This window comes from Phallusia mammillata, chromosome 6 (genome assembly GCF_965637545.1).
Source record: "Phallusia mammillata chromosome 6, kaPhaMamm4.hap1.1, whole genome shotgun sequence".
Lineage (NCBI taxonomy): Eukaryota > Metazoa > Chordata > Ascidiacea > Phlebobranchia > Ascidiidae > Phallusia > Phallusia mammillata.
In genome coordinates this window covers 24,555,097-24,606,193 of record NC_137257.1, presented here as the reverse complement: position 1 = coordinate 24,606,193, position 51,097 = coordinate 24,555,097, and the positions used below count along the sequence as shown (strand labels likewise).

Here is a 51,097-nt window from a genome sequence, read left to right as displayed (position 1 = left end):
AACGGTTTTCACAGGTCAACTCTAAACTACATGTAGTAAACGCATAAAAAATATCTTTAGAATCTAACCACCACATGATAAATGAGAGGCGTACATTATAAGCGAACGAAGGGCATGACCACTTTAAAATGATTTTTCGCGCTGACGACCCTTGTAGCATATACAGGCTCCAGATCACAAGCGGTTTAAGTCAAATGAAAACGGTTTTTACAGGTCAACTCTAAAATACATCTAGTAAACACATACCAAATATCTTTAGAATCTAACCACCACATCATAAATAAGAGGTGTACATCATAAGCGTACGAACGGCATGGCCGCTTTAAAATGATTTTTTGCGCTGACGACCCTTGTAGCATATACAGGCTCCAGATCACAAACGATAAATGAAAATGTTTTTCACAGGTCAACTCTAAACTACATCTAGTAAATGCATACCAAATATCTTTAGAATCTAACCACCACATCATAAATGAGAGGCGTACATCATAAGCGAATGAAGGGCATGACCGCTTTAAAATAATCTTATGCGCTGACGACCTTTGTAGCATATACAGGCTCCAGATCACAAACAGAATAAGGTAAACAAAACGGTTTTCACAGGTCCACTCTAAGCTACATCTAGTAAACGCATACAAAATATCTTTAGAATCTAACCACCACATCATTATCATGTACGCCTCTCATTTATCATGTGGTGGTTAGATTCTAAAGATATTTTTTATGCGTTTACTACATGTAGTTTAGAGTTGACCTGTGAAAACCGTTTTTGTTTACATCAAGCCCTTTGTGATTTTAAACCAGTTAAGACTAGTACTTAAAATGATGAAATAACAAATGCACAGTTAAGGGCAACATCTTATTATTGAAAAAATAAAGCACCTCATAAACCCAATTTCCACACAATAACATACTCATATTGGGTGCCACACTTATATGAAAGAAGAAATAAATGTGAAGAGGATAAATAATTATAAGATTGATTTATCAAGCAAAAACCTGCATTTACAATGAGTACACTGAAAAGGGGTCATCAAGTAAACAGACTGAGAAACAAAAAAGGTGAAACAACATTGTTCAGCTGAAAATGCAATGTGTTGCGAGTTACTGAAATAAAATTAAACCAGCTACCATGTGAAAGATGAGGTTGTATCAAACAAGCTATCATAGAGATTACTGGTTGAAAATAAAGGTTTTTCATTTCTGTCTGATAAATCACTTTTACTGAAAGAGCCTACATCTAAGTGAAAATGTATAAATATCTTCCCAAAAGATGCTTTTTTAACGATGCCATGATTATGTCATGTAGGCAAGACAGCGTTAATACCAACAAATGTTTAAACACATCTAACCAACACAACAATTTTGCCTTAATTTGGGTACGAGATTAAAATAACACCAACAGATCATGGAATACATCTAACATAACAAGTTTGCTTTCAATTGGGCACAAGAATTGTTAAATAAACCTGCCTTCGGGTAGTACAGCGGCACAAACACACATATTTTGATTTGATTCATGTAAAACTGAAGTGTGTGGTAAATATCTTAAAATAAAAAGTTCCCCTGCAAATGAGGCAAGAATCATTTAGTATGCATCAATGATTTAGCTGACACTTCAGTGAGCTCATTTCACCCACACCATTCTTCCACAATCAATTACTTTCTTCCATGTTGTCCAAGGCAATCTTGAATTATCTTTGGAATGATTCTGCTGCTTTTTTCTGCTTCTATTTAGTTTTCCAGATGTTGAACTGCAACAAAAAATAAAAGAAAAAGTATATGCAACATTTTATTGGACAAGTAGGAGTTTACACAAAAATGCTTGAGTTAGGCCAGGAGAAATGAAAGCCAATGTTTTACAAAACCAGGATCACACTAGAGATGAGCTACCATATTTTTAAACATGCCTAAAAAATAACAAATTACCATATGCTAAAATAATAGAAACAGTTGAGAATGACAAGCGTATCATGACAATTGACAACCACTTACCATGTATCATTGCTTTTCAAATCCAAAGTCCCAAGTCCTTCATTTGATATTGTGTTGGGCCTTAGTTTGCTTCATGAAGCACTAGAAATGCTTCCCCCACCCTGAACTGTTCCCCCACCCTGAACTGTCACTTTTCATTACTCCATTTGTTATCAGAATATGGATGCCTATTAGATACAACAACCTTGGCCCATTTTGTATTTTACAGTTTACAATCGAGGAGAATCTGGTACTGCTGCTATTTCACTGCTTAAAATGCGTTTGCTTTTGTCATAACAGTTCACATTTAACTGCCAATTTCATGTAAAACCCATTTCACCTGCGATTATTTCCACAGAAAAAATATTATTTTTCAATAAAAAATAAATTTAATGCTTCACTGCCATTGCCGATAAAATCGGGCTGTGTTATAGCACATGTTCTAAAATTATAACACCGCCCGATAAGAAACGGGGATTTTTTCATAACACAAGCGCTTCTAATCGAGCACTTGTTGACGAATCGGGTGGAAAATTTACTGGTTAAGCAAATGTTCCATAAAAACACTGTTGTATCTGTGACGTAATTACAGGCTTTGTTGCGCTTTGTGATATCACATGTGCCAGTTATCACAGTAATGTTTACACTTTGCAGCAAGTTTTGCTAACAGTAATTTTTAAAACTAATTTACCTTTCGTTTTTAAACAGTTTCAAAAAATGAAAACTGTCGTTCATGTACAATACGTTTTTGTGTAGCATTACAATACAGATGAAACATGCATTGCGGACATAATCGCTAATTCGGGCTTCTACGACCTCGCATACGTCTTGCAACGTCCCAAATGAAGTCAAAAAAAGTAACTGACAAGTGCAACTAAATTTAAAATTTAATGTGTCCTTACCTGTCAGTTGATGCGTATTCAGGTCACGTTTTATGAATTTGGTGAGCTGAGTGCGAAGCATTTCAGACTTGCCTAAAATAACAAACAATTGTTTCACTTATTCCAACGGTGGTGCGTGTATCTGTAGACATACTTCCAAAATTTAAAGTATTTAAAAACGGGCCTTTGAGCCAATCAAAAGTGCGCAGAAATGTGCAAGCGTAAATGTGCGCACATATTTTGAAAATGGGCGGGTGAAAATGGGCGCATATTTTTTTAATATTTTTGAATGCCAAATGTCCGATTTGCGTCTATTGTCACTTACTCCTCGGGGCAAATTCCAACCTTCTAGGGTCCTATTGTTATTACCAGGTGCAGCTGGTGCTAATTTTAGCTAATTTATTTACTCCCGATAATTTTTTTAGCACCACTTCGTCATGATGTATTATTTTGTTGCGCCAAGGTTTACATGAATAGAATATAAATTTTTGCAGGGAGGGGAGCCTATAATAAAAACTCTGATAGAAAGTTCCATTTCGAACGTATACTACCGATACACGATATAACAGAAAAAAAGCATTACACTACTAGAAAGGTTTGAGTTGAACTGGACTAAATGATATGCAAGATCATAAACGCCCTGTAAACGTAACTAAAATAGGTCAGTGGATCCTCACACGTGCAGTAGCATAAATAAACCTGGTAAAGTTACCAAGCTTAAATATGAATCAATCGTAACAGTTAACATTGGAATATAGAGAGGTCTTCATTAGCGACATGTAGTAAAAGCTCATTAAACATAGACCTATCTTCGGAAATACCCCTTACAAACCAGTAAAAAACGCAATTTTTAAGCAAATCGTCATTCATACATTTGGCGAAAAATACGCAAAACGTTTCAGTGTATGAGAGATGCGCTAATTATACCAGTTAATCGAAACCTTAAAAAAACATCAAAGTGTGTCAGTTTAAACCAGAGGTTCTAAAAAAGTGGGCCAAACAGAGAAAAAGTTAAATTGAAATGATACATATCCTTAAAGTAAATTAAGTGCTCTTTATATTGATGGCGCGTCCTCAATTTTTTTTTATTTTATAGATGCGACGATGGGAAAAAAATTTGAAAAACACTTGTTTAACTGAAGCCTAAACCGGTTCCATTAAACAACTCTGATCTCCGAAAAATCTCCACGCAGAAATGTCAACAAATCACTTAATTGGGCTCAGAGCACAAGCCAATAGTTTTAACTTATTGGAATAGCAGTGCCCTGAAGCTAGGTTATTTGTTGCATGTTTACGTAAATGCTTTTTCCCTGTAAATGTTGTCCGTTGCCCTACCTATGACACTGACAAGCCCCGCCTTGTTTTAATAAACTAATATTTTACTTACCTTGTTTGTGGTCACCTCCAAGCAAAAGTCCACACATGAATTTTTTTTTTTTTTATTGATAAATAATAAAAAGAGCGAAAAACGGTAACAAACTACATCACACTTCAGTACATAACAGGCGACACCACTTTTTGCGATAAGCAAGAAAGTTTCCACGTTTTTTTGATACATGACATTCTGATACACGTACTGAGTTAAGGAAGCATACAAATCTAAATACCGTCGGTTTATTTTCACTATATTTGCATTGGTAAATGACATATCTGGCACATAACAACATACAGTTCACCAATTTATCGCCGGATCCACCATTGTGGACACCAAAAAGTAAGTTCACGGGAGGTAACGTCAGTGGGACTCGGGTTCTAGCACTAATCCATGCACAGACGTTTTCCCAATACAGTCTAGTTACATGACAAGAATAAAAAACATGGTAAACGTTTTCTGTAGCATTTTTACAGAATGTGCACAAGTCGGAGTCAATTTTCCCAAAGGAGTGCAATATTTGGTTGCACACGATGGCATTCAGATTTAATTTAATTTGAAAACTTCTCAACCTATTTTCAATAGTGGAATTAAAGTTGTTAATATATACTTCTCGCCACGGCATCTCAAAATTTATGAAAAGCTTGTTTTTCCAAAATTCTTGGGACTTAACTGGCACGCGAGCCACGCTGTCTTGTAGCTTTGTGTAAATTGTTTTGACGCTGTTTGTGTCTTTAATAAAATTCAATAAATGTTCTGACTGAGTTGTTTGTGGGTCGATATAGTTTTCTGAGTCCCATTGCTCAGGCAGACTTGAAACAAGTTTTATAAATTGAATGAACTCTGCGTTATTTGCCTGAAAATTAAATTTTAACGCCAAGTTGTCGTAAGTTTCATACTCTCCTTCATTAGTCAATAGGTGTTTATGTAACATTACGCCAGAGTCGATCAGGGGTTTCATAAAGAAAGTTTTAGATTGGTACTTAATTTTTTTGTTTAGCCAAAGTGTCCTTTTTGTCGATTTTGTTTTTAGCAGATTTAAAGTTTGTATGCAACTGACAAGGGTGTGGCGCAGGGTTCTCAAGGGTAAAACACGTTTAACCTCGGCTCGATTGAGCGATATAGTTGCATTTAGAAAAGCGTTAACTCTTTGTCCCCTTAAGTATGGTGCCTCGATTTGCTTCCAATTCGCAACTACGCTTTCATCAAGAAGTTTTTGAAACCATTTAAGGTTTAGTGCCAGAATATAATTTTCTACATTAATCATTCCCGCCCCTCCCTCTTCGATACTTGCGCACAGTGTTGTTCGTTTGACCCTTTCCCATTTTGATCCCCATAAAAAACGGAACAGTATACGGATTAGTTGTTTCAAATATTTTGCTGACACTGTTACGGGCACAACGCAAAGTTTGAAAGTCAACATTGGCACCAGTAGGCTTTTAATTATTGTTACTTTCCCCAATAAGGAAAGACCCCTTGTCGACCACAGGTTTGCAATAACTTTGATCTTTTGCAGTATAGGTAAAAAATTGTATTCTAGCAATTTTTCATCGCTGCACGTCGTGGTTGGAATTACAACCCCCAAATACCTAGTTTTTTCAGAAGGCCACAAGAGCCCGGATTGTTGCATCGGTTTGTGGCAACAAGATCGTTTGGAACCAACAAAAAATGCGTTTGATTTGTTCATATTTATTTTGCATCCCGACATATCGCCAAACTCTGTGATTATACTTAATGCTTCGCGAAAATCATTATCGCTGCCGGAGAGAAACAAAACGGTGTCATCCGCAAACATGGAAACTTTAAATTCTTTGTCATGTACTTTTATACCTAAAAAGTTCCCCTGTCTTAACATTATTCCAAGGCATTCAATACTTAGAACAAAAAGCGTGGGAGACAGAGGATCACCTTGCCTCACTCCTCTTTCGACTTTAAATGGCGCAGATACAAAACTGTTATTAATTATTGCCGATGTCGGGTTTTGGTAAAAACATTTAACATATCTAATAATTGTTGGGCCAAAACCAAAAGCTTCTAATGCAGAAAACATAAAATCCCAACTTAACGTATCAAAAGCTTTGAATATGTCCAATGACAAAATTGCCCCTGGAATGTTTTGGTGGTCGGCACTGTCTATAATATCAAATAGAAGTCGAATGTTAGTACCAATGTATCTATTTGGTATGAAACCATTTTGGTCAGAAGAGATTACATGGTTCAAAACCGACCGTAATCTGTTGTTAACTGCTTTAGAAGCAATTTTATAATCAGCATTTAGTAGCGTAATTGCCCTATAACTACCTGGGTGAAGCGGGTCCTTATCCTTTTTGGGAAGAAGAGTTATAACAGCTCTGGACTGCGAAGGAGTCAAATTTCCAATTTTTATCGAATAACTCCACGCCGCCGTAAAAAGACCTTTTAGGTTTTCCCAAAATGTTAGGTAGAACTCGGCGGGGAAGCCATCGAGTCCCGGTGACTTATTTTTGCCCATGTCTTTTAGTGCGTTTAAAAACTCGGTCTCCAGAATTTCAGTTTCTATTTTTTCCATGGCTTCTAGCGGAATTTGGGGAAGTCCCAACGATGCTAGTTTAGACGCATTGATGTTTTTATGTTGGACTTTATCATCCCTTCTATACAATTGTTCATAAAATTTCGCTAAGCTTTTCAGAATTTTTTCTTGATCTGTGAGGATTTCCGATCCAGAAATTAGGCGATTTATACTTTTCTTTTCGCCCTGTCGTTTTTCCAGGTTTAAAAAGTATTTCGTATTTTTTTCTCCGTCTTCAGCCCAGCGAGTCCGACTACGGGTAATGGCGCTGATTGTTTGGCGCTTTAGAAGTTTATCTAGTTCGTTTTGAAGGGCAGATAAATTGTCGTGTAGTTGGTCACGTTCCGTACCCGTCGTGTTACAAACAGCATTTTGAATTGTGACGATATCCTTTTCTATTTTCGTTAGTTTGGCGCTGTTATTCCGTTTTTTTTCGGATGCATACCGGATTGTTTCCCCTCGGATCACAGCTTTTAAAGCGTCCCACATAACATGCGGATTGATAGCGGAATCTTGATTATCCGTTTTATACATGTCAATGAGGGATTTAATCTTTTCTATATAATTCAAATCGGTTAGGAAACTCGCGTTTAATTTCCAGTAACCCTTTCCACGTGGTAAGGGATTAACGGCGACCTCTAGGGCGAGCATATAGTGGTCGGACATGGTCCCAGGAACAATGTCGACCTGTTTTACATTTTGTATTAGATCATTACCAAGTAAATAAAAATCGATTCGAGATGCCGCTGGGGGATTTTTCTGAACCCTTGAGAACTTTTTCAGCATTGGGTTTTTGTGGCGGAAGATATCTGTGAGGTTGAAATGATTAATGTAACGTTGTAAGGTAGCTTTTGCTTTTTGGTTACTGTGGATTGATTTTCCGGTTTTATCTAGGTCTGTATTAATTACAAGATTAAAGTCTCCTCCCATTATAATTGACGCGGTTGAAAATCCGTTAAGCGTGGCAAATAATTTTTCAAAAAAGTCTGGATCATCTTTGTTTGGTGCATAAACGTTTACAAACAATAGTGGCTGCGAATTGATGGTCGCTTCTATCATTATAAATCTACCGTCTACGTCTCGGTATATATTCGTTAAAGAGTAGGAAAGATGTTTGGCAAAGAGAATTGCGACCCCTCGACTATTGGTGCTTCCGTGTGCCCAAAACGCTTCACCGCCCCACTCCATTCCCCACAATTTTTCATTCTTCTCACAGCCATGTGTTTCTTGTAAGAATGCTACATGACATTTTTTACGGTGCAAATATTTAAATATAGTTTTCCTTTTTAGAGCTAGGTTTAAACCTCGAACATTGTGAGAATTAATTTTAAGAGCCATAAAATCTAAAGAGAGAGAGTGATATTTCATTTTTGCACTTGTACTCCAATATTAATGTCCCATTCATATTCTATGCCACATTCGCACAAAAACGGTTGGCTGGGACTGATAAGACGAGACAATTTCTGACCACACTTACAATTAATAATTTTGCATCTACAATCTATGTTAGAACATTCTTGGCTCGTTGTCACGTTCGGCAATAAATTAACGGTTTTACATAGACAAGTTAATGAAAACTTTTGGCACACAACACATTCAAATAAATTACCTTCCACTTGGAATTCCGGTTGGAAGTCTCTGCAACACGGCATCCATCTCATTCGATTGTTGCAGCCCGGGCACTGACACGTTTTCGTGTTTTCCTGGACCAGGAAGAGCTCTTCAATGCAGCATTTAATTGCTACCAAAAACTTTTTTGAGCAGCTCCAACATATAAACGTCTTTGATTCTTCAGTTAGATGCGCTTCTGCTTGGCACCCTGGACAGATTAGTGAAATAGTTTTCTCACAAAAGCTTTTGCTTTGTGGAAACTCCTCAGGGCTTCGTTCCAGTCTTTTCCTGCTGGCTGTTTTTAAAGGTGCCTTCTTGTCTTGTGGGGTGCTTGTCATCCCGCTTTCTGTTACAGGTAGGTTGCCCGAATCCTCGCGATTTTCCTGCTGGTCACCAACAATTAGGTCAGGCGCATTTGTTGTGATTTTTTGATTGCATTCGGCCACCTCAGGGCGAGTCGGGGAAGTGTTATCAGCGTTTGTACGCTGTCCAGTTTCCAACTGTTTTCCTTCTACAGTTCCAGTTAACACAGGAAAATCGCTTTTTCTTTGTGAACATTCAGCTTGTTTGTGACCTTCCTTACCACAGTATTTACAAGTGAAAACTTGACCGTTGTAGGTAACATAAAATTCGCAGTTTCCAATCCTTATATAGCTTGGGATAGGTTTTTTCTCCACATCTTCAGCATTCATAGTTGCGATGCGCATTCCAGATAGCAGCCCTTCTTTACCTTTTCTGTGTATTATTTTTAACACTTTGCCGTATCTATCAGAAAGTGCTTCAGCTAAAATTTCATTTGGAAACGGCACCGGCACCCATCCAATCGCAACATTAATCCTGTCGCTTTCGTAAAGTTTAAGTTGTTTAACTTTACCTGACAACTTTGCATAAAGTTCAAGAGTATTTTGTCGGCTTGTGCAAGTAACATCTATGCTGTTCCCTCGCATTTCAGCTATTCCAATGACTTTTTTTATTGAGAAATCCAAATTTTTCAAAATCTCGATTGCATCATGACGCTTGCATACATTTCCAGTTTTGAAGTTAAGACAATTCGGTCTTCTTAATCCTACCGCTGTTTTATTTACCGCCTGTGCGTAACTTGGTTTGTCCGCCATTTTTTAGCTCCGCACTCCACGAGCGCAACACGTGAATGTTAAGTCCACACATGAAGCGCCGAACCATTGACCAGTGACTTTTGTACACCACCTGGTGGATGATGCGGTTGAACTCTGAATCAGGCATTTTCATGCAGATGTACATGGCTGCAAACATTTCTTGCAACGACTGGTGTATGAAGCAGAATGTTGCCTTGTCTCCATCGAATAGGTTTGTCCATGAAGCAACCTTGATGACGAAATCTTGTACATTTGCATCGTCCAAGCCCGTCTTTTGTAAATTTTCATAATTAAAAACAACAGTTTTGCGATCCATTCCGTCGTAAGCCATTCCACCAAGTGGTTCGATAAGTTCGGGAAATTTCAAACCTTTTTTGTAAACAGAGTTTTCTAATTCGTGTAAAAATTGTAAGAACACATTGGTTATTGTGTTAAGTTTATCGACATTGCCACTCAAACCAGCGTAAACCACCAGTTGTAACATCAATGGGTTGTGACAAAGTTGAATTAACTGCGGTGCATTAGAGTTCCACGTGGTCCATAAATGATCTGCTTGATCCCCGGCAAATGCTTTAAATAGTTTTCGCATGCCATCTGTTGGAAGATCTCCAACAACAACGGTGACTTTTGGACGCAGATGCATTGGAATCGAAAGAATTGCATGAGGCCGGGACGTGAAAATTAGCAGGGATTTGCTAAACAAGTTTTTGCAGCAGAGATTAGCAACAAGCTGCTGAATTGGTGAAGGTTTTTCATACGACATATCGGCTTGCTTTATGTTGCTTAGAGACAATGACCATTGATCGTAGCCATCTAACACAAAAGCGCATTTCTCTTGATTTTTTAACATCCATTGAAAAGCATTATCTTTAGTTGTTTGGTTCAAATCTTTAAAGGGAAAATCAATGAGTAGCTGCTGAGGAGTGAGAACCGTTTCATAACCTAGATCCATAAACCTCAGAAAAATCACCAAAAAATGTGCATCTTTTTTTGGCAAAGCCAATCTCTTGGCCACTGTTGTTTTTCCACAGCCTGGGGGACCAATTAGAGCCATAAAACCGATGCCCATCATAGTTGTTAGTAAATTATGAAAGTCAATCCTTTTTGAAGCATTAAACATTTTGATTCCTTTCCTCTCTGTGGATGAATGGAAAGGCTCCTTTTTGGGTGGTTTCTTGATTTTGAAGATGTTGCTTTCAGCCAAGCTCTGATAAACATCAGGAAGTGCTGACTGACTTCTGGCCAGATCAAGAAAAACTTCGTTTGGTTTAAGTTTTTCCCATTGATGTTGTCGAATTGTCTCTGCTGCTTCTTCTAAACTATTATCTGAGTACATATTAATATAACAAAAATATAGGTTATGATTCTAGTATAGCGACTACTGCTTCGCCTATGCGCGTCAAAGCGCGCTATTTGCCTTTTTCTTTTGATCGTCATTGCCCATTTATAAATGCCGGTTTCGCTTTGCTCTAAGCTCTACCGGGTAGAGTCTACCTCTTGTGCAGCGGCGCCATGTCTGAGTCATGTTAGAAACGTGTGAGAGGTAGAAACCGTTTATGAAGTGGCAATGGAGATCAAAAGAAAAAGGCAAATAGCACCATACGATGCGCATAAGCGAACACGGTAGTGAGGTCGCCACACAAGTATTGTTAACTCAGAATATATTTGGAGTACATTATAGGTTGATTTTCATAAAAAGTTTCCTTAATGTCACAAGCATAGAAATTCTAAAATTGTAACCTTTTTTACGTTGCTACACACATACACACCGTAGTAACATTATAATTTTTTACATAGATTCGATTTGTGAAATTATCCCGAATATGTAACTATCTACATGGCGTACAAAAAGTACGTTGTACTAATAAACGCATATCTATAGCAATAGGGACTATTTAATAAAGTACTTTTACAACAACAAAAACGTTTACACCACTCAAAAACCTGACGTCATCTTTATTGTTGGTGCATTTTATCCAGTGTGTAACAAAAAGAAAAATGTTTGGTTACTTAGTTTTTAAAATCTTTATTAAAGTGCAGACATACGCGCAAAATTTGCAGCGTTCACAAAACTGCCCTAAAATTTTGGCGAAGTTGCAAAAAAGTCGGGTTATGTGGATTTAATGCTTTGAAAACGTGAATTTATGTTTGAAATGTGTGACAACAGATTAAGCACCTTTAAGTTATAGGAACGTGCTGTTCCCTGTAACCACCTTATTTTTGAAGTATCGAGTGTTTATTCTATCCCAGGGCTAACCTTTTTAAACTCAGCTGGTACAAACATTTTAATTTTAGCAAACAATACTGAAATGTCTGCTTGCAAATAAACACAAAGCTTTCACATTTGTATTACCTAGTAAAATGAAGATTATTGCCATCGAAACGAGTGCAATAGGCAGCGTTGTCCGTAGCTGGAGGTTGTCAAACCCCAACACTGCAAAAATAATGCGCCGATATAGATGACAATTACATTAAAAAAGTTTGTATGTCCAGATGTTGTAAGGAACTAGGGGTAAATCAAACAATAAACTTATGTTAAATCTACGTACAAGTTAAGCTTGTGGTTACAGATGAAACAATGCGTTATGTTACAACAAAACATTTCGATCTTCCTTTCAGCTTGGCAGTAATACCGTGATGGCAACCACCAAACTTAGATACACAAGACCCGGTTGTTTTATAAAACATTTCGAACTCAATGAACTTACATGAAGCACCAGCGTGAAAGAAGAAAGCGGTGTTTATACCAACAGCAACCAAGTAAAACAGCGGCATCAAGCGAAGGGAGTTTTTTAACGGATCATTCTGCGGTACACCAATACAAAACAGTTTCATATGCTATCACAAAATCATTGAAACTTCTTAATCCAAACACCCGTTGCTTGAATAATGTAACCATAGATTTTTAAACGAATTCGATTTACCGAACGTAGGATGAATCTCTCCACTAAGTAGAAAAGCAAAACTGCTGCAAATCCGATTAGCACAGGAGAAATGAACCAGCTGGTCACTGTAACACATAAACGTAAAGTTTGGGCTATGGTGAAATGGTCCTACTAGGAAATTTACAAATAATTTATGTGTAACAGTCTTTAATAGATCACACATAAACACCCACATAGTGTTCTAGAAACATCTTTGTGCGTGATGCATTTATCATGTGTTCAGAGCCACGACTGGATTAACCATTAGGCAGAGTAAGCACTTGCTTAGAACAAGGTTAAGCAGTCACCACAGAATCTTTAGTGTGCTTAAATTAGGATTTTTTTTAGTTGACACTGAGCCGTCTAATGTGAGTATAAATGTTACAACAGCAAATCAGCAGTTTTAGCTTTTAGACTCACTTTTCTCACCACCCAGCCACCAACAAGTCACAAGCTACCACTGTATTGGGTGCCAAAGACGTATGGTATGTGCTTGTGTCGCTAAACTGCTTAATACAGCCTGGTGTACCGGATCTTAAAAGGCTGCTGAATAGACATTTATTAACTCAATCTATTGAGTTATAGTGATGAGTGGGTGCTAGCAACTTTACTGTGTGGACAACATTCCATCAAAACTGCTTACCAATAAAATCCAGGTAATACCAGTTGACACCAAAACAGAAAGCTGATGCTGCCAGAATACTGAGTGTGAATGACAAGGGAAGTTTTAACGTTGCAATCAGCTGCCGTAATCCTAACACTGCAACAAAAATGCACTTTAGATTTGAGATTATCTACCCTTTTCTGACTGTGCAGCAACATTTGATCATATTTACGACTAAATTACCAGTTTCATTATGCACACCGTTTGCTGACCGAATAGTAGGGCAATTATCACTCCTGAAGCAGATATTTACAGGAAAAATGTTGTTTTGTCGTTTTTAACAGTGACTTAAAATGTAATTTATTTTACATTAGTTTATTTCTTGAAAAAGTAATAAAACATTCTGACTTACATCAGAATTATAAACACAGAAGCTTGCTACTGTTGGAAATCATATAACTGCTGAATTACTGTATATCGCAGCTAAGTAGGAAGACCAACTTAAAATATAAATGAATAGATCTAAAATTAAACAACAAACATTAAGCACCATATTTGCAATTAAATAAGATTTCATTGGATCAGGATGAACCAAAAAAGTATGTGAACAAAATAAATATTTGGGGGTTAAAGGGTAAAAATAAGTGCCTTTAAATAAAAGTAAACAATTTGTTTCAAACCTCATAAAAGGTCTCAATTAATGAAGCCCGAAACTTATAGTTACATACTTTGAGAAACAAAGCTTTCAAAATTTCATTTGAAATTTGCGGGGTTGTGGGTGAACCAAAGTTTAGGAGGATAAATTTTAGATCACTATAATCAGTGTTTAAATTCAAAAAGGTTGAAACACCCTATCTTGATCAAACACAACATTTTGGACAAGCAAGGGAAAACAAAATGCAACCAGGGAATCTATAACAAACAAATCATCACACATTATGTAGAAGCAGATGATGATTGATTTTACAGCCTGTTTCAAAAAATCCAACAAGGCATGTTCTCCAATGTTTGCATCATAAATTTTTTTTGAGTGCAGTGGTCCGGATTAAAAACCCTGACAGACTGTACTTGGACTGTACTCTTTACTTTGGGGACCCCTGGTTTAATCAATTGGTTTTAGGGGTAAAAAGGAAGGTAATCTATATTGACCGTCCCATAACCATACATTTTTTGAAAAGTTAAAACAAGCAAAGTCCGTCCATATTTAAAAAAGATACATTACCTGCACTAGCTCCGATGAGTTGAATTGATATTTTGGTGTAAAAATTATCTGCAAAAGTATGTTTGTTTTATTTTATTTTCCATCTGTGGTAATGAAGAGCAAAAATATATTTCAGCCGATTGCCAGTATTAAATTATGTTAACTATAGGGCAGTTCAAAACTATCTTTTGTTCTGTGTTTCACAATATGTGCATGTTGACCACCAGTCACCTCTTGTGTGTGTTAGCTAAGCAGACAAACTTCTTTCAGTTGTCAGGTCTTTAGCGGCTTCAACACACACAAAAGTAAGCTGTTTTGAGCAGAAAAAAACAGATTAAAATATAAGAAACAATACTAAAATAATTTCTGGCAAACAAATTTTCTCATGTAAATGAAAAAAATGTACAAAAAGAAAAACTTAATCAAACAATAAACTATCATAAAATTGTTTCATAACAAAATTCAACTACCTGCATGGTGTCCAATATGCGATCCTGGGGGTTTCTGAAAAACAAAAGTACTTGTAAGCAAAATAAAGTTTGGGTGTTAAATGTTTCAATGGTGGCCATTTTATTTATTGCAAATTTAAATATTCTGTATTCATTCAACAATTTTATGACAATCTAATTTCATTTGCCACATTAACATGGTTGTTTTCACAAGCATAATCGAATAGGTCTTCACACGCACATTTATGCTAATTAGAAATTAGCTGTTATGTTGTGGCAAAAGCATTACAAATTGTTCAGAACTTTGTATCCCGTGGCAGCCAAACTGAATGACCATTCATAACAACAAAATTTTTAGCTCTTCCGGCAGTTTTTTTTTGTAATATGCCAACGTTTCGATGTCCCATACGAAACACCTTCATCAGGGTAATGACATACATTGCAAACACAAGTTATTATAAAGCGAAAAGGGTGGCAAAACACACACAAAAAAGGCGGTAGAAAAAAACGCAGTGCGCACCAATGGTCGTGTGATAACACCTGGCTCAATGGTGCAAAAGCCACCGATAAGACCATTCATAACCTTTCAAGGTTTTTGGTAACATCCAGTTTATCCTTTATGTTCAGAGAAAACATTTACCTAAACTGTACTGAAACCTAGCATTGCTAAGTTTATTTCATATTAAAACTAAAAAAGGAGGCTTTTCCATATATTTCCATTTTATATATTCTACATGCTGTTTGCCAATTTGCTATACACATCACTTGATCTACAAATGTGATTGTTTTTGAAAGCGAAAACGCATTTGTCCCCACACATGTGTTTATGCAAATTTGTCTCAGATAAAAAATGATGCGTTACTTCTCATTTTTTAAACAACTAGAAAGGTGTCTTCCCTATAAAGTTCCATTTTATATGTTTAATATCTTGTTTGCCATTTTGCTATACACACCATTTAACCTACACACATTTGCAAGCAAAAACGAATGGGTCCCTCCACATATTTATGCGAATTAGTTACTTGCACTAAAAAATCTTCCTGTTATTTTTAGGTTTTTAAGGACAAAATATTAGAAAGCATAAACACAACCTTAAAAAAGGTTTCTATTCTTTGTCCATCACTTTTGTCCTTCCATAAAAAAAAACAGTAAGAAAGAACAGAAAAAAATACTTTCAATTCAATCTCTTGCTTTGACCTTGATATTGTCGTCCAAGGTCAGTTTTTAAACCCAAGTTTTCATGGAAAACCTTAACAGTTGTATTAGAGACACTATAAATTAAGAAACCTTTGCTAAAAAGGTATACATAACAAATTGTTTACTTAACTTTGTTTCGCAAAACGAATACCACTGACCTTTAAGTAGACATTGTTAAAAAATAACTTATTTTAGCGGGCTAGTGGGTAAGTGTTGGAGCTATAGGGTAAAACACAACAATCAACATCTAGAAATGGCAATTTCTACAAGCTATTCAAATTCCATTCAACATAAACACTATTTAAAAAATTGACCCAATTCTACAAGCTGACCATATTTCATTTAATTTCAACACTGTTTAATAAAATCACAGTTTAAGAGGGCTAGTGGGGTAACTGATTGGGTAAAATATGAAACCACAATTACCCTATTAACAGCCCTGTAAAATTTGGTCCCAATTAGGTAATGTTTAAGATTTTGACCACTAGAGGTGTTTTGAGGAACAACCGTTAATGCTTTTGATGTCATAAGGCTGTTACAGCCCCTAACTGCAGTGAGCACAAAGTCCACCAAACAATACACAAACACAACTAACATATGTCTGGTTGCCTTTCTAACACTAGTACACCACAGAGACCTTCAGTTTGTGGTGTCCAGCAACACACACACAAAAAAACATTTACATTTGGGGACCAGCGGGTAAATACTGTGGTTATCCAGACAAATAAAGCAGAAGGCACATCTACAAGACCATATCTACCATCTGTGAAAGTTTCATTCAAATCCATTACAGTTTTGATACCAAAAGTGCATGAACAAACTTCACTGAAGAAAAAAACTGATTAAAATCAAGATGTGAAGGAGCCAATAATAACTATGTATCGCAAAGTAAAGTGCTGTTTAGTTGAAACTAACTAGGTTCTGCCTGTTAAGTTAAATTTTTCTGGTAAAATTCTTTATTTTAGTGGCACACCAAATCTGAGTCAAATCATTTCACAGCTGAGATTCGAGTAAGGCCAAAAAATTAAAAAAAAAGTGATTTAAGTTAAACTCGACTGGAGTCACTGACTCTAGTCTCTCCGTCACTGTTCTGAACTTAAGTACAGGTAAACCTAATAACGAATATTTAGGGCTAATGGGTGAATCCAACTAAAAGTTACAAATAGATGTAAAAAACTGTACAATGCACCAACTAGCAAAGTATGAAATTCCCCAAATAATGTACTTTAGTAAGTACAGCCGTTTTTAAAATTTCTTGTTTTGGGGGCCTGTGGGTGAACCGCTAGGTCATTTGGAGTCAAACTTCTGGTGGACCAACTTTGGGTAACTAACCAAAATGTGTGAATATTAAATTAAATTTGAAGCACCCTTTCTTGACCAAGTGCATGTAACAAACCTGCATTAGACACTAAAGAAGAAAAGAAGAAAAACAAATACCCATAATTAAAAAGCTACATTGTGACAAAGACAAATTGTTTTTAACTGTGCCATACACATATTATATATGTCTTTTAAGTTCACCTGTAGCCACAGAGGACTCGCACCTGAACTAAATTCAAACCCACAAACCCAAACCATAAACTACATTTTTCAAAAAACCTGAAATGGATTTTAACCAATATTTCGTTTGGTGTCGAACCTGAAGCTTAATTGAACCAGTCAAGATGAGCTTGTATTGTTTTTGTGTAATTGATGAAATAGCAATGTTTTAATATCGATGAGTTTGCAGAATGGAATGATGACATTATGTATAAAGTTCTAGGGTTGTCCACTTAATACAAACATGCTTTTTTGTGTAACCTTTTTTTAAGAAAGCTTTAGGTCTCAAATCTAGGCTTCTGTTAAAAATAAGCAGACATCTATGGGGTGTGTCAAAAATGACAAACTATAAGGTATAGTGCAACGTAGCCTCAAGTCAAAATCATTTTGGACTTTGGCAAGTCTGGTTTAATAATGGGTAGAATTTATTTAAACAGAAGGGACATCAAACTGGCAAAAATATCTTTTAACGAAACCCCACAAGTATATTTATATCAGGTCAAAACCACAAGGTATGGAACCTCACACCAAAATTGAAAATGTAAACAGAAAATAACAAAAACAACCTAGCATTGCTGTGCAGCTGATAGCTTATTCTAATCAACTAAACAACGTAATTTCTAAACAGCTGACTGATAAAAAAAAACAGTAACCATTTTGCACTGCAGCCCAATAGCCCTTATTTAACCACCACAATTTTCTTTGGTAGTAGTGCCTTATCGCTGAGCAAAAAATGGATGAATTCAACTAAAGCATTGTTTTTCAACCTTTTTAACCATAGCGCCCCTTTTACACCTGCAAAAGTTAAAATTGCCCCCCTCAAAACATATAAAAATTAAAACTAGTTTATTTGAAACAATGTCAATACAAAGCAAAGATGCAAAACACCTAACCTGGCACAAGTTATATTTTAGCATCTAATGCAAATATGCTAATGGTTATAACACACAAACACATAACATAACAAGCACAACTCATCTATCACCTACAAATTTTGCTCTTAAAGTGCAGACAATCCCTAGTAAATGAGGAATTGCATTTTACAAAAAATCCCTTGTGACATAAATATCATTTAATTTATATTTTGTTTTAACTAGAGTTGTACCAAATCGGGCAAATTACATTCGACAAACCAAATATTCAGTACATCTCTAGTTTGAACAATCTTCTCTCAGTGCCCAACCAATCAACTATCTATTCTTTAGTGCAACTGCAATGACAGCAAACGGTGGTGCCCACATGGAGAACCACTGAACTAAAAATTAAAAAATAGTTTGTAATACACTGGCCAACCTGATATGTGTACAAAAAAGTTGAATTGTGATACAACATATACAAAACAACCACGCTGTCACTGTCTAGACCAGTGGTTCTCAACATTTTTTTGCAGTGTGACCCCAATTAGAGTTTTTACAACACAACACAACTTACAAACACATTTAGGAAGTTTTATCTAGACCAGCGGTTCCCAAACCGGGGTCTGCGGACCAACTGGGGCCCGTACAGCAGTTTCAGAGGGTCCACAAGGAGAATTAGTCTTTTAGGCAGGGGTGTGCAACATGTTTCGCCGGTGGGCCAGATACCAATTTCGGACATCAAGCGAGGGCCATACAATTTTATTCATGTGTAAGATAAATTTGAAATTCTTCCAAAGCATCAATACATGCTTTCACAACAAAATAATTGTTTAATAGACAAAGGGAATTATTACGTCACATTCGGTTCAGTACTTGCAAACTGGTTGGAAAACGCTGGTTTAGCTCATACTAGTTATGTATACTTGTATAGTATAGTAACTTTGGAGATTTAACAAAAGCTAGTGAATAAATAGTTTGGCGGGCCGCCTGTTGCACACCCCTGCTTTACTTTCAGAGGGCACACAATGTACGGCATTGATTGTGATTCAATGATAAAACTTTCTGGGAAGTATTGCTTGCTTTATATTAGTCTTTGGTTGGCGAATGTTTTCAACATTATATCTGTACTGTTATGCTATACTAGAAAAAAATATTAAAAAAGTTTTAAACATAACTTTTTTGCGAAATACCGAAACCGACTGGATGTAGTAAACGACATGATAGTTGCGCTATCCTAAACCAAAATCAAAGATTGATGAGGTAATTGCAGCAAAACAAGTCCATCTATCGCATTTAACGTCTACCGTATTTGATAGTTTTTTTTTTCTTTTTCTTCCATTGGTGTGTTTTTTGCATTTTCCAGAGCATTCTTCAATTTTTATAGGGCGGCAACATAACAAAATAATTGCAAGGGTCCACCAGGCAATTTTTTAAAAACGGTTTAGGAACTGCTGATCTATACAATGTGTTTATCATACATTGTTTTTTAAAACTCACTGTAACAGTTCAGCTTTTTGCTGTACAAAAAACTCTTAAAATTATGGTAATGGCTCATGTTACCATAAATTGTTCAATATTTCATGTTTTTTAATATCACAAAAGGGCAAAACCCAATAATAAAAGTATATATTTGCAAATGCTGTTGCGCTTTTTCTAAATCAAACTGTTTGGTAAATAAAAAGAAGTCACACGAAAAGTTTGTTTTAAATCTTTCCCAGTGTAGTTGTGTCTTCGCGAACCGCTTGAAAATCGTTTGCAAGTTGCAAACCCCAGGTTGAGAAACACTTGACACATGAGACAATAGCAAAGTCCATGTGATTCAGAAATATGCGAGTACATAAAAATAGTGTTATATTTTGAAGACAATAAATGTTTGCACACAATTGTCCCAGTTGCTGTAAAACACAAAGTGACCTAAATTTGAAATAAATCTATTAACCTTGTTTCGATCCATGTTACTCTGATCACCACCTTCTGTTTTATTCCACTTGATTTAATCACTTGATAATCAGTTTAAATAGCAGGCAGTTTTTAATAATGATCCTAAAAGCAGGTGTTGTCAGTTTAAAACAGCAGTCAGATACTACAAGTAGCTAAATGAAAAAATAAAAATCTTAAGATGTATATTTTCATCAAATTTTACACATTTCATTACTTTTGCTCAGGTTTTGTCCAAACAGTGTGTGGAAGTGGCACAAAAAAAGAGGACAAAGCATCCAAAACCTGATGGTTGTAGTTATGCAATTGCACAAGTACAATTTTTAAAGAAAATGGCAATTGAAAAATGCATAGCAGCATAAACTGAAAAATAGAAAAGGCCACCACACAACTTTGTGTTTACTGCACTTATTACAACCTGTTGGATATTTCGAACATATTTGGAACTAATCGAAGCTTTGTTGTATAGTTTTTTCACAATATGTGGGGTTCTGGTCTATTGCAGGTTGTAACCATTTGATATTGTATATAAGTACCATGACAAATTCATTTAAATGGGTATATGTATGGCCAGTTATGTGCAGAAAGCCAAATCTGGTTTAACCCACATCTAAAATATAAAATTTAGTGGGTGACTGAATCCTTAAAAAAAATCGTTTTAAACAAAAAAATAGTTCCAGAAAATTCAAAACAAATAAATGAGGCCGAATAATTTCGGCCGAATCAGGCCGAACCTAAAATCCCCTTTCTTATGGATGTTTTCAACTGAACTTTGTGTTGTTGATGCGAGTGAACTCAATTTTGACAAACTAAAATCACTTTCACATTGTGTAAGATTTACTAAACATCTAAGTTTTTGCAGACACAGTGGCTCGTATTTTATAGATACAACAAATAGTTAATTTATGATGTTTCGTATTGGCGAAAATGAAATTTAAGGCCTTAATTCCATGCAATAAAAAAGTTCGGTTTCGGCCGAATTTTCAAAAAAGTTCGGGCCGAAACCGAAACATTGGAAAACAACGGATTCGGCCGAAATGTTTCGGCCAACCGAAACTTCGGTGCATCACTAGTTTAAACTTAACCACTCAAATATGCATGGCAGTTAACAACCACCTGTTACACTTTTTTATTCTTGATATAACGTTTCAAAACATTTACATTTCAAAACACTGTCCTGATGGATTTTTTTTGATTCATAACTTTAATTATAATAGACTTCATGCACCGCCTGGTCGGACTTTAGTCCTAAATTCCTAACCTCTGATGCTGAATTGCTGAAATCAAGCGCTTTACACTTTGAAAGCTGAACTAACCCAAGTAAATTTTGTTGAAAACAAAGATCTCTTCGACCCAACCTAACTAGTCATTTTTTAGGAACCGAAAAACTAAAAGCGGAACTAGAAGTTTCAAACAAACGCCATTGTCATTTTGCCATGGTAGCCAAGAGTTACCACATGGGGAATCCCCACATTGTCTAATACGTACATTTTATATTTTTCGTATACCGTATTTAAATTAAAAATTGCCTAAATTTGTTTCTTGGAAGAATGTAACCTTAAACTACATACTTGTAAATTTAAGCAGTTGTCCAAGACAAAACCAGTTCTTTTCTTTGAAAGACAACGCATCTGAAATTCGAAAACCTCAATTTGCAAAACAAAAACTTTTGTTTGTGAAATGTGTACAACTAGTTCAAAGCTTCATTAACACGCTTATTTGAGGCATTCGAAAGGTTTTTAGGGTTGTTAGCCGTTGTTATCACAGCACACATATAAACATAACCTTTTCGGGACTTATGCATTTCCTCGTGCATCGCAAAGTTCAAATACCAAACGAAGGTTACAAATTTGAAACTGTCCAAACAAAACGTACTTTTTATCTTGGATTAAAACTTTAGTTTAGTTGGAAATTTTGCATTAGGTGCAAAGAATCGGCACCGAAAATTTGCACTTTGAAAGAAAAATGCGCCGTTTATAAACGATGAAACTTGAGCATTTTGGTTGACTTGGTAGTTAATTTTGTCGCTAAAAATGTTTGTCTGAACACAATGGTTGAAACGTTTATCAGAGTCACGGCGCTTCTGAAGCAACAAATTGTCTTGATATTGGGCAAGGGTGTAAATTATCACACCAGGGATACACAAAGGTTTTGAAACTACTTTTTAACATGGCAAGTCAGGTGAATACATGACACTTATAATCAGAGTTGTTGGTTTCCCATTAATAGCGAAGTAGCCTACATAGGGAGGGAAACCCTCAATATATATGGGGGTTTCGAGGGAGGATGCAGTGACATAGATAGAACATATTGTTTGGGGGAGTAGGAACGTGGTGATTCAAGTTGGTAAAGAAACACCGAGTTATGGAACAAAAATAAACATTTTTACATTCTTAGGAAGGCATGGCCTGTTTGATGTAAAACAAATACATTTAGGCAATTCTATACTTGGGATCCATACACAAAAAATTGTAGTGTCACGACAAATGGAAAAAAACTCGCAAAACTTACGACCATCCCTCATAAGCTGCTGAACTACACACAATGCCCATTAGCTACCGAAACATATACTTTGCACACAATTGATGGAAGTGCAAGCAGTCAATTTATATTTTACAATTCAATCACTGTTCTGGTTTTACGCATATTCCGGTGTACAGTTCACTCAATTCCCAGAGTTTTTTGCAAGCGTCGTCGTCTTGCGCCACCTCGTGTACACCCGGATCCTCTTGACAGTTGGTGAAATATTTTCGCGACACATTTTTCAGCGAACGCGAAAGGGCGCAATGGAGCATGGTTTGGCAGCCCTCGTTTGTGTTCTGTGACGTAACAATATAATAAAAGCTGCACACAGCTTTGTTTGTTTTCGGCAATGCCGTTAAAATAGTTACCGCAAAAATCGTGACGAAATAAATAGCGAATAACTGACTTTTACGTTTTTTTAGATCTCTTTTTCTAAGGATCTAGTTTGCAACTTAACGAGCTTTTAAACCACAATCACTATATTTTAAAATCCAAGCACCAAAATCCCACCCCACCGAATTACAGACATGACTCACCTACGATACAACCAACATAAAGATCATAACAATCATGACCATTATCCTTTTATCAGAAGCCAAGATGTTGGTTCGAACTATGCCAGGACTCAAGCAGTTTGTTGTCACGCCGCGTTCTCCAAGTCTGCAAGCAAAAATTTGGGGGCATTACGACATTTACACGCATACTGTAGGAAAGTGTATGACATACAGTTGTTGATGTCGGCCTCAATAAACAATAAGTTACGAATAATTTGTTCACTGACCACGTAGAACGATACGCTATGTACAGACTGGACATAAGCCATACAATATCATTAGAAATTATTGCAACTATTTTAAGCAGGAATGAAAAGTTTTACTTGGTTAAAACCGGCGATACACGCGTATGTATCGGCGAACCCTGGTTGTGGAATTAAACACCAGAGATTGTCAGGAATTTACAACAATTCGCTGCTAAATCAACGCATAAAAGTTCGAATAACCGTTTATGCATGTTGCGTTTTCAGGGTTGTAGGTTTAAATCCCGACTTAACCTGGTAAATTCTCTAAAGAAAACCGAAGCACTAAATAATCAAACTAAAAAAGTAACTACCTTCGTGCAAGCTCCCTTGCAAACATGATGTTCATCAGCTTCGAGTTGTTGTAAAGAAGAATTTCGGGTTTTTGTTTCAACCTTCCCATCTGCTTGGTGGCGCAAAAGACTCCAAAGTCATCGGGTTTCAAATAATCCAGGTCCAAAGCGCACATGGAGTGCATAAATGAACTCACGTTGATGATACGAGACCCTGGTCCGGATCGCTTCAGAAGATCTACAAGAATAAAACTATTTGATAAAGATTATTACTGACAACTTTACACTTGATCGTGCAAGTCAAAATAGCTTGTGTGTGAATCAGTGCTTCGCAACGGTTTTTACTCAAACAATACTTTTATTTTTTAAATTCATTTTGTACCTAACAACAGGTTGGTCAACAGGAAAGGACCGAAATGATTTGTCTGGTAAGTCAAGTCCATCTTGTCTTCGGTTTTAATTATTGGTTTTCCAAATATTGCAGCATTGTTGACGAGAATATCCAACCTGTAAACAAAACATGTTACTCCCAATAACGTTTAAATGAATTATGTTATATTTTTATATTTTCAACTTTACGGAACTAACAAAGTGGTAATGCAGCTACCTATATGCAAAATTTTGCTTGCCAAACCGTTTACCTCTCTTCGTTGTTGACCACGTGATTGGCAAACTCGCGCACTGACCGAAAAGAACTCAGGTCTAACGTCTTTAAAACGACATTCGATTCTCTACACCGCGAGTCAAAAAGCCAAAAAGACCCAGGCGTTTCGATCGCGAATTCCACAGCAATGGCATTCCCAGCCCTGTAAAATAACGTGAGTTTGTATCAAAGATTTTTACTATACCATGGCGCTCTGACTACATTGTGTTTGGTAGGTCAAAAAAAAAAACGTTGTCTGCAGTGGGGTTCGAACCCACGACAACTGTGTTGAGGGTGGAGAATGTTAAGCAATAAACAGCAGCCTGTGTGCAAGCTACATATCTTAACTATAAATCGAATCGTCATCTATTCCTGGATCTTCACCAATCGAATCGTATTTAATTCAGGAAACCGTTTACTAACCAACTCTAACTAACTGATATCTCATAACCCTTATAATAACGGTGTAGCTACAGCGCGTTTACCTTCTCTCCACCAACTGTGCCCTCTACTTTGTCGCGCTTTGTAACGTCTTACCATTGCGCAGCTATCTCCGTCAAGTGCAATTTTAGTGCAATTGTGTTACTACGCAACTAACACTCATCTCAACTCAACTAGCAACCAATAATGATTATTTACCTCCATTGCGGCAGTTATAATAGCATTTTTTCCAGTCATGTCAACATCTTCTTTGAATATTTTCCACGATGCTTTAGCATAGAGTCGAATCACAGTCAGAGTGATAACGACGCCAATACCAATTCCATACTTAACTATTTGTAACAAGGCAACATCTACACAACAATGTAACTGTAGGTTAATGGTTGGTTTCCTGCAGCACCCGCAGCTTTTTAGGTGCGTGAGCATGCGGGTGACGTCAAAGTTATGACGTTTAATTTTTGAAAGGGAAGTACCCAAGCTAGTCGAATTATATGGCGTCAGTATCGAGTTACGGAATTCCCTAAATACATTTCGAACATTTCAGGGGGCTAGCGGCGTAAACGCTTGAGTTGTCAACACAAACAAAGTGGGATGCACATCTACATAACTATATTGACTTCATAATTCAGTTAAGTTTGCTAAGTACATTTTTTGGTAAAGGGCACAGTGCATAAAAGGTTGAGAACCACTGCATTTAGGCATCTATACAGGAAGGGTAGAATAAATCAAACAAATATAGCAACATAAGTTATCTGTCACTTGCGTTCCAGTGGAGGAATCGAAAAGAAACCGATCTTTTGACCTGGGAAACAAACGACAGCAAGAAACCAATGAGATGCTTCGTTGATCGGGATAAACACAAAATCCTTCTCAAATAAATCAATGTTGCGTGTCCATTTCTGCACCCTTCGATGACGTCGCTCCGAAGGGCTGAAAGGTAAGAAGTTTATGAGACAGGGTAAAGATTATTGAGCATGAGTTTTCATATGTAAGAAAATCTATTAAAATTTTATGTTTTTGTTGTAGATGCAGATTTTTAACTTAACCTTGCAGTTCATACTAAACTGTTGGGGTTAAATAAGTAAAATTTAGTTGATAGGCATGTGCCAAAACTGGAAGTTATGTTTGGTCGAGCAACGAGCATCTCATGTTAATGCTCAATACTTGGGCAGAGCACGTTTAGTGTATTGTGACGTCACAAACATTCTTAATAGCAATGCTCGGTACCGAGTACACAGGTTTTGGCTCGGCTCGGCCCATCCCTATTAATCGACATAAACAACAAATGCCCATGCTATAATCACATTAGACAGTAGAAAAGTGAGCAAAATTGATAGATTACTTTAGATTCTTGTCTTCATTTGCTTTTGCCTTCCCTGCTGGGTTCTGTGTTAATCGCTTGTAAAAGAAACAACTAAAAATGTGTGAGCGATCACGATCGAGTGGACTTAAAATCTCCTCCATGATGTATCTGAAAAGTTTAATAACTAACAAAATTCAGGATATTTCATTTGATTTCTGTTTCCCAACTTTTAAATTAAAACAACCAACTTTTACAAATGTAACAATTTACAGACACCAGTTAAAAGACTTAAGTTAGATTGTACATGTCCTTCAATGTGTGGGAACACCAGTGTGGGAACCACCAAAACAGGGGTGTGCAACTTTTGTTACTGTGGGGCCAAATACAATTGCCAAAATTAGATCGCGGGCTGCAACTGTGTATAACACAAGATGATTTACTTTGTTGCTTACCAAATATGCTTAACTACAAATAAAATTTGCATTTGATTTTAGCCACATATTGACAGGTCGCAGAAAAATAGCTTCTGGTGCATTAACCTGCTCAAAAATATATAATAGTTTGACTGGTTTGCCAGTACATTTGAAGTCCAAGCGTCTCTGAGGGCTGCACAACCTTTAATCAAGGGTCGCATTTAGCCCGTGGGCCGCAGGTTGCACACCCCTGCACTAAAACTAAGGACACTGGTGTAAAAGTAGTAACATTACTTAAGATAAAAGTCGATTATGACATCATTAAGAAATTCTCCTTCATTGAGACAGAATTGATCTTCATTGGTGATCGTGATTCCTCCTTTGGCTGGTGGAGGGGGATAAATGGCAAGTCTGAAAACAAAAACAAAATGTTTAATAATGCCCAATCAGTGCTTAAACAAGTCATCTTCTAATGCAGATAAATTATCGGTCGCTTTTACACCACTGAACTATGTTTAATCACTCTGTTGGTGCAAGTGCACGGCCGCACGATCTTGTTATCGCTGCTTTTTTGTGTTGTTGCAATTGTCCCTTTAACAATAATTTGTCTTTCATATGCTATCATCCTGATGAAGGCATCTTGTATTGTACGTCAAAACGTCTATTATTTGTAATAAAAACTGCTAGAAGAGCAATGCTTGTTTATACATTATGCCTGGGAGGAACAGCTTATTTCAGTCATCTTAAATTCACTTATCTAAATCATTTTTTATCTTAGTAACTGTCTTTTGCAAATTATTGCTCTTCTGGCATTTTTTTGTTACAAAGTAAATAACTTTTTAACGCCCCCTTTTCATACACTTTATTCAAGCAAATGCCATGCATCAAATATAATTCTTATACAACTAGAGCCTGATTCCAATATAGCAATAGAAATGGTGGAATCTCACATTAGGTTTTCTTAAATTGCAATAAGGACACTTTTATTTTCTGGAAAAATGTTATTGGCTTTGAGAGGGTTTAGAACAGGGCTGCTCAAACTGTGGGTGGTGACCCAAATTGGGGTCACAAAACATCATGCGGTATAATGTCATTGTCACAATAAATGGTATACGTGCATAAATTTATTGTTTAAACATCATTCACAAGTATAGGCTATATGAAGAACTCGCTTTTTCAAAATGGGGTCGCAGAGCAAGAAAGTTTGAGAAGCCTGGTTTAGAACACTGGATGCAAAACTTAATCTTTTGAAAAACTGGAATATGTCATTAGGAATAAACAATAACTGTAGTATGATGGGCTTGAGTTTTAGGTTCAGTATATGAATTTAGAATTTGTGATCAATTGGATTGGAATTATAAAATTGCACATAAATTGTAATAAAACCATATTATCATGGCATGTTTAAAACTATCTACAATCAAAAAAAAAGAACTGAACTAAATTACAAACAAGTTTTATACCACTAAATGAAATTTGTATGACTAAAACAGAATTTTAAATGTCAGGTGAAACCTACTGTTTTCGCTGCCCTTGAAACACTGGATGAACATCAATGCATTCATTCACTGCAACTGCTTGTGGCAAACGATTGCTTCTGGAACATGTAAAACGAATCAACTTTTGCTCAGGACTCATTCCCACTTGCAGTATCTGTGTCTGGTATTCAAAAACAGTTTCCTTAGGAGCAGTAATTTTCCTCTACAACAGTAAATAGAACCAACAGTAAACATTTAGTTGGTGAATAAGTTAACTATTAATGACAACAAGTGTTCAATGTCTGTGATAAAATGTGTCCATTAAAAAACATGCTCTCTATGAATTTTGTTTTGGATTAAAATCAAATCTCTTTTTCACAACTTGAGTTGAATTTTACATTTTTGGTGCACTTGGTGAAATTGCACAAGAGGCCTACAAAGTTCCTCCAACACAACACAAGAGGCCTACAAAGTTTTTAAGTTTCTGCAGGGTTGGGAGGTATAGGGGAATAGCTAAACCATGTAAACACATACAAATACATCAAGAGTTTTAAACACAGCGAAAAAGTTGTGCAGTGTTATTGTTGTGTATGATTTTAACAAGACAAATTCAATGAGCCACATGTAGCTTGCATATTGTATTTTGGTTGATGCAAGACATACACAAATCTCATAGGACATACAGTATTCAACAACATTACGTTTGGGCGGCTTACCGTGTGTTTTGCCACTTGGGAACTTCCAACAGGAGAGCCCACTATCATAGACTTGCCACAGTGATTCTAAAAAGTTTTTAATAAATGTCTACTGTTTTACGGTATTGTTGCCACAAAAAGTTTTTAAGGTATGACAAAAACTGTGGTTTCTACTCAGACAACAAAATGATGTTTAAACCTATTAAAAAGCTCTTTATTTGAGCAAAAATACTTGAGCAGGTGATTGATGTGGTGATAATTCTTTTGATATGTTGGTTTTTCGGAAGTGTTGGACAAGTTCTGCATTAGCAATTCGACACTGTCGGTTGTTCGATTCAGTTTGGGTAAGTTTCGCCACAAAACTCTGCAACAATTTGAGCTCATATTAATTAGGTTCCTGGGAAAACAGAAATGTACAAACAAATACATCCATGAAAATAAATCTATCAAACATTTTTTGTGTGTCAAGTCATTCATAGAGCTCCGAGGTTATTGTTTCGAACAAAACCAAAAACATCTCTTGTTACATAAACACACATATATAAGAGAACTCATTTATCACTGGGGTCAGTCATGCAGTGTTCAGCCGAGCAATATTAGTACACTGGTACATATGTAACAATACATCAGGCCTGCAAGAGGTGTTGTACCAAATCAAACCCTCATTTCTAAAAATTAAAATCTTGCCTCTTGTGGTATTAAAACTAGAGATGTACCGAATATTCGGTTTGCCGAATTTATTCAGCCAAATTGGCCGCTTTTGTGAAGATTCGGTTTCGGCCGAATAATTTGTTGTGATTGGGCCGAAACATGTGTTAAAAAACACAAATTTAAAGCGTTAAACATGTTATTTTAACTTAATAAGGTCTTTCAAACCACACAATCTTTCACACTACACTTTAACTAAAATTGCATCAATTATTATATATCTTTTAAAATATGGTTTTTCCCACTCTAGACAAAAGATCCATAAATCGTTGGCAGGTTGGCAACCATGCTTGAGGCAATGTTAAACCCCACAGAACTAAAATGAGGATGAAACACAACCATTTTGCACTAATTGCCTGGTAGATAAACATTTTTTATGTCAAACACAAAGCGTATGACTTCACTTGCTGTCATGAATGATTCAGTTTATTCTGCAAAAACTGCCAAACATTCGGTTTTGGCTGAACTGAAATTTTGAGTACATCACTAATTAAAACACACGACACAAAAAGTTTGATTCTGTGCAAAAGCCCCTTGCACAACTGGTATACTGTTATTTCTTGACATAATTTTCATGAAAAAATGGCAATGTAGTAAATATTGAAGCAGTTTATAAATCTAACTCAACATGCCCAAACCTGGGGTTTTTGTAGTTTTCTACGTAGGAAGTCAAGTTTTTGTGGAATTAGATCACCTTGAATAGAGTGCCATTGTGAGCAAATGTAAAAAATAATGAAGATTTGGTCATCTACAATAAAACACCCAGCATAAAACATTAGTAGTCACTTTATTCCAACAGTTTTTTAATTATTTTATTCTAGGAATACTTTAAAGCAGTGGTTCACAACCTTTTTCGATAAATTCCTCCCTTAATAATACAGAATATTTTTATTCCATTCAAATATGCCACAAAGTAAATGCTAAACCATACAACATATAAAATTGGGTCTATATTCAACTATAAGTTAGTGTCTATTTACAAACCACATATACAAAGTATAGTAAATTCCCCCCTGTTTGCGAACCACTGCTTTCAAGCACGGGTAGTGGGGTAAAAAAGTTAAGAATGATGCACCAACCTCAAAGTTATTTCATGAAAAAACAGCCACTTAATTTTGAGGCTAGGCAATTCCAATTTCTTTTTAATCACTGTACAAGTAAAAAAAAAGAAACCAATTTGTTATTTCACTCCAATAGCAATCCTACCTGTCCCCCCTGGGTCAAAGTAGGGAATTTTGCCAGGCACCATTCCAAGTTGGCTTCTTAACGAGGGCACAAAATCATTTTCAATGGTGAAGAAAATACACGCTTGTGGATCTTCTACTGACAGTTCAACTTTGGAAATTGCATACCATGGAATCTGGACTATGCAATTTTGCATCGTCATGCTGATGTCTTTACCGCTCCACTGTAAAACAAACCCAGCAAACTTTTGAGGCATTTTTACAAATAATTTGTATTCTACATGTATCAAAATGTATCTGTTACATTATAGCAAACGGCATAAAAATGGTGCAATTATTTTCAGATTCTTAATGACAATTTATCAGAAACCATTAACCCAAACTTTAAAAAGTTTTGTCCATATTCTGTTGCATCTTTATTGGCATATAAAGAAAAGCTTAACAGTACTAGATACACTTTAATTAAGAAGCAATTTTGCTACAAAGGTATACATAACACATTGTTTTCCACTTAAATTTGTTTTGCAAAACAAATATCATTGACCTGTAGTAACCTTTTGCTGTGCAGAAGCCGAATGACTGTTTAATGACCTTTGACACAGTTTTCAATAGCCTACAGTCCTTAGATTTTAACAATATTGATTGGCCTAATTCATACAAGACTCAAGTATTGATTCTCGAATTACTTTTCAAAATAAAGAAGCTATTTTGTGAAGAAAAATCGTTCTTAAATGTGTTTGATATCTATGAGTTGACCTTCAGACAACAACCATTTATCACATCTACCGGAGACGAATTTCACGAATTTTATGATAATCATCAACATTTTGCTCGACATATAACAAACCGAAGTACCATTTATCGAGTTTCAATCACGTCGAATGTATGAAACCTACGCTAAAACTGAAAATACGCATGCCAAACCTAATAACACCATATAGCATTGCTACACTAAAACAGCTGATTTTTATTAACCGAAAAGACTGCAGTACGTCTGATAATGTGTCACAAATCAGAAAACCTCCCACTTTGCATTAAATCGCTGCAATTGTACACCAATTAATCATCCTCTTGGGATTTCCTTGCTTTAACGCTCAAAGATTTACATACTCGGGGCTTTAAAGGTTACTATTTGAGCAATCAGGGTAAATATGTAAATAACAAACGAGAAACCCAGTACAAACAACTATTTAAATTTTCATCACATTAAGACTTGTATTTATATGACCTTAAGTACCATCAACCTAAAAACAAATATTTTGGGGTTAAGCGGTGAAAATGGGTAAATCAACTAAAAAGTTACAAAATACTTTTTAATTCTTACACCAACCAACAAAGTATGAAACTCGAATTTTATGTACTATACTAAGTACAGCATTTTTAAAAACTTCATATTTTAGGGATCTGTCAGTAATCCACTGGGTCATTCGGGGTCAAACTTCAGGAGGAACCAATTGGATAACAAACTATTATTATTGAGTTTGGATTTACAAACACAATTATTCAAAACAGCATTTTTTCCTAATGTTTACCCTGCTCTGCACAGGCTCCTTGTGGTGAAACTGTCCAATGCAGACTGACTTAAGTAAAACACAGAGCGTCGCAGTTTTCCATGCAGGCAAGGTTTTCTGACCTGCTGCTGGTATTTGAGAAGTTGTTTCTGTAGTGAACTGAACTGAAATGAAAAATATACAGATGGTGACATTGCTGCGAATTTTAGTGTGTTTAAATGAATATTTTGATACAACAATGTATCAATTGCTAATAACTACTGTTTTTACCTGGTTCATCTTCGTTTAGAGATTCTTTTCTTCTTTTGCATGGAATCGGAGAGTCGTCACCATTTCTGTAAACAAAAACAAAAGTGAATGTAGCGTAAAGCTAATGACAATGTGATTGAATCTATTTATAAAACAAGAGAAATAATAGAAAGGTGGTTTTCCTATATACTGCCAATTAATATATTCTATGATATATTTAAAATTTACTCTATATACTACTTGATCTACAAACATGATTGGCAAAAACGACTGGCCAAAGGTAACCACTGGGCCGATCAGGTTAAAATTTCAAACAGCAAACAAGGAACCCACTACAAGCAATTGCATGCACCAACCAACAAAGTATGAAACTCCTGGATCATGTACTATAGTTCGCAGAGCTGTTTAAATTTTACACTTGGGGGGGTGTGGGTAAACCTGTGGGTAAGCTGGGTCATTCTGGATCAAACTTCTGTAGGGGCAAATTTGGATAACTACCCAACACGTGTGTAAATTTAAACAAGTTTTAAAGACTCTTTCTTGACCAAACGTGTGGAACAAACCAGCGTTACGCAAAAAAATATATATATATACAAAAACATCATGTGTCTCTTTCAGAAATGTGACCCATAATTACAATATAATGTAGATTTTTTGTTGGTCAGCCGTCACACATATCAAAATTAAAAAGTGGCTACCCAAATCATCTGCAATTAGAAGATGATACGCTGTGCATAGTTACTTGGTTTAAACAACAGACATTAGAAATTGTTACAGTCTACTTACGTGTGAACTTGTTGCAGAAAGATTGATTCATGTTGCTTGGGAGAATTGTTGCAAGTGGTTTCCGAAGTTGTATTATCTTCAGATGGCTGTACTTCTTAAAAAGCAAATGTAAAATATCATTCAGGCGCAATTAGTCCCATAAAAGCGGTGAATTTTTACATTTTTACTGCTATTACTATAGTAATGTATAATAAATGTTTGTGATGTCACAATACACCAAGCACCAAACGATAACGTGAGATGCTCAGGGCTCAATCTAACAGAACAATTGCTGTTTTTGGCCAATAACAAATGCAAAACTATATTGTAAGCATTCAAAAAGGCTTTCATAAGTTTTGTTTATTGACTGCTATTTGGCATTTATGCACATTATGACATAAATTAGGAGCCTAGAAGTAAAAAAGTACCTTCAATTTTCTGTTTTTTTCCAGATTCTTTTCCAACGTCTGTTTCAACTTCAGCTTCGTCACTTGAATCCGAGATTGTTATGAATTCTGTTGAAAAAAATTGCATGACAAAATCATTTTTGTAAATATTTTTATGATATGATTATTTTATGTACCAGATTTGGAGTTGTTGTCTTGTGGAACAAGGTGGCAACTCTTTTTCACTTTTAGAGTTTCATTTCTCGTCTACAAGATACAAAAACAAGTTCACAATATTTAACAATCTATACCGTATCCCTTAAAAAAGATTATTGCCATGTTCATGACAGCATTTTCAAATCACCATGTTAACAAGACATTTGTTGGCCGAGGGGCGGGAAGTTGGCCGAATGGCCTGGCGCGCCTGACCCATATACAAAACCTGATCAGGTTTCGTCCCCCGGGAGCATCCTGGGTTCGAATCCCGTGAACGACAAGGGGCAATTTTCAGTTCTAGGACTGCCGCCTGATTGTCGAAAAATACAATAAAATAAAAAAAGACATTTGTTTATAAATAAGGTATTTTGCAACAGTTTAAAAGCAGCAGTTGCCAACCTTTAAACCTAGAATATTTAGGGTTATTTTTGGTATGTTGAGTTGGGTTGAGTTTATTTTGCCTGTAAAGCAAATCCTAGAAGCACAATTGCGCTAAAATATTCAAAAAGCGCTCCTAAGCATGAACTAAATGCTATTTGGTGCTTTATGCATCTAAAAAGCTAACAATACTCAGTTAAATAGGCTGGATCCTGTGAAACTTTCTGGAATGGGACTCTCCATGTTGGTCCCATGTAACAACATGTGACGCATTATAACAAGTGTTTGGTATCGACTAAGACAGGGGTGTCAAACTCAAACAACTTTGAGGGCCAAAAAGAAACTTTTAAGTAAGTCGAGGGCCACACTATCGAAATGTTCGTTAAAACGTAACATAACAACAAATAACATTGCATAATTAAAAAGAAAAATGTTCACAAATGCTATTAAGTACATTAAAAAAAAATTGTGATAAACAACAAACATCTACACAGTGTAGCAAAGTGAAAGAACCAACTGTGCTTCATTGCTTTGTGTGAAAACAATGCCATACTATGATGCAACAATCGCAATTGCTGATTCTAAAGATGGGTTATTTCGATCTTTGGATATACCACTAATAGAGAATGATTTTATTATGTGAACTCACTGGTCTGACAGGGAATTTCGCCTGAGTAAAACACATAACTTCTAAAAATTACTTTGTGGGCTGCACTAAAACTCTTGGAGGGCCGCATGTTTGACACCCAGGTCCTAAGATATTTATTGAAACCGTCTGGAATTGACTTGCCCAAATATGGTAACCTTACCTTAGATGCAAGAAAGCTGTGGAATTCGCTTGCACCATTATGCTCTCCGTAAAATGTGCTAGCATTCAACCTGCAAAAAATTAAACTAAATTTAGCACGAAACAATTGTTGAAAAATGACATAAAGATGGCCTAAGAGGTAGTGATGGGACGAGTACCCAGTATCGAATGATTTCAGTGGTATCGATACTCGTACTCGGTATCGCAACATTTTGCCTCAGTTTTCGATACCAACAGATGATACCGAAGGCCGGGTTACACTATAAGAATACGGGTAATTTTCTGCCAATATTTGATTCGGACAGCACAAAATCAGGAAAAAGTTCCACTAGGTTACAGATATTTTTTTCTCTCATGTGGAAATCACATTTTTCTACATGATTCTGCATGTGCGTGTGTGCGCATGTACCCTGGCCATGGCAGCTAAATTAACCAGTGATATACAACTAAGTACAACAATATATTAAGTACTCGTACTTGGTATCAAAGGCTGTTTTGACCACTTGTATTTTACTGCGCAAACAACCTAATTAGCATGACTTGGATGAAAATAAAAAAATACCTTCGACTTTGTCTTGGTTTAACTTTGGCAGGACTTGAAGAACCACCCAAACGAACCCTTGGCTGAGTAGTTGGTTTCTGCTGGACAAAACAAACAAACTGATGATGACAATAACCAGGATCAACTTTCCATATGTTAGTAGTAAAATTACATCAATGTTAAAATAATGACAAGCTAAGCAAGAGCTAAGGTAGGTACATAACCATGAAAACTACTGAATTTAACAAACCAAAATCTTTTTTTCATGGGACCAAAACATACGCATCAAACAGATAACACAATGATTAGTTACAAACCTGAAGAGAGGTGACTTGTATCGGTCTTATCGATGATTTTGAGCAACATTTGTATTTTAAAGGTTCCTTTAGTGTAGTTCCACAGTTTGAACAAAGCATTCGTTTTTCACTAACTAACTGTAAAACAACTGTAGTAATCATCATTAGGAAAAAGACATATTCCACGGGATATGCTACATTGTAGGTTTCACTATATTTTGTACCATGGTATACCAAGCAATTAAATTAAATCTCTGTGGACTTACATAGTTTACAAAATTCCACAAAAGTAGCAAGTACATAGATTAGGGTTGCCATATTTTATGAAACACAATCCCTGACAAAATTTATCTCGGTTGCGTGAACCCAGTTTTTCTCAAACTTTAAGTCTAAATGTGTTGACGTAAGTCTGAGTGTGTATTTCAGAAAAACGAAAGTTGATTGCAGGATTTTAGCTAGTTATGCAAAATTACGCATAACAATGATCCAAATCTGACATCACAGACAGGACAAAAACATTACAATTGTGCGCGAACAATTGCATTTTGTTAGTTGTCATGCAATAAAGCCTATTGTTTAACAATGGAGACGGTCGATTCTCACTTAAACTTTGATTTCAACTTATCCAGTTGCACAAACTGATGCCAAATAAGGTTATAGAATTACTTCCACCTTTTCGAGGTCCCCGCAAAATGCCCTATAGGACCGCGGACCCAGTCTGAGAACCGCTGCGTTGATCATTTTTGCGATCCAAACACTTCTATTCCGGAATAAATTAGAGTATTGGGAAGTCACACGGACAGCGACTCGAGAAAACGTTACATACGATTGTGCGCACGCTTCTGTTTATTTAAGTTTTTTTTTAACCAAAAAAAGTAAACAATGGTAGTCACAAGGAGCTTTTTAAATTTGAAGAAAAATGCCACTGTAAAAATGACTTTTAGTTGTTAGTTAGTTCCCTGCATATTAGGTACACAGTTAAATTAAATTTTCCACGTTCTAATGTAGCTTGATTTTTATTTGTGTATTTAACGCATATTGTTAAACATCTAGTAACAAACAGGTATTGTTACGCGCGCACACACATCAAACAGTAACAGATACGTTAACCTGCGCGCCGCCAGTTTACCTCCAGTTTACCTCTTATCGTTTCATGGTATAGACGCGGTTGTAGCTATCTACTAGAAACTTTCTCCGTTGGTACATTAATTTTATAACATATACAAATATTTTTTCTTAAATTCCGGACTTTTAGGTACATTTTACCATTTCTCCCTGACGCAGATTTAAACACTAAATTCCCGGACATGTCAGGGAAAATCTGGACGAATGGCAACCCTAACATAGATGTATATGAAACCACTATGAAGTTATTATTGTTTTATTTATATACCTGTGGCATGTTTTGAGTGGAATCAGTGGTAGGTTGAACCATAATTACTGGTGTCCCCTGAACCAAAACATTGTTGTTGTGTGGAGATGTTGTAAAGGTCTGGATATGAACAGGTACTCCAACCTGCTTCGGACTTTGCGTGACAAACTGATTTCCATTTTCAGCAAAAGACGACAATAAGTTGATGTTGGCATGTTTGGTAGATGGTAGTCGAACTAAACAGACATTTTTTGTGCAAATACAAGTTTAACAAATTTGACCGGATTTAAAACGTCTACAGCTTAAATATCATTGAGTACTAGGCAAAAACGCTTACTTAATATTTTTTGTGAATTCCCGGGCTCTTGGTTCATTGTGAAGTGACCGGATTACATAAACTCAAAACATATTTGGATTACTGGCAACATCGTCGTTTTGCAGGGCCAAGTCGCAGCAATTTACAGAAACATTGCAAAGCCACAAAAACGCATCTTTAACCTCGTTAAGCTTCTTTTCTAACTTGCTTAAGAATCAGCTGGATTAGTACGTCGTGTCGCGTGTCTCGTTGTTATTTGCGTCGCGACATTGTTGTCACGAAGACGACAAAATGAAAAATGGAGAAATAAGCGACAAACACAGTTACCTTAACAATAGTCTTGTTTAAATGTGTTTTCAAAAAGATATAATTCTTAGTTGTAACCGTTTACTTAAGGTAGTCGCATTATTTTAGTTTACTTGCGGAGATTGAAGAAATGAACAGTTTTTCAAACCCAGAAACATGGTCACATCTCTTTGCTAAATGTGACAAATTGCGTTTTTTGTTTAGCATTCTGAAATACCTTACAAAAGTTATAAGATCAACGATCAACAAAAAACGGCAACTAAATATTTTACTTCCTTTTCCATCCATGTTCAAGTTTTAGCAGTCAACTGGTGATTTAATAAATAACAATAATATTTCTATTATTGGTAATTAACGTGAAATGGAGTGAATTGGATTACTCTGGTAACGACGTCATCAGAAAATTTTGCCAACTTTTCGTTTTTAGTGATATTTTAGGAAATAAAATTCTGCTCGTAATTAATTTGGTTTATAAAACTTATTTGCTTAAACATAATTTAACGCTTGTTTCAAAAAATCCTGTTTATTAAGGCCCGTTTACACTATGCGTATCGCGCTCGCTCAGACCTGCGTAAGTTTGTTTGTTTCATTTTTTCTGTCTGGTCTTGCGCTTGACTGATTTCGGGCGCTCAAGTCTCGTAGAAATGAGCCAGCGATCGCCTGCCGAGCGTTTGTCTGCGTATCAAGCTGCTTGAACCTGCGCAAACGGTTGGTGTTATCGCTGTGTGCGGGTTTGTGAATTGAAAAAGTTGGCTCATTTGCCAAAAATAAATGATGACACGCTATTTGCCTTCAATTTAAGTATTTATTACATGGTTATGATTGCATGTTATGTTTTATTGTGTTTAAATATTGTAATTAAGTGCATTTAAAATGTACATTTACCCTAGCACAGCGGACTACATGTCATAGAAACATGAAAATGAGATAAACATGCCACCAATCTATACAACAACATCCAGAACAATCCTGTATGATTACCAAGATGCAAAATCATGTTTACTAACAAAATATGATTTAATTTAGAATGATACAAAGCTTTTTCGATCTAAAATAAGCAACAATAAATTTATGTTGTGATTTATAATCATCGACAGTGGCTGTGATCTAAAAAAGACGTCTAGTATATTATTTAGTAAGCTTAGGTACGCACCGATAATCGCAGTGTAAACGGAAGGGGTCGCAAGGTAAGGTTAGGTTAGGCGCCGCTAAGCATAGTGTAAACGGGCCTTTAGAACAAACATCGCAGATACGAAAAAACAACACAGTTGTCGAAGTAAGAAAATAGCTTTCAGTTTAAATTTCATCGTTTCTGTCAGAATGAGTAAAACGATCCATCTTCCCTCCACAATCCGATGATAGTTAAAACCTAAAAACAACAATAAAAACATTTAGCAAAAATATTTCTAAACAACTTTAAATAAAATTCCGAAATGTAGAGAGAGTTGTGACGTCATTATGTTTACGTCACTATTATTTTTAACAGGATTAATAAAAAGTTTAGTTAAAAATCAGAACAGGCAATCTTACGGGAAGTTTGAGTCTTTGGAGTTCTCCGCGTAAAATCCGTTTCCCATCATCAGAAATCCCGCAATCATACAGCCACAACTCCCGCACATTGTTTAAACAATCACAAATAAATCCGACTCCATCATCTCCGAACTCGTTGACACTAAGACTAAGATCCATCTGCGCAAGATTTGATGATTATTTGTTGCAAAAATTTAATTGACAAAAACTGATTTCTATGATTGAAATGTCACATGACCAGTGACGTAATTGTGACATTACTTTATTTCACTTTACTTTCGGGTTTTTATTATCATTAAAAAATCTTACCGGCATTTGGAGGTTTTTGATTTCTTCACACAAAACTTTTAAACCAGCCGCAGAAATTCCGCATTTCATCAGCCACAACATCCGCACATTTTTTAAACAATCACAAATAACTCGGACTTCGTCATCTCCGAACTCGTTGTCACTCAGATCAAGAAATTCCATCTGCGCAAGATTTGATGATTATTTGTTGCAAAAAATTAATTTACAAAAATGATTTCTATGATTGAAATGTCACATGACCAGTGACGTAATTGCGTTACAAATTTACCTGTTTAAGTTTTTGTAAAACAATGAGTAAATATTCAAGACAAACCTTATGTTTAAGATTCGAGATTCCTTTACAAATCATCTCCAGTGATTCTAAGTTTAGGTTGCAGTTGTTAAGACTCAGCCACTCAACACGTCGATCCAGTTTAGGGAGGATCTGACCCAAGGCGTGAGCTGTACTGGATGTGATGGGTATGACGTTGAAATTGAACTTCACAGGAAGAAACTTCGCAAGGAAATCCTTCTCATCATCTGAGCATTCTTGTAGGGCACTCAGCAGATCTAACAAAAAAGTTGCAGACACATTAAAATGTCCAGTAGAGAACGTGCAACTGCATTTATAGTTGTAGATATAACACTTAAAGAGTTCTTGCACTGCTTAGAATTACGACTAAAATACACAACTGGAATTTATTCGTACCATATTTTTTTCACATATGCGTGCCTTTTACTGCAAAAAATAGTTTAAAGCAAACGTTAGCTTACCTGGTTATTGGCTACAATTTTTCCCCAAGGTTTCAGGCAATAATAACTATTAAGGTGGAAAATGTAAAGAAAATTGCGAGAGAAAATGAAACGCGCCCAACCTCTGCAACTCGTGAACTAATACTGATCAGAAAATTTACTGTTTGAGCAAATGTTCTTTAAAAACAATCTTGTATTTGTGACGTAATACAACCTTTGTTGCACTTTGTTATATCACATTTGCCAGTTATCACAGTAATGTTTACACTTTACAGCAATTCTTACTTACACTTTTTGAAACTAATTTACTTTCGTGTTTTAACAGTTTAAAGAAAATAAAAGCTATCGTTCATGTGAAACGTTTTTGTGCAGCATTACAATCCAAATGTAAACCTGGATTGCGGACAGAATCGCGAATTCGGGCTTCTACGACCATGCTTACGTGTTGACCCAAATGGAGTCAAAAATAACACACAAAAGCAACAAAATTTAAAATGTGTCCTTACCTATCAGTTGATGCCGATCTATGCCACGTTTCATGAATTCGGTGAGCTCAGTGCAAAACTTTTTAGACTTGCCTAAAATAACAAAGAATTGTTTCAGTTTGGAAAAAAATCTAGTATAAGGCGATTATTAACAGTGGTGCGTGTATCTGTAGACATATTTTTAAAATTTAATGCATTTCAAGAACGGAATCAAAAGTGCGCAGAAATGTGCACGCTACATGGGCGGATATGTTTCGAAAATGTGCGCAAATGTTTTATTGCCAAAATGTACAGGCGACAATGTGCGCACTTTTATCGAAAATGTCCACATGCTAAATGTAAGACTTGCATTTATTGTCGCTCACTTCTCGTCCAAGTTCCAAACTTCTAGGGTTCTTTTTTCTATACTAGGTACAGCCATGGGCGTCGATTCCCGGGGTGGCGGCCTCCCAACTAAAAATCTCTGGAGTGGCAGCCATTATAAAATAGTTCTGCTGCCACCCCAGAAATTACCTGGCCCTATTTATATGCGTACATTACAGATATGTGTTCTTTTTAGTCAAATGAGCTCTTTCGAATGGTCGGTATATTTCGAGCATGTAAAAAGCAAGTTACGCGAAATTCCTTTTGTTTTTAAACAACGCATGGGGAAAACCCATTTTGCCGTACTCGCTTCAGTGATTTTCGTCAAGTTTGCTGCTCCAGAGCAAGTCTGAACAAGACGTAAGAATGGCATATTTCACGTTTTTCTGTGTTCTGGATGTTGCGTTTTCTGCGTTATGTTAACTTTTGAACCACACTACTTCCGATAAATAACGCTACCCAGCACGATATACACTCTTCCCGCCACTAACCAGTACATTGCTGTGATTACATCGCTAACGCATTGAGACATCAAAACTACAAAACTAGATTGACGACTTGTGATGTGACTTTCACAGTTGTTACGTCCAAGTCAAGCAAGATTGGGTACAGAGCATTATACGTGTTTATACCCTGTCAATATCCGCGAAATGCCATCTACAAACCTTAACGTGTATCGTAGTGTGGTTTGATCACATAAGGAACTGACCAAATTTTGCCACCCCACGAAAGAAAATTTATGCTAAAAAATCGACGCCTATGGGTACAGCTGGTACGATTTTGCTAACTTTTTATGCATTTACTGCCGCTAAATTCTCGCAGCTGTGTCCTGTACTTTTTATGCCACTTTGTCATGATGCACTATTTTGTTGCGCCAAGGTGTACGTGAATAAAATACATTTTCTGCAAGGAAGGGAGCCGATATTAGATACTCTAAGAGGAAAATTTCATTTCCAACGTATACTTCCGCTACACGATATGGCAGAAAAAAGCAGAATGCTGCATGAAAATGTTTGAGTTGCCCTGGACTAAATGCCTATTAGCGGGACAACAGAAGGCATGTACATGTAGCTAAAATAGGTTAGTGGTAGAGATGTATAAAACATTAGATTTGCCGAATTTATTCGGCCAAATCGGCCATTTTTGCGAAAATTCAGTTTTGGCCGAATAATTAATTGCAATTCGGCAAAACCGAATAAGTAAAAAAAACACAAATTCAAAGCGTAAAACGTGTCTTTTTTGTTTCATAAAGTACCACACAATCTTTCCAACTACGCCATAACTTAAATCGGGAAAACTATTATGAATTTTAAAACATTATCGTTTTTTTCCACTCCAGACAAAAATCAGTAGTCTATTGGCAGGCTGACAGAAACAACCATGGTCAAGACAACCCTACACCCACAAAACTAAAATGCAGTGTTTCATACCGGAACGGAACAAAACCAAATAACGTTATTCGTTCTGAGCAAATTATTTATTTCGTTATTTCGCTCTGGACCGATATTTTCATTTCGTTCCGGTCTGACCGAAATAAATTTATAACGGTATTTTTCGGTATTTCGGTCTTAATAAAAGAACATATCTTTGTGGTCTTTACAACTATTAAGCGAAAAAAGAAAGAAAGTTGCAACGCACAAGAATTATTGTGGGTAGTTGTTATGTCAGATAACATTTGTCAATGATGGCAAAAGGAGCTCCAACTTTTATTATAGCTTAACGGAGCGAAATTTTCAGCAATTGTTTGATGTCAAATGTCCAGAACGCAATACCGGAATAAAAAATAACGGTATTTCGTTCCCTTCCGGTATTTTGAATATCTTGTATTATTTGTGTATTTGAGCCTAAAATTATTTTTTTCGTTCCGGTATAACGTTCCGTTCCGGTATGAAACATTGCTAAAATGATAATAAAACACAACTATTCTGTTGTGTAGCACCACTATTTGTCTGGTAGAAACACTTCTGTTTTCATATCAAACGCGTAGCTTAAGACTTCGCGTCTCGCCGGTGGATTCGGATATTCGGTTTCGGCCGACCCCAAATTAATCAGATTCGGTACATCTCTAGTCAGTGGATCCTCGTACATACAGTAACATAAAAAAAAAACTTGTCAAACGAATTTTATATGGCGGTTGATGCTAAAATATGAATCAATTGTAAATGTATATATTGGAAATCTGCATTAGCGAGATGTAGCAAAAGCAATAAAAGGTTATTTTAGAGGTGCGACCTTACGTAAAAAAGTTTAAGAAACACTGGTTTAAACTTGAGGACCTGAGCCTTTAACCGGAATCTGTGCGGGGACCAGTGGGCCAGGATCGCTCGCCAAACCAAAGTTGTAAGCGGGCTTAAAATTGAGGCCCGAACCCTCAACTTGAGTAAAAAAATTAAGCTCGTTTTATGCAAACTGAAACCTAAACCTGTCCCATTAACAACTTCCATCTCCGAGAAATCTCCACGCAGAAAATTCAACAAATAGCTTGAGGATCAGACCATAACCTTACAGAGTTGTTCACTTATTGGAACAGCAGTATCCTGAAGGTTCACTATTTGTTGCATGTGTTAGTAAATGATTTTTTGCTCGTACTTGTTGTTTGTGGTCCCACTCAAGTAACTGCCTGTACACCTACGAGCCCCACCTTGTTAATAAACGAATATTTTACTTACCTTGTTTGTGGTCACCTCCAAGCAAAAGTCCACACATGAAGCGCCGAACCATTGACCAGTGACTTTTGTAGACCACCTCGTGAACGATGTTGTTGAACTCTGAATCAGGCATTTTCATGCTGATGTACATGGCGGCAAACACTTCCTGCAACGACTGATGTATGAAGTAGAATGTTGCATTAATGTCTCCTTCGAAAAGGGGTTTCCATGAAGCAACCTTGATGACGAAATCTTGTACATTCACAGCTTTCAAGCCAGTCTTTTCCACATCGTCATTTGTAAATACAACAGTTTGGCGACTCATTCCGTCGTAAGCCATTCCACCAAGTGGTTGGACAAGTGCGGGAAATTTTAAACCTTTTTTGTGAACTGAGTTTTCTAACTTGCGTAGAAATTGCAAGAACACTTCGGTTATTGTGATAAGTTGATCGACATTGCCTTTTAAACCAGCGTAAACCACCAATTGTAACAGCAATGGGTTGTGACAAAGTTCAAGTAATTGTGGAGCATTAGAGTTTAATGTTTTCCACAAATGGTCTGCTCGACTCCCGGCGAATGTAAAAAATAGCTCTCGCATACCATCTGTTGGAAGATCTCCAACAACAACGGTGACTTTTGGGCGCAGCGACAATGGAATGTAAAGAATTGCATGAGGCCGAGATGTGATAATGAGCAGGGATTGGCCAAACAAATTCTTGCAGCAGAGACTCGCTACAAGCTGCTGAATCGGCAAAGGAGTGTTATACGATACATTCGGTGGGTTTTCGTTGCTTAGAGCCCACGGCGATTGATCATAGCCATCTAGGACAATAACGCACTTCTTTTGGTTTTTCTTTATCCATTCAAAGGCATTATCTCTAGTTGTCTGGTCTGCATCTTTGAAGGGAAAATCAATGAGTAGCTGCTGAGGAGTGAGAACCAAATTATGACCCAAGTCCATGAATCTTAGAAATATCACAAAGAAATTAGTAAATTTTGCCAATCTTTTGGCCAACGTGGTTTTTCCACAACCTGGGGGGCCAATTAGAGCCAGAAAACCCACGCTAATCATGGTAGATAGCAAATTGTTAAAGTCTATAACTTTTAAAGTTTTAAACTTCTCGGATTCTTTTCTTCGTGTGGATGGATGAAAAGGCTCACTGATGGGTGGTTCCTCTATTTCAAAGATGTCACTTTCAGCCAATCTCTGACAAACTTCAGGAATTTCTGACTCATCTGCAGTCAATCCATGTAAAACTGAATTTGATTCAAGTTTTTCCAACTGATGTTTTTGAATTGCGTCTGCTGCTTCTTTTAAACTTTTATCTGAAACCACAATAAAACCAAGTTAGTAAACCGTATTGGAAATAAATCAACTGTTCACATTTTGTACACACTGTTACCCGTATTGAAATGACTGTATGTTGGGATATTTTTTTGGGAATTGGGACTGATTGCTAAACATCTGTGTTTTATAAAAAAAATGTCATACTTTTAGCACCTTACTTGCACAAGATTCATCTTTAAACTCGAATCTAATACAATTTCTTTGACAAATATAAAATGAGTTTGTTTTTGAAAAAGAACAGTAACAATGCACAATTGCAAATTAGTAGAGGGTGTAGAACTATGGACCTTTATTATATTAAATTTAACCTACACAAAATCGACATCAGTTTGCTTGGATGACTTAAATGTTACTTTTAGGTTGCATATAACAAAGTGTTCACTTTTGTTGATAACGTAGGATGTGAAAGAAAGTAGTGATGGGACGGGTACCCGGTACTCGGTACTCGGTATCGATGGTATCGAACGATTTCAGTGGTATCGATACTCGTACTCGGTATCGAAATATTTTGTCTTAGTTTTCGATACCAACGTGCGAGTACCGAAGGCAGATTTACACTATAAGAACACTGAAAACTTTGTGCCAATATATGCTTTGGACAGTACAAATTTGGGAAAAAGTTCCGCCAGGTTACGTATTTTTTTCGCTATCGTATGGAGATTACTTTTTTCTGCATGTGTGTGTGCACGCCTGTACGCCGACCATGACAGATAAATTAGCAGGTGATACACAACTAAGTACAACACTGCACTTAAGTACTCGGTAATCGTACTCGGTACTCGGTATCGAAGGTATATACATGTGGTACTCGTACTCGTACTCGGTACTCGCTTCAAAACCTGGTATCGTCCCATCACTAAAAGAAAGGTTACCTGAACAAGATGCAGTGGGTTGACCTGATGTTTGGTTGCTGGATGCAAAATTGTCTGCAAAATAAAATTGTTTTTAATAAACAAACAACATGACCAATAACAATATTCTGGTTTAAACACATTTTTAAAGGCTTGCATAAGGTGAAGTGTACCTTGGAATTTCTAAACAATTGGTTAGTATTATTATCTATGGGTTCCCAAACTTGCATTTGTAAATTCCAAATAGTATTAATATGGTGCGTTTATATTTAAATGAAGAACAAGTTTGTAAAAATGATTCAACCAAATTTAAAACCACATGAATTTACATTGTTCAAAAAATTAGTTGTTTAATGTTAATAGGCTTTAATGTTATATCAAATGTTAACATGTAAATATAATGTTAATATTAATGTTAATAAAGAAGAAAGGGTAGAACACGCTATACCTCTGACAATTTTAAAATGAGGTCCATATATTGTCGGATTTTATGAGAAGTCATCTTCCGCATTTTATCAATTTTAGGTACCTGTTTTTGTCATTGAATGACTGATAAACACTTTTTTAACACGGTCATGCACTTTAGCAAGTATGGGCATCTTTATAATTTGACATTTTGAGTAAAAAATTTAGTGACATTGGGCAAAAACTTATGAGAATCACCTTAGGCTAAATAACTAGCATGTGGGCAGATTTTAAAAGTGTGAAATGTTCTATCTTGTTTCAGGCATTAAATTATAGAAAAGACAGGACTGGTAATCTGTTCCAATATCATAAACACACATGCTTACTTGTAATATTAACGTTCCCTTGAACTCCAACTACAGAACCACCTGCAACCGTTGCTCCTCCCATGTTTATCCTTTGACTGTTTACAGCACTTTGGTCTAAGTAAACAATAAAATAACTATTCAATATAGTTGTATTGGTGATTGGATTTAGTTTATCTGTGTAAACAATGATGTTACATAAACTATTCCTTTCGTAAATTTCACACCTTCATTACCTGGCTTGGCTGCTAGTAGTTGAGCAATGGTTTGTGTACCAACAGTAGAGGTTTTTTCTCCCTGATAATAACAAATACAATTTAAATGTAAAAATATCTTCCCCCTTAGTGTAAGGCGATCATAATGGCATAAATCTTTAAGCTTAAAGTGACTCTGTTCCAGTGCTTCTCAGTCTTTGACACACAGTGGCACCCCCAAAGTCATTCTCAGGACCTGTGGCCCCCTGCTCACAGAAAAGAAGACCATACACTCCACAAGCTTAAAGTTAAAGTGTAAAGTACAAAATGGAATGTTTTAACAAACAAGTTTTTTCAATCCTTATACATTTGGAAATTGTTGTGTTGTGCACAAAGAAAAAAAATGGATTACAGGTATTTGCATTTCTTTCTTTTAAGTTTCTGTTGAGTTTGTTGCTCCCCGAAATACAGCTTGTAGAACAAAAACTGTAATCTATATGTGTGCTGTTTATATGATATTTTATGTGATATATCTGTGCTGGTTATATGATACCTGAGACAAGGAAGGAAGCAACATCATGGTGGAATCAGATGTACTTGCAGCTTTTGGTGGTTTAGGTTTAGACTGGACATCCGAAACACTTGATGTGGATGTGTTTGTGGAGCTTTCTGGCACTGATGATAAAGTGAGGTCATTAAGGTCAACTGGAGGATCTTTTTTCAGGTTCAAGGCATCTGTAAATGGAATCATTATTTACAAATGAGAAAAAACACTTTATTAAATCTCTTGCACTGTAGAGAAGCTGTTTAACATGCATAAAAGTCCTAAACAAGCTGTTAACAATGTGTTGGGTACAGTTTTCCATCTGTCCCCTTTGTGAGCTAGCATACATGGGCCAAAAAAGTTTAGCAGTGAAGAATAAACCAAAATATGTTTTGTAACAAATTTCTTCAATAAAATGAAAATTACAAAATTTATTTTGTTTTAGTACTATCAAGAATATTTCCTGGAACACATTTTTGTTATATCTCTGTCGACTAAATACCACCAGCACCTTCCTAACATTATTTAGGTAATCCCCCAACAAACATTAAGTGCTATGAAACAAAAAGTGGAAGGATTAACAAACCTGATGTCTTTTGTCTCTTCTTGGGAGGTGATCTATCTGACATTGTGAACGTTTCTAGCAAACAAACAGAGTATTTATCTATTGGCCAAGTAAATATGCAAAATGTGTTGACAAAATTGCAACAGATATTAACTCAAATATCAGTTGTTAGCCCAATAATAGTGCAGATACATATAATCACAAGAAGGTGGATTTTCTTAAAACATATACCATCTAAAGTATGTATTACCTTGTACTTCCAAATTGTCTTTCTTTGTGTCTTTCTAAAACAAGAATAAATAAACAATAACTTTTGTGCAAAAAATGCTTTTGATTAAGCAGCATGTTGACAATTTAAAATTAAATTTAAAATTAAGCCAACAATGCGAACAAACAGGTACCACAAGCATCATAATATAGATTATGACATCATAAACACTTAAGACTGATCTCCTCGCTGTGCAGCTCAATCTGTGCAGTGAGCCAGAAATTAATCTGGGCGTTTGGGCGCTATTAGATGGTAAATACATGATATAAACCGGCCGTTGGTGAAATAAGATTCTGCGATGCGACCGTCCTAGCAAAATGGTTGAGCACTAAGGTTTGCACTAAGGTTTTATTTTCTTTTTTTGACGTTATAAAGAGCACCATTCGCATTGTTTGTAAGCAGAAAAACAACAAAGTTTTGCTGGCAGCAAAAGCATATACTTTTTCTTTCTCATGTTTGTGTACAGATGCTAAAAATTCAATGGGTTTTTATAGTAAATACTAAAAATTGCCGAAATTAAAGCAATCATGAAATAAATTGCTTGTATTATTATGTCAGAATTTAATAAAATGACAAACAGTGAATGTTGCCACTACGTTTGAACAAAAACTAATTATGACCCACCAAACAAATTGGGTTAAAAACGAAGGATGTAACTTTGGGGTTCGACCAAAGGCTGAAGAATATCATAGCTCGGCCGTTATAAAAAGGTTAAGAACCACTGCTGTAGGATGTTATTGTATGCAACTATTGGCATTGATTTTTTTAAGTTCCTCACACTATTATTCAATTATATCTTCTATGATAACACTCTTGTTAATGTGTCATAGTGTGCGAAATAACTATCCTAGCCTTTTGTGATTGATTTACTGATACAATTTAACTTCGTAGATTCAGTGTGGTGAAGAAACCAGGTTTCATTCTCTGAACAAATAATCTAAGCAAATATTATTTTACTTTTTAATTTAGAAATGTATGGCCCTCAGCATTATCGTAACTGTAAGTTATGGCCTGTTGTGATAAACAGTTGTATGACCCTGCTCTAGAAGGTATTTAGTTGTTTTATCAAACTTTTTATGTATTCTTTTGATTGATTTGCATACACCCAACTGAAAATCAGGAGAAAATAAAACCCATTGAATGCTGTGACTTTGTTTTCTCTTAAAAAAGTCTCATTGGGCAACATATAAAGCTAAAAATAATTATGTTTTGACCTAACGATAAGTTTGTTGTGATACACTGTATTCCTTAAATGCATTTTAATGCACTAGCTACAAAATGATATTTTGTCGCAGAATGCTGCAAGGGAATTTCATATTTAGTCTTCGCTAACAAAACCAAAATAATTCAATTTTGTGCAGAATAAATAGAGAGATTTTTGTGCAGAAAACAAAAATCTCCTAACCTCTTTTTGATCATCACTAGTTTGAATGCCAACTTCTGTGGTATTCCACTCCATCAGATGCAAATGACAAGTTTGGCAGATCTAGGTTACCCCACATCTGCTGATTTGAATAATGAAAAAGTTTTTATTTAGTTTAAAACAACAGACAGAAAATACATGAAGCTAAACACAAAAACAACAGTTTTAAGAATGTATTTCCTACAAATTCGTCACAAAAAACCATAGCATGACCTGGTAAACAGAAAAGGTCATTGTACCGCACAAAAATAAACAAACTCAAATGTCATTAATTTGGTGGCTGTAAGAACTATGACCATTTAGTTGATTTTTCCGTAACCAATTGTGTACAAAAAAGGCAAAAATGATTCAATCAACAGCTAATAAACAGAATTTTAAATGCAAGTAGTTTTTCATTGCAAGCCAAACATTGCAAAATTTAAAGGTGATGTGATGATTGTTTTAGTTGACATGGTACATCACATACCAGTAATAAAAAACTGAAATTTTAGGCTGAAGTGTACTGAGATAATTTTACCCATGCTTTAGTTAGTCTGTTGTCAAAACTTTGGTTTTGTTTTATTTCATTTAGGTTATAGGTTTAGTATAAGCGAATTAAAAATAATACGAAGCGGTAAGCCATGCAGTTTAAACTTTTTCACCCATCTACGCTAAGCATACTTTAGCAGTTAACATCCATCTATTACATATTTTCATTGGTAAATAAACATTTTGATGTACTGTCCTGGTGGATTTCTTTTTAATATTTTTAAAACATGTTTGTCTTAACCTTATAGTAGACTTTCTGGTCCGGTTTTATTTTAGTTGCAAAAAACAAATTTGATATTCCGAAATCCTGCGTTTTACAATTTAGACGTTAAACTAACCCTAAAATATTTTGTAAAAAACAAAGATCCTTCGGCCCCACCTAACATTTTAGTGGAACCGAAAACACCAAAGCGGAATTAAAAGTTTCAACTAAAAGTGCTTTTACAATTGCACCACCTGGGGAATCCCCACATGGTGCTCGTAGTTCGTATATTTTAAGCATTAAAATTTTAGCTGGGAGAAAATACCCTCGAAGCAGTAGTTCTCAACTGGTGGTCGATGATGACTTTTTGGGTGGTCCACTAAAATTGGTCATCAACTAGAGATAATTGCATAATACATGTCAATACAGTACCAAAATGTTAGCTGTTGGTAATTGTATCTCATTAAAATTGTTTTTAAAGAATTATGTGTCAAGCCCAAATGGTT

General features: G+C 36.0%; 4 protein-coding genes across 13 annotated transcripts; all 4 read right to left on the bottom strand.

Moving 5' to 3' along the window:
- Positions 1-9,406: 9,406 nt before the first annotated feature.
- Positions 9,407-21,780, bottom strand: LOC145233216 (NACHT, LRR and PYD domains-containing protein 7-like). The gene is made up of 8 exons (XM_080097902.1): positions 20,212-21,780; positions 14,701-14,734; positions 14,252-14,299; positions 13,069-13,185; positions 12,426-12,511; positions 12,210-12,306; positions 11,855-11,935; positions 9,407-10,827 (listed from the first exon to the last, which is right to left on the bottom strand). Exons 1-8 carry the CDS (start codon positions 20,224-20,226, stop codon positions 9,464-9,466), a joined length of 1,842 nt encoding a protein of 613 aa, XP_079954028.1. The 5' UTR covers positions 20,227-21,780; the 3' UTR covers positions 9,407-9,463.
- A 1,016-nt stretch (positions 21,781-22,796) lies between these two features.
- On the bottom strand, positions 22,797-24,323 carry LOC145233232 (retinol dehydrogenase 14-like). The gene is made up of 4 exons (XM_080097925.1): positions 24,205-24,323; positions 23,844-24,060; positions 23,270-23,393; positions 22,797-23,029 (listed from the first exon to the last, which is right to left on the bottom strand). Exons 1-3 carry the CDS (start codon positions 24,263-24,265, stop codon positions 23,270-23,272), a joined length of 402 nt encoding a protein of 133 aa, XP_079954051.1. The 5' UTR covers positions 24,266-24,323; the 3' UTR covers positions 22,797-23,029.
- LOC145233212 (uncharacterized) lies at positions 24,279-37,820 on the bottom strand. 10 transcript variants are annotated; one of them, XM_080097892.1, is made up of 20 exons: positions 37,547-37,818; positions 37,231-37,445; positions 35,859-35,975; positions 35,563-35,642; positions 35,002-35,071; positions 33,796-33,865; positions 33,641-33,727; positions 33,234-33,327; positions 32,469-32,533; positions 32,220-32,362; positions 30,710-30,911; positions 30,142-30,251; positions 29,028-29,159; positions 28,817-28,882; positions 28,142-28,323; positions 26,917-27,033; positions 26,249-26,377; positions 25,670-25,836; positions 25,105-25,259; positions 24,279-24,329 (listed from the first exon to the last, which is right to left on the bottom strand). In XM_080097892.1, exons 1-20 carry the CDS (start codon positions 37,581-37,583, stop codon positions 24,279-24,281), a joined length of 2,289 nt encoding a protein of 762 aa, XP_079954018.1. In that variant the 5' UTR covers positions 37,584-37,818. The 10 variants fall into 10 exon arrangements, with proteins under 10 accessions (XP_079954018.1, XP_079954022.1, XP_079954016.1 ...); XM_080097896.1 differs by lacking the exon at positions 24,279-24,329 and adding an exon at positions 24,473-24,628 and having other exon boundaries at positions 30,142-30,197; positions 37,547-37,819; XM_080097890.1 differs by lacking the exon at positions 24,279-24,329 and adding an exon at positions 24,473-24,628.
- A 477-nt stretch (positions 37,821-38,297) lies between these two features.
- LOC145233210 (NACHT, LRR and PYD domains-containing protein 1b allele 4-like) lies at positions 38,298-50,567 on the bottom strand. The gene is made up of 13 exons (XM_080097889.1): positions 49,844-50,567; positions 48,421-48,454; positions 48,192-48,245; positions 47,615-47,796; positions 47,104-47,164; positions 46,889-46,984; positions 46,119-46,172; positions 43,920-45,224; positions 40,909-40,980; positions 39,984-40,219; positions 39,671-39,832; positions 39,362-39,520; positions 38,298-39,200 (listed from the first exon to the last, which is right to left on the bottom strand). The coding sequence occupies exons 1-13, from the start codon at positions 49,895-49,897 to the stop codon at positions 39,147-39,149; spliced, it is 2,523 nt and encodes an 840-aa protein (XP_079954015.1). The 5' UTR covers positions 49,898-50,567; the 3' UTR covers positions 38,298-39,146.
- Positions 50,568-51,097: the final 530 nt, after the last annotated feature.

Coding starts and splice junctions, on each gene's coding strand:
- LOC145233216 (XM_080097902.1), bottom strand. Junction 13,186..14,251: donor ACTCATCGGAGCTAGTGCAG/GTAATGTATCTT, acceptor TTTTTGTTGCAG/TGTTAGGATTACGGCAGCTG. Junction 12,307..12,425: donor AGAGATTCATCCTACGTTCG/GTAAATCGAATT, acceptor GGTGTACCGCAG/AATGATCCGTTAAAAAACTC.
- LOC145233232 (XM_080097925.1), bottom strand. CDS start 24,265: ATGGACTTGACTTACCAGACAAATCATTTCGGTCCTTTCCTGTTGACC. Junction 24,061..24,204: donor GTTGACCAACCTGTTGTTAG/GTACAAAATGAA, acceptor TTATTCTTGTAG/ATCTTCTGAAGCGATCCGGA. Junction 23,394..23,843: donor GCAAGGGAGCTTGCACGAAG/GTAGTTACTTTT, acceptor TTTTGCTTGCAG/ACTTGGAGAACGCGGCGTGA.
- LOC145233212 (XM_080097890.1), bottom strand. CDS start 37,583: ATGAACCAAGAGCCCGGGAATTCACAAAAAATATTAA. Junction 27,034..28,141: donor TTTCAAGGGCAGCGAAAACA/GTAGGTTTCACC, acceptor TTTTGTTTTCAG/ACTTGCCATTTATCCCCCTC. Junction 25,260..25,669: donor TTCGATTCCTCCACTGGAAC/GCAAGTGACAGA, acceptor ATTGTTGTGTAG/ATGTTGCCTTGTTACAAATA.
- LOC145233210 (XM_080097889.1), bottom strand. CDS start 49,897: ATGGAGTGGAATACCACAGAAGTTGGCATTCAAACTAGTGATGATCAA. Junction 48,455..49,843: donor CTAGTGATGATCAAAAAGAG/GTTAGGAGATTT, acceptor TTCTTGTTTTAG/AAAGACACAAAGAAAGACAA. Junction 47,797..48,191: donor GAAGAGACAAAAGACATCAG/GTTTGTTAATCC, acceptor TTCCATTTACAG/ATGCCTTGAACCTGAAAAAA.